Below are 69,836 nucleotides of genomic sequence, written 5' to 3'. Positions count from 1 at the left end.
CAAAACTTCACAAAACCTGCAGAGGACATGCGAAAGGTAGTTCTAAACATGCATGCAATGTTTTATGGAGATTAGACCACAGCTGGTGCCATAAGTACGGAGCCCCTAAGGGGACGTGGAGCAAAAATTAAATAAAGTTTAGTTTCGCGTGCTCACGTGAAACTATCGCGTGCGCACGTGAAACTTTCTCTATAGTTTCGCGTGCGCACGTGAAACTTATAGTTTCGCGTGAGCACGTGAAACTATCTCGTGCGCACGTGAAAGTTTCACGTGAGCACATGAAACTAAACTTTAAAAAAAATTCTGTACATGAAGGTTTTCGCGTGAGCACATGAAAGTTTCAAGTGAGCACATGAAACTAAACTTTAGATTTTTTTTACTCTGACGTCCCCTTAGGGGCTCCGTACATAAGAGTCATAAATGTAAAAAAAAAAAAAAAAAAAAAGGTTAATATTTCTGTGGTAAATTATCTGGATTTGCCAAAACTGTTTTTTTTTTTTTTTTATCATTTATTTAGGTGGTTACAGGCTTGCTACATTATATCTTTTTTCATATGTGCTTAAATGCCTTAAAGCACTTGAACCCCGGTAATCGCTGCAAGCTGCTATATTTCTTCTCCAAAAAAGTATCACACATAGGCTTACTTCTGCATTTAAGAAAAAGGTGGATATTGGAAAAAAAAATTCTGATTCTCAGAAGGCTATGTAGTAGTTTATCCATGTATTTGTTTAATAAATGACCAACATTATATCTATAATTCTCATGATAATTAAAAAAATAAATGAATAAACAAGTCTGCACAGGATTTGCTGTCATATTTCCCTCCCACAGGCATTCAGCTGTAAAATAAGGTCAATAGATTTGCCCCCCCATTGACACATTTACAGATGATTTCATCAGACATGATTTACGCATGATGTCTTTCATCAGGACAGGAACTAGATTCCTGTAGCTTTGTCCTGACGAGTCCCTGATCACACAGAAGAGCATGACATGAAAAGAGTATGATGACAGAAATAGAAAAGGTCAGATTTTTTTCTAAATCCCCTTGCTTTTTCAGTGTGACACTCAAAACGAGATTGGGATTGCTGGATCATTGCGTAATATTAAGCGGCGGAGGATTAGGTCATGATCTCGCTGTTTTTACATAACATATGGTCGCACTGGTGACATCACTCGTCTGTACAGGAAAACTGGACAAACGCTGCGCTGGGATCAGTCTGACAGACCTGATCTGACTGATCTCATTCAGCTGTGCTCCCAGATGCTGTTTACAACACACCGGATGACACACAGCAACAGATTTCTGTCACACATGCCAAGAATGTCACAATAGCATGCTAACATGCTACCAGTGTGTATATTGGGATGCATATGGAGCATATGTTTGATTTAAAGGGACAGTTCATCCAAAAATGATAATTTGATGAAAATGTACTCACTTTCAGGTCATCCAAGATGTAGATGAATTTGTTTCTTCGTCAGGTTTGGAGAAATACAGCATTGCATCACTGGCTCACCAATGGATCCTCTGCACTGAATGGGTGCCGTCAGAATGAGAGTCCAAACAGCTGATATAAACATCACAATAATCCAGAAGTAATCCACACCACTCCAGTCCATCAGTTAGCATCTTGCAAAGCCAAAAGCTGCGTTTTTGCAAAAAACAAATCTATCATTAAGATGTTTTTAACTTCAATCCATTACTTCTGGCTTAAATATTAGTCCATAATCCATAATAATGCAGCCACATATTTGTTTAGAGCTGTTTCGGCTTGTAAACGGTGTTTGATCTGTGCAGATTTCTCTCCTGATTCAGACAAGATGATTTTTTGTACATCAGAAAGAAATATTATGTATTACAGACTCATGTTTGAGTCGGTTTAAAGTTAAAAGCATCTTAATGATGGATTTGTTTCTTACAAACATGCAGCTGTTCACTTTACATGATGTTAATTGATAGACTGGAGTGGTGTGGATTACTTGTGTATTATTGTGATGTTTTTATCAGCTCTTTGGACTTTCATTTTGATGGCACCCATTCACATCTATTGGTGAGCAAGTGACATAATGCTACATTTCTCCAAATCTGATAAAGAAATAAACTCATCTACATCTTAGATGTCACATTTTCTGCAAATATTCCTTCATATGTACAGTATGTTAATAGTACATTGTATATTTACAGTGGCAATATTTGGTTATTTGGAAACACGTTGCTTTAATAACAGATGGTGTGTGGAGCATCTGTTCTTCTCTAAAACATCCAACTGAGCAAATCAAAGTCCCATGGGGGCGTTCGACATAGAAACAGATGTAAGAGCTTTGAAAAGACGCCGGCTCTTCTGTTCTGAACGTTAAACATTTGAGACGTTATTTAGCTTTGTCACATGATGACATAATCAAAGACAGACTCATCAATATGTCATGATTGACTCACAGCAGTCAGCCTGTAATGACTGTATTACAGTCATTACAGGCTTTTACAGTATATTGTGAGATATAGGAGATGATCACTATTAAAGGGTTGACGTATATAGGAAAGGCGAGACACTGCAGGTGAATAGGGTAAAAAAAATAACTAATAGTTATCACCTTACTTACCCAGATGATTGATTACATTGATAATTGCGAACATTTTTTGTATTACACGTTTTCTAAAATGTTAGGTTTAAATATGCAAATGAGGCGTTATTTAATAAAACGTGCACTAATTTGCATACATTTCTAGTACAAAAATCTAAACACCGGATGAAGTCAGTTTTGAAATTGTTAAATTTTTTTGACATATTAGAGTCAAAAAATTAAGTTTTCACAGAGGGGATTTTGGGTATCTCATTTTGTCACTCCATAATTCAGAAAATACTTAGAACAGACAGAAAAACATGTATTTATTGCTATTTTGGGGGGAGTAAAATGTTATATAATATCAAGCTTATTATATATGAACAAATCCCTCTGTAAAAACCTTCAGGATATAGACAGGAATAAATATGTGAAGTTTGGTGAGTGTAAGTGCTACTGAAGTGGGGATTTATGGCTCAGTGTAGGAGAAAAAAACTCATTTTCAGAAAACGGGCTTTAAAAATATGAATTGTAATTTAAATCTATTGACACAAATAGATAAAGTGCCATAAAAGAAACGCTTAACAGTGTCTTTTGGGTGTTTTCTTTCCACTAGTCTGAAAAAACACTTAATGAAAAAACAAAAAGCCCAAAATCTCAAATTTGACAGGTGCATGAAAAAACTGTGTTTTTGCCTGCAGTGTCTCCCCTTAATCAGCCTTGTAAAATGTCTTCATCTAATATCTCAGGGTTGTTTTAAGAGAATATATCATGAGTATTTAGTCTTGTCCTGATGGCAAATACATGTAAATCCATTGAGGTTTATGCTTTAAATGAGCAAACCAATGTGCAAACAATCTTAAAACAGTTTAAACCTCTAGTTTTGGATGCTTGGTTATAATTCACACATTAGCAACAAGCTATGTGGGATTTTGCACACAAGCAGAAGCACCAGTCAGCTGGTCTTGTTTTTTTTTTTTTATATATATATGTCCACTAAAGTGTTATTGAGTCTCTGTCCATGGTGCTGATCCTCAGACCAATGCACTTTACGGTCATTCAGCACCTACATTCACCCCATAACATATCTGAATGCTTAAATCACACTTAAAATGTGTGCATGCATGTCATTATATTGTCAGCACAAGCACAAATTTTCAAGAACAACATTTCAGAATAAGGAAGTTTGTTGGGTTTGAAATGCCTAAACAAAAGATGTGCTGTTGGAAACATTTGAGAAACATTAGTAAAACACAAAAATTACACCAATTAAAACCAAAAACATACAATTTACTTTTAAAGAAAAACTTTATCAACTTCTTTTTTTATTTAAATCTAACAAGATATTTTAGTAAACAAGAAAAAATATTGATGATTTGTTTGTGTGTTGTGTATTTAATAACTTTGTGTGTTTGTAGTTTTACATCGTAATTGTTGTCATGTATGTGACGTATGGATAGTCTGTGATGCTCACACTGACGTCTTGAAGTTGAGTGGAAGATTTATTTGGGCGCAGATGAAGAGAAAACGTACAATCCTTCAGACTTTCTGCCAAAGACACAGGCTGAAGGAGGATCTACTACAAACACACACACACACACACACACACACACACACACACACACACACACACACACACACACACACACACACACACACACACACACACACACACACACACACACACATACACACACACACACACACACACACACACAAGCTGTTGATTCATGAGCAAGACTCCAGAAAGTCCAGAAATACCCGGCAGACGGACATCATTCATTACGTATTCAGTGACAAACATTGTTCTGTGATGCAGAATGAATCAGTGCTCCCCTATGAGTCTATACTTAACAGAGCTGAATGATTAGCGTCATGTTTCAGATTAAAATAACATGCTTTTATGAAACGATAGTCAGAAAATCCTATCTTTCTATATATATTTTAAATGGAAGTGAAATTTAAGACTTTTTAAGATCTTTCTAATACCACCTTATGAAATTTAAGACCTCACCCTGTAATGGAAATACACATTATATTACATACTTAAAGTATATGTAATATTTAATGTGTTTAATGTAAAAAGAAAACTAAATTTCAAAACTAAAATGTCATTAATGATATTTATTACAACAATATACAGTGAACTTTCCATATCAGTAGACAATATTCCACACAAAAAATTTTATAAGCAATATTTTCATCAGTGTTCAACTTTTACATACTTAAGTCAGTGAATTTTTTTATTTACCTTTGTAAAAGCCTTCTTTTTTTACTTTTAAATGTATACATCACCTTTCATTATAAATGATTACAATTCAACAATAAATTCTAGAAGGCTGTTCCCAGGCACATTAAATAATTTACACTGCAAAATGCAAGTGCAATAAATAATATATAAAAAATGTTATAAGATTAATGTTTTAAATACATTTATGAATTTACAAACACGAAATGTTTGGGGGAATCTTTAATGTAAATATATTTCAATATTTAAGACCGATCACATGTGAATTTAAGACTTTTTAAGACTTTTTAAGGCCTTTTATTAGGAAAACATTATTTAAGACGTTTTAAGGATCCGCAGACACCCTGATATATGACCCTGTACATTTACTGTAAATATATTAAACATTTTTATTAGTAATATGTATTGCCAAGAAATTAATTTGGACAACTTTAAAGGTGAGTTTCTCAATATTTAGATTTTTTTTTTTTTTTTTTTTTTGCATCCTCAGATTCTAGGTTTTCAAATAGCTGTATCTTGGGCCAAATATTGTCCTATATAACAAACCATACATCAATGAAAGCTGTATAAAATTGACCCTTATGACTGGTTTTGTGGTCCAGGGTCACATATATGTGCTTTATGGTTAATTAGCTTTTATGACTCATATGGTCTACTACAGTGAGAATATGAAAATAACAGCTCAGTTTTAGTCAAGATCTGAACTGAGCAAAAATATGCATTTTGGTGTAAAAAGTGAAAAAAAGATGAAATACTAAGAGCCTGATAGATCATATTTGATACTCACTTTTGGACATGATATATATTAAAAATGGTGTATGGATAAGCAAGTAAACCTCAGTAAATCAGTTAGTGTGCATCTGGAAATATTACAAACAATATCAAAGTTATTCTTATGTTTACTTTAAAAAGAATTTTTATCAGTAAAGATTACACAGCAAAAAGATGCATGAACCATGAGCTGAAGGTGGATGTTTTACTTGCTAGAAAAGTGTGGTGTGACTATTGGTCACTAGATTGTGAACAATGCGTTTTCAGCAAAGTTGTAATCATTTGGCCTTAGAAATTTTCATATCAAATAAGATACAGTAGACTTAATACATTTTTGAAAATAAAGGTGCTTCACGATGCCATAGAAGAATATTTTTGTCTAAATGGTTTCATAAAGAACCTTTAACATCTGAAGAACCTTTCTGTTTCACAGAAGGTTCTTTGTGGCGAAAGAAGGTTCTTCAGATTATAAAAAGGTAAGAAAGAGATGGTTCTTTAAAGGACCTTTGATTGAACGGTTCTTTGTGGAACCAAAAATTGTTCTTCAATGGCATCGCTTGAAGATCCTTTTAAAGCACCTTGATTTTTAGGAGTGTAATGGTCTGTTGGCATCTCCATGTGGCCCTGTTTGGTATTGCAGCTTGACTTGCAGTTATTTATATACAGTATATGGAAACACTGCCACTCAAAAGTTTGGGATCAGTAAGAATTTTAAAGGGAAACTTTACTGTTCATCAAGGCTGTGTTTATTTGATTAAAATACTGTAAAAACTATGATATTTTAAAATGATAATGCAACTTTAAAATATAATTTATTCCTGTGATGCAAAGCTGACTTTTTAGCATCATTTATCCAGTCTTCAGTGTCACATGATCCTTCAAAAATATTTCTAATACACTGATTTATTATCAGTGTTGTAAACAGTTGCACTGCTTAATATTTTTTTCGGAACCTGTGATAGTTGTGTTAAAGATTCTTTGATAAACTAAACTTTAAAAGGAACAGCATTTATTTAAAACAGAAAACTTTTGAAACAATAAACACCTCGTTCAAAGTTTGGGGTCAGTATTTTTATTTATTTATTTCTCTCTTTGAAAGAAATTAATTATATTGTTAGAAAAGTTTTCTATTTTGAATAAAGTTTTTATTCATAAAAGAATCCTGATAAAAGTATCACAGTTTCCAAAAATATTAAACAGTACAACTGTTTCCAACATTGATTATAAAAGTAATAAATCTGTAAATCAGAATGATTTCTGAATGATCATGTGAAACTGAAGACTGGAGTAATGGCTGATGAAAATTCAGCATTGCGTCACAGACATTTTAAGTATATTCAAATATGAAACAGTAATTTTGAATTACGATCTGGACGTATAACAAAGTATTTCTGTGCCAAATAAACACATCCGGGTTTCTTAGAAGTTTCGGAAAGTTTTTTTATTTTTTTATCATGGCTCTTAATGACGTTCTTAAGGGTGGAACTTCATGTAGGCCTTGGGCATTTCTACCGGAAAAGCGCGCCCGAGCACACATCGACCAGAGCGAGCGCAAGAGCGCGCCCATCAACTCAATTCATTCGGTTGCACTGCTGCACGGGACTCACTCGGGAAGAATGTCTCTGAAGAAGTGTGGTTTTGGCTGTAAGGCAAAAATAACCTCGCTCAGCTTCCCGAAGAACCCAGCGTTACGTGAACAGTAGATGCGTTTGATAATGAAAGATGAAGCGGTCCCAGCTATAAAAGATTCCGTTCATGATTCAGAACTGCAGCTGGTAAGGCATCAAATGTGGTTTTTTGGCAATCGACGACCACTCCCTCACAGTGTTGCCAGATCGGGTTGACGATTTCCAGCCCAAAAGCTCACCAAAACCCGCCCACTTCAACAAAAACCAGCCCAAATTTTAACTGCCAAAATAATGAGAATTTTATTGCCATGTCAAGGTTGATAAGGACCATTTTCATCTCTTTTAAAAAAGAATAATGACAAAATAAAGATAAATCAATTTCACAGGAATATGGATCAAAACAGTCCGAAAATATGCGTAAAATGTCTTCTTTTCAAAGTGGAAATTAACCGATGACTTTAACCCTTGAAAAAACACATGCATCATTTTCAATGTCCACAGTAAAAATATGTTAATTTCTGTGCAAAAAGTGCAAAATAAAGTGATGAGAAACAAATGTAATGTAGCTGGCATTTACACAGAAAAATAGGGGTTTAAAACTGTACCTTTAGGAGTACAACAGCTTGTCGCTGGAGCAGTACCCTTAAAAGGACATCTTTGTACCTTTTTTACCCCTATAGGGTACATATTAGTACCTTAGAATAGTAATATGTACCCTTTAGGTACTAATATGTACCTATTAGGGGTAAAAAAGGTACAAAGATGTCCTTTTAAGGGTACTGCTCCAGCGACAAGCTGTTGTACTCCTAAAGGTACAGTTTTAAACCCCTATTTTTCTTCTTATTTCAGTTACAATTATATTTCTTCTATTCATCTCTCACCACGTGTAATCCATAGACTTTTTATCGTGTAACTTATATTTAGGCCACTTTGCCATCGCAATTACTTCAAATGAATAAATGAATAAGCTGCATATTCAAAATCTTGCCCGTTATAGGGCCAAAACCCCGTCACTCACAAGTCATCACATCTCACTAACGTTAAAGACGTAAATTGATTCACAGGTCTCTGTTAAACTAAACCAGTAAGGGTTGCGTTAAGCAAAAATGAGTTGATGACTGCACTACACATTATATTACTGTGATACTTTGAGCTCGAAGGTATTAAAATAACAATCACTAATGATAAAAGCGAAGAAAAAAGCCGCTGATTGGGCGGCTTTTATTTTTTTAAAGCAGCCCAAATTTTGTCTACCCGCCCAATGCGTTATTCTCCGGTCCAAGCCGATCAAAAGAAGCCCAATTGGGCGGAAACCCGCCCAATCTGGCAACACTGCTCCCTCATAAATCTTTAGCTCCGCCCATGGCGCGCCTCCAGGAGCTCGGCTATTTTCGGACAGAATCGTAAAGCTGTATCTTTCTTTTGTAAATGTGATCAAACAAGACTTTTTGGAGATATGAAGGATGCAGTACTACTCTATATGTACTCAAGATTAACATGAGATTGGGTGAAACTGTGTGTGTTATGCCTCCTTAAAGGGAGACATGAATAAATATTCAAAAAAATCTTTAAAAAAAAGTTTGCATAAAATAGTTTTGTGGGAACCATCCTTAATCTTGAACTTGGTAAAACAATTATCTTTATTTAAAATGCTTCACATCTTAAAGGTGATAATGTACTCACCCCCTTGTCATCCAAGATGTTCATGTCTTTCCTTCTCTATTCTTAAGGAAATTATGTTTTTTGAGGAAAACATTTCAGGATTTCTCTCCATATAATGGACTTGGCCAAGTCTATGGTGCCCCCGACTTCTATGGTGCCCCCGAGTTTGAACTTCCAAAATGCAGCTTCAAAGGACTCTAAACGATCACAGCCGAAGAAAAAAGGGTCTTATCTAGCAAAATGATAGATTATTTTCTAAAAAAAAAAAAAAAAAAATTCAATTTATATACTTTTTAACCTCAAAAGCTCGTCCTGTCTAGCTCGGCAAGACGAGCCTTTGAGATCAAAAAGTATATAAGTTCTACATGTTTTTAGAAAATAACCAATATTTTAGAAAATAACCGGTCTTATTTGCTAGATAATGGGATTATTTAGAGCCCTTTGAAGCAGCATTTTGGAAGTTCAAACTCAGGGGCACCATAGAAGTCCATTATATGGAGAGAAATCCTGAAATGTTTTCCTCTAAAACACCATTTCTTTACGACTGAAGAAAGAAAGACATGAACATCTGGGATGACAAAGGGGTGAGTACATTATCTGTAAATTCTTGTCCTGAAAGTGAACTACTCCTTTAATACTTCTCATTTTGATATACTGCGTATTGCACTCCTGGTTAGACCTAAACTGCAATTCGTTGCCTTACTTGTACATGTGTAATGAAAATAAAGTTGAATCTAATCTAATCTAATCTAATCTACTGGGATAAATCACACCAGGATGTATGAACAACCATAAATGAGTTTCCTCTGGGCAAAAAATTATCTCAGTGTGAACAGAAGGCCAAAACATTGAGGAAAAAGATGCATTTTCAAATTTATCTAGATTAATATGGATGTAGCCTATGTTAATAAATCAATATGCCAGAAGACACTACTCAGTCCTGTTACTGTTTCTCAGTCCTTTTAATCTTTATATGAGTAATAGGTGTAGGAGTAATTTGTGTACCTTTATCTCAGGAATGTGAATGTATTGTGTGATTTTAGTTGTTTTTTTTTCCTAACGAGTTTCGTACGATTACAGTACTGGTTAAAAATGTTTGTTATACTCACCAAATATAAGTGTTTATTTTGTAATACAGAGAGCTAGCTCAAGTATTCAGCTGAAATGAATGGTACTTTGCTTAATATGTTTAATGCTATAATGGACGCTTGGTCAAACGCTTAATTCTTATGAAGCATATAGAAACAGTCCACATAAACTTACATAACCATATCAGACTAAGTATAAAATGTATTCCAGTAATATATTTTATGAATGTACTGTATAAAAAGTGAAAGCATAAAGAAAGAGCCAAAAGGATTTGGTTATGCAGAATACACTGTTTATTGATTATTCTGGATCAATGTAAAGGTTTCAAGAATTATTATTGCTGAAGTTACAAGATATTGGGATTAAATGATTGTAATAAAAGTCATTATTAGAGTGGCTCAACTTTGAACAACAACGCAATTTTGATCTCATTATTTCTGTCACACAGATTTCACTCCAATACTGCTAACTAGACCATTCTTAAAATGCTTTAAATGCAGTGTCTAGTAAGGGCAAAACATTAACTATAGCAATCACAGGATAACATGCAAATCTAAAAATACATACACATAATATGGTCATTAAAATCTGATTCAAAATTCTATTTCAACTAAAACTATACCATATTTTAAAGTTATTTTAATTGGTGTTCAGCTGAAATGACAATGAGCTCTGGTTGAATATTTGTTCACACATCAGGTTAACTTAATAAAGCAAATGTACATACTTTTCAAAACGAGAATATGTTCTGAGAATAACTGCAACTAACCTCAAGAAAGAGACTTTGACCAAGTCATTTTCAAATAAATAATGAATTCATAAGCATCCAACAAATAACAAGGGGGAAAATGTCTTTCTCATTTATCTGTGACATTGAAACGCAACAAAAAGTGGTTTAAAATTGGTTCTCTTCTGCTCTTTTTGTTAAATAGTTTTTTTAATGTACTGATCCAAACTCTCAAGAGAGCATCCTGTTTTGTCAGCTTTTCCCATTAATTCAGATTGTCTTTTCTCACAAATATTTGATTGTAGTGTTCCAGATCTTTTTGGAATCTGCACACATACAGCAGATCAGGGGTGATGCTCGAGTCTTTATTTTCTACTCCCGCTTTTCTGTATTCTTTAAATGAAAACACTCCCTGTAATGAAATAATTTTTTTATCACTTGTCACTAAAGTTGTGCAAAAGTCAGCATTGAGATCCTCTGATTCATAATAATGGCAGCCTTTCAGTCCAGTCACTCGATGGAAAGGAACACTGTGATCTCCATCATGGTTTTCTATGCTGTTGGTACAGGAGGCCCCACAGAACAGACACTGAACTCAATAGCACTGACACAAGTGATCAATCAGAAACACATCTGGTCTGAACTTATAGTCCAGTTTTTCATAAAATGTATCAGTGTTACTGATGTCAGACATTATAGCAGGAAGCTCTTTTCTAATCATGTCTTCTAGGAGGTTGAAATCATCAACGTCATCATGTTTGACTCCACTGACGTCTTTTTCAGAGAAGATCAGCTCATCTGAGAGCTGCTGTGTGAAACTCTTCAACCACAAACCAGCATCTCCTCTGTTGACTTGAACATGTTCAGTAGATTCATGAGCTGCTTTCATGATCTTCTGCTGCAGGAGTTTAATGTTCTCCTTCATCTTGGGTAAAACACTGACACTGAACTTATCAGTGATGCACTGACTGACTTCATCTCTGATGAAACTCTTGAAGTGATCTCTAGGATTATGAATGTAGTTCATATATTTGTCAAAATCCTCCTTTTCTGCCGGTTTCTTCAAGGTGTTTTTTTCCAAATTTGATCTGTTTCCATTCAGTGATTCACAGTTTGATTTACTTTCACCTGCTACATCTCTGCCAGTCTTCTTGTAGACACTCTGCTCAATTGGTTCTTTGAGTTTCTGACAGATGATCTGGCCCAAAATGGCAGCTGATGTTGCTCCATGACAGTGTTTCTGGAAAATACTATAGCTCTCTTTCTCTCTAAATAGAGCACATCTTGTTTGCCCTTTTACAGATGGAAACCAAATCTATGAATATATTTTCTTCAAAACATATTTCACTGATCCTTCCTGATATTCTGTTATTCTTTCCTTGATGTAATCTATGAGCTGTTGTCTGTTGCCCATTTCAGAAATCTTAAATGACTGAATCATTTTGTCTGTCTGTAAAGCAACATCTGTGATTATTGATCTTATTTGAATTTCATCCTCTTGAGATAGAACATAACCATATGTGACCCTGGACCACAAAACCAGTCTTACGTCGCTGGGGTATATTTGTAGCAATAGCCAAAAATACATTGCATGGGTCAAAATTATAGATTTTTCTTTTATGCCAAAAATCATTAGGAAATTAAGTAAAGATCATGTTCCATGAAGATTTTTTGTAAAATTCCTACTGTAAATGTATCAAAATGTAATTTTTGATTAGTAATATGCATTGTTAAGAACCTAATTTTGACAACTTTAAAGGTGATTTTCTTATTGTCCTATCCTAACAAACCATACATCAATAGAAAGCTTATTTACTGAGCTTTCATATTATGTATACATCTCAGTTTTGTAAAATTTAACCTTATGACTGGTTTTGTGGTCCAGGGTCACATATTTTCTTTAATTGATCTGTAGACTTTTGTAATCTGTTTTCCAAGTCCACTAGATTTCTTAAACTGTACATAATCAGAATAACGCAGAACTGAGAAAATATCCCTGCTCTTCATACAGAAACACTTTCATAGATGTCAATGATCTCTCTCACATCTCCTTATGTGCCTTTAATTTGCAGGAGTGTCTAATGATCTTCTTTACACTCTGTTCCCACAGCAAATTAGACTCTTTCTTTAGTGTTTCTTCATCATTTGTTTTTTCTTTGAGTTTTAACCCTTAAGCATCCTTTATATAACAGCCCTTAATTTGTCATCCATGGACAAATTTGGGCACAAAAGTCTCAGCTGTGATTCCAATTAAAAAAAATAAAAATGTCACATCATTGTCTTCGATAAAATAAAAACTGTCAGTTTACATTTTTTTTATCTAAAAGTACCATATTTATTATTATATTATGTTATATTTAATATTTCTCATACTTAAAAATCATTCCAGTAAGATCAGACAGCCAAAATCTAAAATTTAGGTGAGTTTTGTGACATCTGGTGACATACGAGTTGACATATGACAAATATCAATAGCAACTATATGGCTGTAGTACTCAATGGCTCAATGTGTGTGTGTGTGTGTGTGTGTGTGTGTGTGTGTGTGTGTGTGTGTGTGTGTGTGTGTGTGTGTGTGTTTACCTGGTATTCATCACGTTGTGGGGACCAAATGTCCCCACAAGGATAGGAATACCAGTAGATTTTGACCTTGTGGGGACATTTCTCAGGTCCCCATGAGGAAACAGGTTTATAAATCATGCACAATGAGTTTTTTTGAGGAAGTAAAAGTGTGCACAATCTCCTGTGAGGGCTAGGTTTAGGTGTAGGGTAGGTGTAGGGCGATAGAAAATACGGTTTGTACAGTATAAAAACCATTACGCCTATGGAATGTCCCCATAAAACATGTAAACCCAACATGTGTGTGTGTGTGTGTGTGTGTGTGTGTGTGTGTGTGTGTGTGTGTGTGTGTGTGTGTGTGTGTGTGTGTGTGTGTGTGTGTGTGTGTGTGTGTGTGTGTGTGTGTGTGTGTGTGTGTTTAGGTGGCAAACTTACGCAAATTAGTAAGTGTTCCCTAATGACGATTAAGGGTTAAGGCAAGTACTTTGCTCTTTTCATAAATATTGTGTTCTCATGATTTGTCCTCTGGGCATCAGTCGTTTTCTTCAGGTCTCGTTGCTGAAGAATCTCATTTAATTTCCTCTCTGTTTCTCTCACAATGTTTTCCTGAAGTTCTTTGATTTTGATTTCAAATACAGCTTTCCACTGAATCAGTATATCAGCATCAGTGTGTTTTTTAAAAAAATCAGACATTGATCGTTTGACTTCTTCACTTGTCTTCCTCAGTTCTCTTTGAAGATCAATTTCCTTAACCTCATAAATTGCTTTATTTTTTATTTGGTTGTATAGTTTGTTCTCAGTTTCCATCATGGCACTACGAAGACTCCAGGACCACTTGCTGTATTCGGCCTCTAGTTTCCTGTAGGCTGAAATCTCCAGAGAATTTATAAATCTGAAGACGTAATGTTCATTGAGTAAAGCCTCCCAGAGATCTTTAATACGATCTTTGAAGTCTGTCAGCCTTATTGCATGTGACTTTGAGGCATGAAACATAATGGATTTCTTCAGTTCTTGAATGTTCTCACAGTAGTTTGGGTTTGGTGGTGCCATTGGTGGGCTGCCCTCCCAGAGCTGAGCAAAATACTTCACATCATTCTGAACATCAAATCTAATGACGTCACTGAAAAAATCTGCTTCACAGACTTCATCTTTAGCAGCAAGTTTTGTCATCTCATCCAGTTTCTCCTGCAGTCGTCTCCTTCCCTCCATGTTTTTCTCTCCAGTGTCTGAAACATTCTGATGCACAAACACACAGCTGGGATTCAGTCTGACCTCCTTCATCCTCATGAAGGCCTGAACTACAATCTGAAGAATGTCCTGCATCTCAGATGGGTTTTCTCCAAAAATGTTAATCAGAGTCAGATTTGCAAGACCTACAACAAATGTGGCCAATTCATTGTCATGATCTCTTGTTAATCTTCCCGCCAGTTCTAGAGCACAAAGACCCTCAGTATCAACAACCAGAATATAGTCAAAGTTCATCTGTGTTTTAATTTCATCTGACACTTTGACCAGCTGCATGAAAGCTCCTCTGGTGCACCTGCCAGCACTGACGGCAAACTGGAGTCCAAACATGGCATTCAGCATGGTGGATTTCCCAGAGCTCTGAATCCCTAAAACTGACAGCACAAAGACTCTGGTCTGGTCTCCCAGTTTCTGGATGAGTTGATCTAGAACAGCAGAGATCCAGATCACAGGAACATGAGCAGCATCTCCATCCATCAGCTCCAGTGGAAACCCAGAGATCATCATCTCTGCTGCAAAACTCGGGAGAGAAGAGAAGTCAATCTGCAGGTCTTTCTTGTTCTTGTTTACAGATGAACATGATTCATAGATCTGACCGATCTCTCTCATGATGTGCTCCACACCAAAGTTTGCAGCTTGAAGCTCCTCATATATTTTGTCAAGTTCCACTTGTTCAGCTTTGAGTTGCTCAGATTTATAATTATACTCTCGCAGTCTTAAAACTGTTGACCACTTTTCATTATACTTATGACGAAGAGCAGAAAAATCAGCTGATGTATATTCATCCAGGAAGATTCTGAGCCATTTGAAGAAAAACACCCTATTTTTAAAATTTGAGTTCATTTCTTTAATAAAGTACATCAGAAGTGGGCTGACATCAGATTTATGCTGCTGTTCACGGATTTTCTTTAGGTCATAATTTTTTTTACTTATTTCCACTTCTAATTCATTAGCTTGATGTCGATGTAGTTCCTTGTTCTTCTGACTCCACTGATGCCACAGTTTCCCCTGATGAGGCAGAAATGATTCTTTGATTTCTGTCAGATTTTTCTTCTCCAGTAAAATAATCATCTGCTGTGCTGCTTCTCTTCCTCTCCTGCAGTCATCATCATCTTCCTCATCTATTCTGATGTCTGAGTGTTTGGATACATCTTCAAGTCTAAAAGTGGATAATGTTTCTGAGAGACAATCACGTATCGCTCTTCTGAGTTCTGCATAAACATGTGACAGATTTCTTTCTTTCAAACCAATTTTGAATTTCCCTTTCTTAGTCTTCATTGCAGTAGATTCATACTCTGTAAAAAGACAAATTAAAGGCTTCCTGTCTCTGTACAGGTTTTGTATCTTTGCTGCATGTTTGTCATTCTTATCCAGTTGTGGCATAAGAACAACATTGACTGAGGCCATTTCAGTGAGGATCTGCAGCTGTTTCTCATGGTCTCCTGCATCACCATGTAGATTACAGAAAGCAACACAGTCAGTGAATTTATCCGTGTCTTTTCCAGAAGGACAGAACCAGGCGATCTCCACCACTCCATCCATCAGGACTCTGGTTTTGCTGCTGCCTAGGCAGTTCCTGTGGAAGAACGTGTTGTGTTTCTCATTGATCAGACTGTTCATCAGCTGAGACTTAGATGAAGACACAGAGCCAAACCTGAAGAAAAACACCATTGGAGTTTCTGCCTTGTAGATTGGCTGGGTTCGACTGATTATTTCATTGTTGGTGTTTCTCATCTTCCAGCTCTTGTTGATTTGTCTGAATGTCCAGAGAGGAAACTCAGTCTGTCGTGTGAATGGATCAGGAACAAGCAGAGGCAGAGCGTACTGACACTGGGACAGTTTGGTGACCATCAGCTGCTTCAGAAACCTATCAGCACAATGAAATGCAGCCATTTGAACATCCATCGGGTGGATTCGCTCAGATTGACTTGTTTGTTCATTAGACAAAAACATGTCAAAAATATCACTTTCTTCAAATAGGTCACTGTCTTTTTGATGTGACTGATTTTGTTCATTGGGATCCCTAAACTTAATGTATCTTGCTCTGTAGTCCATCATCAGTAGTTTTTGTATGAAAATCTTAATCAGCTCTTCTTCATCACAAGATTCATGGGACTGTAATGAATGTGCGGTTATCTGAAGAGCATCTGCAGGTCTCAGTTTATTGTGGTACATGTTTTGAACATAACATCTGTGAAATAAAAAAAAATGTTGTACTTTGATTCCTACTGTTTCAGTGTCCTTGCTTGTACTCTGTTAAATAGACAAAACAGTAACACATTTATTATATTCAATCTTTTCTGGTACTTACCCATAACTACTAGGTTTTCTTAAAAGCACACTTGATTCTTAACTGATTAAATCATGAAATTGACATTAAGAGGGTAAATTATAATATTTCTGTTCAGTTACCTAACATACGTATTGCCATCTGATATTTGATAAAAGATCGTCTTACCTCTGTGATAACACTGATCACATCACTGTCTACAGCACAGTTGAGTTTCCCCATCGCTGCCCATTTGATCTCATACACAGTTCCTGTTCTCAGTTCAGTTAAAGTAACTGAGTTTTGACCCTTCAGCACAGGTTTAGATATCCAGACTGTGTCGTGCCTCGATTTATACAGTAATCTGAGCTCCACTGTAGCAGGACATGATGGAGGAACCTTCAGAACCACACTCTGACCTTTGATTTTTTCAGTGATTGGACGGGCTGGTTTGGATGGAGGAGTAAAACACACAGCTTCATCACATTTACTTTCATACAATGCAATGCAGGAACCAGGATGGATTTGGTGGTCTTTTAAGGAAACAATAAATTTAGTGCTTTGACAGCAGTGTGACGTCATTAGCTTCTTAAACAAAATTACATGTTCTTTCATTTTCTCCCTGATGTTTCCAGTGAGCCATGTCAATATTCGAGAAGATTTTTCAGTCCTCTTCCATTTTAGGTAACTTTCTTGTTCAGACAACAGCTCTTCTGGCTGCTCAAGTGAACTAAACATATAGCAAACCACATTCTCCACCTTAGTATTTGACAAAACTGTATCTAAGCTTGAATTCAATTCAGCTCCAGAGTCCAATAATTGTTGAAGAATCTCCCCAACTGTGTGTAATTCTTTTTCTTTCCCTGAGATCCACTCCATGAGATCCTGTTTGTTAAATGGAGATTCCTCATGAGCTTGTAGAAGACTGGACAAAGCACAAGTCTCTTCTTCACAGGATTGAACTGACCGGATCAGAGACTGACTTTTATCATTGAAATCTTTTCTGTAGATTTGACAGAATCGCTTCAAATCTTCAATCTTCTTGTGAAATACACTAAATGTGTTTGTCCTGGAGTCTTTCAAAAGTTCACTGCACCTGTGTTCAGTAAAGCTCAGATTTTCAATGACAGAATCCATTGCCATGAGGAGCTTCTTCTCAATGACCCGTAAATAGATCACGTCACTATCTACAGTGTAGTTGAGTTTTCCTACTGCTGCCCATTTAAACTCATACTCAGTTTGTTCTCTCAGTTCAGTCAGAGTAACTGTGTCTTGATCCTTCAGCACAGGTGCAGATGTCCATACTGTGTCTTGCTTTGGTTTATACAGTAATCTGATCTCCACTGTAGCAGGACATGATGGAGGAACCTTCAGAACCACACTCTGGCCTTTGACTTCTTTAGTGATTGGACGGGCTGGTTTGGATGGAGGAGTGAAACACACAGCTTCATCACATTCACCTTCATACAGAATAATGCAGGAACCTGGATTATTCACCATTTCCTTTGACGACACAATGAATCTGTGTCGTTTACAGCTGTCTGATTTGATCAAGTTCTTAAATATCCTCAAGTTTCTCCTCATGTTGCTTTTGGTCTCAGGTGTGAGCCAGGACTTTTGCCTTGTATCAGGGCTCTTCTCCTCAGTTTCTCCTTTTGTTGAAGATCTCAGATAGACCTTTTGTTTGGGTAGACACACATCTGACCAGTCCAATGATGGGAACGTGTAACTGACCAGATTTTCATTATCCAGATCCATCTTGATGGCATCTATGTTGACTTCTACCTGTGCACCATAATCCTTCAGCTGTCTAAGGACTGTTTTTATGATCTCAGACTCTCTTTCTCTCTCTTTCAGCCATTCTGTGATGTCACTTGCTTTGAATGGCGATTGGTCATACTCTTGTAGAAGATCATTCAGTGCAGTTTCTTTCATCACGTCTCCACGGATGTTTGGCAGCAAAGAACCAAGTTTCTTCATGAGTCTCAACTTGTACGTGTAGCAGTTTTGCTTCATTTGCAGTATTTTATCACAAAATGCAGCAAATGTCACAGCAGGAGAGTCTTTCAGAAGATCACTGCACTTCATCTCAGTTGTATTTAAACTCTCAATCACTGATTCTATTTCTAGGATTAGATCCATGCTGATGTCGTTGTGAAGTTTTGAAGCTCTGTTGTGAAGTTTGTCCAAAGGATAAAGCCAAACTCTCAGTGGAACTGCCAGCTCTTGGTTTTCTCCAAGGAGTTTTGGAAGATCAGTGAAAGCTTTCAAAGCATCTTCAAAAGAGGTTGGGTTAGATGGAAGCTGGAAGTCACCATAAAATGTACAAGTTAATTTTTGGACTGCTGTTTTTTGATCGTGATTTATGCTCAAATCAGCATTTACACCGACTGAAACAATGCCCTGCAGTTTCTCAAAAGCAACTTTCACTTCTCCTTCTACTGTGCTTTTGTCCTCATCTGAGGAAACGTCCCTATCAAATAAAAAGCAGCCGTCTGCTCCATACAGTATTGCTGTCACTACATGCGTGGCTATATCATTATTATCATCAGGAATATTTCCTGAAGGCAAATGATTCACGGTCAATTCTTCAAACCTGCTGGTTGAATGATAATGTAGGGTCAGTCTCTGCTGTATGAAAGATGTCTTGGTGTCTCTGAGATATTCTGCTGCTCCACTAACATGAATGAGATCACCTAAAAAACTCAGTTTAAGTCCGCCATCAATATTTAGCAATTTAGATTTGTCCTGAATGGAGTCTGACGATGTGAAGTTGAATCCTGTATTAATTTGCGTACGAACACATGTATTCTGCTGCAGCTGCTCTTTATTCCAAAGTCTAATACCTATAAGATAAAAAAAATGTTTTAACTTGCAACAGTGAATTCATTAGAATCACATTTTATGTCTAATGAATAAAACTGTGGCAACAGAAAGAACATTCAGATCAAATCAATGTAGAATTAGGCTTAAAGTAGGTCTCTTAAAGCTGTTATTAGTCCTCCATTGGAATCGTCTGTCATGAGGTATTTTGGTACCTGGTAATAATGCATCTTTTCTGCAGTCATACAGCATGCCCACTTGGAAGGGTCTCCCCAGAGCTGCTGTTTCAATCACATTCACTCCCACTGAATTCATTCTAATCACAAACAGAGGTGTAAAAATGGCCAGTGAGGTAACAGTACATGCCAACTACCACATATTAAAGTGTAATAAATACTGAGGGAATAAATGTCTAAGGAACAGATATACAGTAGGATTGCTTGATTCATGCATGATTATATAAACCTTTCCATTTCACATCTATCGACATTCCTCTGCTTATTATATCAAAGACAGAAAGAAGTGCAAATAGAAAAGCAAAATATGAGAAAATCTCCCAGTACATTAAAAGATGAATGATTATATATGTAATAGAGATCCACTGAAGGCGAGATGTAGGTGAACCCAAGTGCAGTTTATTTACAGGTGACGTGAAATCCTAACAATAATCCAAACAGTGACGAGACTTTACTTGACTTGATACAGACTTGATATAAACAGACTTGACTTGACTTGAACAGAAACACAAACTCACCAAACAGCAGGTTACAACAATCAATACTGTTACGACCACTTGGCTCATACAGTGATCATAACATGAAAGGGGGACCACACAGATCGCTACATTGAACAAAGAATGTTTAACAAAATAAAAGTGTATCAGTAAATGTAATGATTAACCAAAAATGTAGTGTTCATTAGTAGAAGCAGGTCACATGACAAGAACCAACAAATGCAAGGAAAAAGATCATAGCAACCAATGGCGGGAATGCATGAGGAGAGGGGAAGCAAGACACTAACAGGTTAAATCAAATACAAAATAAAAGACATAAAAACAAGAACGTGAACAAAACCCCCAAACAAATCCCAAACTCCATGCTACAATATAATAAACATTTTAATGAGACATGTATGCTTAAATCATTTTGCTAAAAAAAAGTCCTTTCTGTGTGCAACTACTGTAATTTTTCATATTTTAACCTGTGTGACTTCAGACTTAAAGTTCAGCTAAACACATAACTGTCACGCTGGAGACGAGGAACAGACAAACAATGACGTGGTATCAACAAATCTTTAATATTCCAAAGTGAAGGACAGGGAACACAGGGTAGCAACAACAACGTCCGACAAACAGCAGGGTAAAGACACCAACTTATAAACACATACTGATTAACACTGACAGGTGTGGGGAATGAGGGGAGAAACCAAAAACGCACAGTACAGCCGGGGGAGACACTGGAAGAAACCAACTTAGATAGTCCAGGGGTGTGACATTACCTCCCCCTCCCGGAAGGCGTGTCCTCGTTCTGACAAACTAGGACAGCAGACTGAACAAAGTCTTAGGATGGGGCTTCGGCAGAGGACGGACTCCCGGGAGGAGGGCGATGAACGGGATCAAGGGTGGAGACAGATCAGTCCAGGGAGGTGATGACGGAGGGAGGAGCCAAGGAGGAGGCAGAAGGGAGCTGGAGCAGGAGGAGCCAGGTGAGACCCATGACGGAGAGCCGATGATCCTGGGCGCCACCGAGGATCCAGAGAGCCAATGTGGAGCCCAAGGCTCTGGCGACCAAGGCGGAGGCGGAGCGGAAATCCGGAGGTCCACGGCGGAGCCGGAGCGACAGAGGACTGAGGCTGTGGGAGGAGTTCCACGAAGCCTGTGGGACAGAGCGACGGGGCGCAGCCGGAGAAGTACAGCCCTGAGGCGAAGGTGGGATGACGACTGACCGGGGTGGAGCCAAAAGGACAATGGAGCCCGGTGGAGCGGGTGGACCGCCGGGCGACAGTGGAGACGAGGGGGCTGAGAGCCGGTTTGGAGCCGCAGAGTCGGAGGGCTGATGGGACTCCAGGACTCTGAGGCTGGAGGCGAAGGTGAAGGATCCCCCAGCCTTGACGCCATGGAAGCTGACAGACCCTTGACAAACCTACTGCACAGATGGTAAGCTGAAGGTGAGCAGAGGGGGTGACAGGTGACAGCGGTGGCAGGGTTGAAGCAGCATGGCTGTTAGATGGTGTAAACTAATGGAGGGTGGGTGGGAAATTAACACAGGCAGACAGTTCAGGATGTACAGGTAGTTTAATGAAAACGCCCTCAGAAAAATTAAAATTTTGCTTACAGTCCGTCACTATTTGTTCCAGGTCCAGATTTAGCTCACCTTCAGCGGCGTTACAGTAGTGCTGTTCCCAGCATCCTCACGCCCCACTGACACTACCACCGTCACACGAATTGTGGCCGGCTCTCGCACCTGGTGGTCAGACGGAAATTCCTCCAGCTCTCCGGTGATCGCTCGCTCTGTTGCTCCAGCGGGCAATGGCTCCTTGGTTGCGTTGGTAACTGGTAATCCGTCTGTCTGCAGTAGGCTCGAGTTCGAACTCCACATGTGGGGATGTCGGGATTGCTCGCTGGGCTCTGGGTCCGGAGTGGCAATGGCGAGATTCTCCATGGAACAGGCGGGGAACAATGATCTGTTTGACACCAGTGTCTATTCCACAAACGTGGTGAAATTGGCTTGAGGGCCATCCTTGGATGACGGAGCTCTGCATGCCGCATTTAAACTTGCATCATAAAACGCACCGAGCGCGTCGTCCGGGTAGCTTGTGGGTTGGTGTTTTTACCCTGCTGGTTGTCAGACTTTTGTTGTTGCTACCCTGTGTTCCTGTGATTACTGTTCTTCACTTTAAATTATTTAAGCCTTTTTATTTATACCTTGTCGTTGTTTGTCTGTTCCTCGTCTCCAGTACGTCCGACCTAAACAGTTCTCCGCGTTTCCCCATTTTTGTTTATCGTTCTTTTTTCAATCTTTTTGTTTCTGTTGTCTTCACTATGAACCCCCTACTCCGTCCAGAGTTCCTCCTCCTTAGACTGAAGCAGGGTGATATTCCACCCAAGGGCTACTCTAGAATGCTCTTAACACTGACAGGTGTGGGGAATGAGGGGAGAAACCAAAACACACAGTACAGCGGGGGGAGACACTGGAAGAAACCAACATAGATAGTCCAGGGGTGTGACAATTACAGGGTCATTCCATGAAATCTGTGCCTTTTCAACTTGAAAAAAAAATAAAATAAATAATAAGTTTAATCAACATTTTTTTAAATATCCATGAAATGAAAATACCTAAAATGATATATTGTGCCATCTCAGGCTGTAATTTATTGTTTTACGACTATTTTTCTATTTCATGTTTTGGTGTTTTTATCAACCCTGCTACAGACAGAAGCGGTACTATTTATTAGTTTTAATTTGAATTAAGTGATAGATTTAACATAAATGAGCAGCATTTTAGTTCCTCTTTTCACTGGGATTGTTTAACATTTGGAAATGTATATATAACAGGGAATAGGATTGACGTCATAGTCACAGGACTGACCAGAGTAACAGGAAAGACAGGACACACATTCTTTTGCACACTGCACGTTTGTTTAGATGAAACTGTGAAGTTTTAACATTTTTAAATTGCATTATATTGTTTTGCATTTACTTGTTGAAGTTGTATAAGTCAAGACAAGTCACCTATATTTATTTAGCGGTTTATACAATTGTATCAAAGCAGCTTTAAAATGTAAAAGAGGAAAATAGTGTTGATAATATATAGGAGGGCAATAGTAAACAGTCAATGTTTCAGTCAAAGTCAGTTCATAGTAGATTTAGCATATTACATTTATAGTAGATCATGTTTTATGGGTATTGTAATTAGCTTAATCTTTAAACAGAGTAGCACCTAATAATCTATGCCATCCCTGTTACCCACATGTCAAAACCTGTTACTCTGAAAAGTAGGGCAGGCAATAACAGATTTGACAATTTAACACAATATCCACTTGTAGATATTGATTATATTACATGTAATAAATAAGTGTTTAAATTTACATGTTAAACTGGTAATAGTATTGACATTGCTTCAGTCAAGCCTCATAAATAATAAAAACCAGAACATTACAGAGGAGTAAGAAAAACATGCTTGTGATTTAAGTGTTAAATCCTGGTTGAGAGATGATGTTACTTCCTAGAATTTGTGTGAATGTACCATTATTTTACACAGGTTTTTTGATGAGGGTAACAGGGCTAACATGAAATCAGGAGACACCAATAAAATGAATTATATTTTATAGATTTTCTTTTTACTTCTGCAAAAAAAGACTATATTTATTAGAATGACCCTACAATGCTATTTAAAATGTTTATAAAAACAAGTGTAAGACATGAAGCACGATGGACTCACCTTTGCTGTTCTTCAAACCTCTTCAGTTTATTTTAATAATTAGAAGTTGAACCTGTCTTTGTGTCATAGATACTAATATTCATTATTAGGCAGACTAGTCTCATTATTTAGTCTTGCAACTCACATTTAAATTTTATATAACAATAAAGCAGGCGTTCATAAGGACATTTATACCTGTATTTCAAGGTTTCCGTCTTGCTTATAAGTTTCTTTATTGCCAACAAGAAAGCAGGATGAAGTTTGTAGGTGGAGCTACAGTCCAAAGTTAAAAACCTGTTACTGTCTGTCTGGATTGACAACATTTAGTGCAGGCAAAGGTTCAAGCTACATTTCCTGTAACAATGAGGTGTAATGTGAACACTCCAGCTGAACAAATATAATACAGATCTATTTGGGTGTTCTTTTATTTCTGTGTGTAAATTCACAATCAGTACAGTGTTATTATGACAGTCTACCCCTCACTCTAGTTCTTAGGAAATTCAGGTATATCAGGCCTGGTCCAGATGTGTGCTGCCTAGTTGGCGTCTTCAATCCTGGTCCTTGGGACCCACTGCCCCTTTATTTAACACCTGATTCAGATCATCAGCTTATTAGGAGAGAGATCCGTTTATTAAACTGAGTGTATCAGATAAGGGAGGATGCATTTAATCTTGACATTAACGTGACCTGTATCCGGATGTTGCTTGGGATCCTCTTTCACTCCTCATGGAGCTGCTGGATGTTAGACACATGGTGCTTCTCCACCTTACGCTTGAGGATGCCTCACAGGTGCTTAATAGGGTTCAGGTCTGGAGACATACTTGGCCACCCCATCACCTCCAGCTTCCTCAGAAAACTGAGTAAACAGTAAACTGTGTGCAGGCTTTCTTGTGAGCCAGTTTCAGAAGAGGCTTCCTTCTGGGACGACGGCTATGCAAACCGACTTTTTGTAGTTTGTGGCATGTGGTCTGAGCACTGACAAGCTGACCTTCTACTTCTGCAACCTTTAAAGCAATGCTGGCTGCACTCATGCATCTGTTTGTTGAAGGCAGGTTCTGCACCTGACACACAGAACAAGTGCTCAACTTCATTAAGCGACCCTTGCAAGACATGTTCTCAATGGAACCCATCTTGGAAAACCTCTGTATGACCCTGACCACTGAAGTGTAACTCGATTTCAGGATGTTACTGAACCTCTAATAGCTTTGGCCATCTTTGTGGAGAGCAACAATTCTAATTCTCAAATCCTCAGAGAGTTCTTTGCCATGAGATGCCATGTTGAACATCCAGTGGTCAGTATGAGAGTATTGTACTTAAAGAATCTAATTTTAACTGCTCTAATACAAGATAGACCCCTTTGTATGGTCCTGTCAAGGAGACAAAAACATAAACATGATGAATAGGACATGTGGCTTTGCATGGTTAAACAACATACTGCTGTTATCACTTAGGGTGTACTAAATTGTGTTGCCAGCTATTTTGACAATAATGGCTGTATGTTGAGTTATTTTCAGAGGAAATCCATACTGCTATACAAGCTGCAAATTGACTACTCTAAAATACATCTAGGTTTAATTTCTATAGTATTGTCCCTTGAGAAGATATACTTAAATGGTTGTTGAAATGTAAAGGGGTGTACTCACTTTTGTGAGATACTTTCATGATGGAACTCACTGAACACTCCAAACTAAAGGAAAAGGTGCATTAAACTTAAAACACATTCACTGTTCGGTCTGCTTTGTGCCGTTTTAAGCTGAATACACCTAATGGCCTCTGCTGAACTAAGCACACTCATTGTTCTGTGTATATGATTTTATTTTCACTACCTGCAAACTCACAAAGAGTTCATAAAAGGCACTTTACCTCCTCTACTTTGTTCCACATTTTCCCACTGCTCAATTTGTTTTGAATACACCGCTTGTTCCCTGCATGAAATCATGATGCATATCATCGCATCTTGACATTACTTCCTGTTTTTGGTTCTTTTAGAAGTCTTTGGTCTGTGTTGCATGCATATGCCATTTGAATCGCACCAGAGTTCATTTGGAAGTGGACAGTGACCTATCTTTTTATCTTTTTAGCAAACAAGCTGTCCACTACTGTAGAACGGTGTATCCCCTCCCGCTCCCCCCTGACTCGAGGTTGCCAGCTAAGCTGCAGGATTAGGCTGCTACAAGGAGCTTCCAATGGCAAGTGACGAGTCCTACACAGAAATTTGTTTTTATTCTGTTAATTATGTTTATGCTTCACAAGAGATGTTTTGCGAAGTAATTATGTATCGCAAAAATTTACAGATGGCGATTAGCCAAATATTTCGTAAAGATGTACTGTTTACCACAGTTCAGTCGGAACATAGATTGTTTTCATGCCCTGCTCGTGGTGCGATATAAAGCTTTGTATGGACGCATTTAGCACGGCCGACAGTGGAAAATTCACTGTGTACGGAAGCAAAGTTAGCCAAACATAGATGAATCTAACCTGTCCAGGAGAAAATAAGCAACGTTGGCGTCTGTCTTCAAATTATTCTCCGTTTTCAGCCGTCTCCATCTTTCAAAGGCATCTCCTATACAAATCCTTGTTTTATTTCGGACTTTGTCACGACGTATTTCGGATTCATAACGAGGTCTTTTAGGTTTCGTAACGTTATACATGTTTTATCCAACACGTTAGTATAGCTGCAGCTGGAACAGAGCTGGCAACCCGGATCACGAAACTCTACTGACTTCGTGATTGGTAGATAGCTGGAGGGTGGAGCCTCAGACCAAAACACAAAATGACAACAATAACATCAGTTGAGGGCTGCAACTCTCACTTTTAAATGACAATATCCTGGCCGGACCACTGTTGTCAGTGATATAAGAATTTAAAATGAATATGATTTCTTATTGTCTAGTGACATGTCAGGGCCATTTTATGATTAACTGACATAAATTTCTTACATACGGTTCCTTTAACCTGACAGAGTGTGTCTGCCTTCCGAACAGTGTCAGGTAAATTGTTTCAGAGTTTAGGCGCTAAATAAGAAAATTATCTGCCACCATAATTTCAGTTTCAGCACCCTTTGCTTTTGTTTTGAGAGGAAAATAAAGACCATGATGAAAACAAGCACTTGTATGTCTGCACAGGTTTAGTAAACATGCATTCAAACAGTTATGGGGCAGGTCAAAAACATCTTTTAGACTGCTGCTTTTTTTTTTTTTTTTTTTTAAAGGAAGCATTGTGTTGTACTTACAGCATGAGTGTAGGTCCAACTTTTGTCTTGATTTGTCTTGTCTCAATGTAACGAATTGCTGTAAAAATTACAGCAATATTTTACAGCAGCGGGTTATATTTCTTATAATACAACATATTGCTGTAAACCGCAATGCATTCTGGGGTCATGCGGTGGTTTGATGCAAACATACAGCATTTTGCTGTAAATTTCAAATCTAAAGTTGATTATCTTCAACGGTCGACATTTGGGAGCAGTAAAAAAATTAAATAAAAACTATTCACATCTGTGGTAAATGATTTATTTGTGTTTTATTTTTCATGTTTCGTAACTGTATTTATGTGTATATTAAGGTGTCATAAAAATTTGCAGTAACCGCAGATTAACGAATCCTCCATCCGTGGACCGTGAGAGAGACTTGGATTCGGCAGCGCGGTCACGGGAGGATTTTACACATTCCCCGGCCTTATATCGGCTATAGGCGTAACATCTCTGTGTTCCTACGTTAAGAATGACAAGCTCCATTGGCAAAAGATGTGATTCACGGTGACGTCGTGCTGATCAGCACACTTTCACGTGATTATTTTATGACGTAAAACAAATTTGCACAGACAGCCATCTGTTAACACAGTCGCCGAAATAAAACGTGTATTTAGGGCTCGTGATTCGCGGTCAACCGCTCACAGAGGATGTGTGTCTCACGTAAACTCTGAACGGCTCTGTTAAAGTGCTTAATTTGCTGTAATCAGGAAATACAGGATGATGCTGTAAATTAAATTACAGCAATGCTGCTGTATATATTACAGTAACCGGCTGGCAACCCTGCTGCCAGCATTTTACTGTAAAATTTATGGGAAATGTTTTACAGTGCTGGACAAGTCGACACTAGTTGCAGAAAGCTGGAGCCATCTTTCAGATTTCAAGATTCAGATTTGCATCTGTTACTCACACTCCACACACAACACAACATACTATTTAAGAAAACTTATTTAAAGAGTTTGGTTGCATTACATGCATTGTAAACAGAAAAGGCTGTAGAGAGCTTTGTGCATTGATTATAATAGAGCTTTGTGAACTAAGCTAAGATGAGTGACAGCTTTTAATGATTTTTAAGGGAGGTTGTAAATGAGATATTGATTTAATACAGCAGTTAAATAAACTAGAAGTTAATATTAAGTGACATTGTTGGACTATAACACGGTTGCCTGATTTTGCTCCATTTCATTGTCAAAAAAAATTGTCAACTGAGCTGCTTCGCATCTCCATTCAAACACAGCGGTGTTTCGTTTATGAATGAACGTGCGTTTTAAACGAATCTGAGTCAAATACCCAATCATAAACACAGTTACTTAATTAGTTCCTGAATGAATCAGCTGTTCAAAATAATCAACTGAATGAATGATTCAAATTTAAATCATTTAATATTTCCACATTCAAAATGTTATATATTTAAAACATTAATCTCAACATTAATTTATGAGTTTGATTGCACTCATATCACCTCTGAGCCTCATTTAACATATGAAAATGCACCTACAAGCCACTTGTGTGTTTTCTGTGCCGCCTTTGTAGTACAAAGTCTTTAGTCTTTAGTCATTTTTAGGACTCTGGGCCAATTTATTAATTTGTAATATTTGCAAAAAGCAGGAACACACAGGATGTGATTAATCTGAAATCCCACTGAGTGTGATCAAGCAGCATGATAGTGAGAAAGTAATTGTATTTTTTAGTGCTTTATCGCATTGAAACTTTAAACTGTGCAAAACTAAATTGGGGACACGGACCATGCACGCACAGAATCTTGAGGCTGCGTGCGCATATCCTCTCATGAGAGTTTGTCAGTAGTGGAAAACAGACGAGTCAATGAGCGCATCACGCGAGTGTGTGAAGAGAAACAGAGAGAGATGAAAATAAATTAATATATTACGCTGCTCTTCCTATTTGTCCTGGATTCCTCCCGCCAGCTCTGTTCCTAAGGGAACGCCCTCTTCTGGTCAGAATAGGCATGATTAAAGTGATTTTTGTCCTTTTCTAGTAAAAATAACTTTTTTTTAATTAGTAATATGCATTAAGAACTTCAAACAACTTTAAAGGCAATTTTCTTAATATTTTTGCACTCTCAGATTCCAGATAGTTGTATCTCATCCAATGAAAAGCTTATTTTTTTGACAGATTGCTATCAGGGTTCGAAATTAACACCCGCCAACCCGCATGCGGGTTAAAAATCATTTTGGCGGGTATTGATAACTTACCAGCCAGTTTGGCCGGTGATGCATGAGCCAATCATGCAAATCATGTCAGAGACGCTCTGGATCCTATGAATTTGGACAGCCTTCGTCACGGCGCTGTGACGTAACATCCTTCAAATGAGTCCTCCGAAGGATGTAGACCCTGAATTTGGACACAGCCTTAAATAGCAGTGACAGGGGGTGTAGCAGATTAACAAGACAGGTGAACCAAATCAAAACTAATGGGGCAGTAACAAACCAATACAAACAGAACTACAGGGGGAGACAAAGGGAGAACCCCACCAAAGTCCATGAGAGGGGGAAAACACTAGGAACCAACAGAAAACAAACTATAAATCCTGACGGATGTATAGATCTCAATTTCCAAAAAATGACCTTTATGACTGGTTTTGTGGTCTTGGGTGACATATGAAGGTCTTCATGTTGTGAACTTATTTTATGACTATTACTGAGAGACGTGTCAGACTTCTTGTGGCATCTGCTTCTATTTATTTCTAGCTGTTCAAAACAGCTAGTTATGCTGCTTAATAATGCAAACCTATTGTTGTCATACAGCATGTGACCCTGGACCACAAATTCAGTCAAAACCTGGGACAGAATTTGGCTAAGATACAACTATTTAAAAATCTAGAATCTGAGGGTACAAAAAAATCTAAATATTGAGAAAATCACCTGTAAAGTTGTCCAAATGAAGTTATTAGCAATGCATATTACTAATCAAAAATTAAGTTTTGATATATTTATGGTAGGAAATTTGCAAAATATCTTAATGGAACATGATCCACTTAATGATTTTTGGCATAAAAGAAAAATAGTTAATTTTGACCCATGCAATCTATTGTTGGTTATTGCTATAAATATACCTGTGCTACTTACATCCAGGGTCACAAATTATTTTATGTATTATCATAATCATAATTACTTTGGTTTGTAGTGCAAATAGTGTTTAATGCACTTATTCATAGAAAATATAATATTTATGCATTGCAAATTAAGGTGGATATTATTTACTATTATTAAAAAAGGACAATTATTATATATTTAATATACATTATTATATATTATTCAAATAGCAAAGGATTTTTAGATATTTTTAGGCATTTTAGATAGCAGTATTTCGTTGCTTGTTTTCTTTATTTAAAATAGAGTCTGAGTAGTTACTATTTTAAAACGGTATTGTAAAGACGATTAATGATTTTTTTATTTTTCATTGGTCAAATCTGACTTGATTTTAAATACTTTCTTTAATTCTAACTTGTGAAGGCCAAAGGATAGATTATCTCTGTAGACAAAGTGTCCCAGAAAAGCCATTAATTTTAACATAAATGACATTACACCAATAGAAACACAGTAGGGATCTTATTTTTACACCCTGTGTGGGAGTGTGTTTACGTGTGTGGTCTGTCTGATCAGGAGAAAAGCAGCTTGGCCAGCAGAATGAGAATGACTAGATCAGTTTAATTCAGAGCCACAGACAGACTGATTATCTGCAGCAGGTCAACTGAATGAATGTTTCTCTACAGGGACGAACACGGGACACATTGACTGTTTACATACAGACAGTCCCATATTATCCTGCTGTGATATTTAAAGAGTTCTGAAAGACAACTGTCAAGAGCATAAATGTGAATTATAAGAGAATTCAGTGTAAACACACACTTACCTTTTTTTATTTTATTTGGTCTTTAGTATCTTCTTTTATACTAAAAATACACTAAAGTTATATAATGCAGATTAACATTAGATATGAGCACTATAGTACTACTGATGATTGAGTAAACTGTTCAACGGTGTGTTGTATTGGCAGAGCTGAAGGATCTGGCCTTGCTGATAAACAGATGCTGTAACAGGTGGCGTTGAGTGTCAAAGTGACCACAGCGTTCAGACAGTCCAAATAATCCTTCAGGACACATCTGAGGTGTGTACAAACCTGAGAAAGACACGCTACACCTGCTGCTTAACAGATCTGATCTGTTATTGTGACACCAAGACTTCACCTCTGGTGACCTCAGAGTTTTGAAATAAAATTCATATTATAATTATTATGTACAGTTGAGGTCAAAAGTTTACATAAACCTTGCAGAATCTACAAAATGTTAATTATTTGAGCAAAATAAGAGGGATAATACAAAATGCATGTCATTTTTTGTTTAGTACTGACCTGGATAAGATATTTCACATAAAAGATGTTTACATATAGAGAGAAAATAATGGTTGAATTTATAGAAATAAGCCTGTTCAAAAGCTTACATACACTTGATTTTTAATACTGTGTTGTTACCTGAATGATCCACTTTATTTTTATTTTTTTGTTTAGTGATAGTTGTTCATGAGTCCCTTGTTTGTCCTGAACAGTTAAACTGTCTGCTGTTCTTCAGAAAAATCCTTAAGATCCCACAGATTCTTTGGTTTTTCAGCATTTTTGTGTATTTGAACCCTTTCCAACAATGACTGTATGATTTTGAGATCTTTTTTTCACACTGAGGACAACTGAGGGACTCATATGCAACTATTACAGAAGGTTCAAACGCTTCAGAAGAAAAAACAATGCATTAAGAGCCGGGGGTGAAAACTTTTGAATGGAATGAAGATGTGTAGCCTACATTTTTTCATAATTTTGCCTTAGATATCATATTGTTTTTCATTTAGTGCTGCCCTTCAGAAGCTACAGAAGATGCTTACATGTTTCCCAGAAGACAAAATAAGTGAAATTTACCCTTATCTTCAAATTTCTAATGTTTTCACCCTTTTAATGCATCATGTTTCCTTCTGGAGCATCAGTGAGCGTTTGAACCTTCAGTAAGAGTTGCAAGATAGTTGTTCATGAGTGCCTTGTTCGTCCTGAACAGTTAAACCACCCGCTGTTCTTCAGAAAAATTCTTTGGTTTTCCAGCATTTGTGTATTCGAACCCTTTCCAACAATGACTGTAGGATTTTGAGATGCATCATTTCACACTGAGGACAACTGAGGGACTCATATGCAACTATTACAGAAGCTTTATACGCTTTACTGATGCTCTAGCCTAGAAGCAAACACGATGCATTAAGAGCCATTTGCCTAGATATCATGTTTTTTCAAGATACTTGCATGTTTTCCAGATAACACAATAAGTTACATTTACCCTGATCTTCAAACTTCAAAAGTTTTCACCCCTGGCTCTTAATGCATCATGTTTCCTTCTGAATCATCAGTGAGTGTTTGAACTTTCTGTAATAGTTGCATATGAGTTCCTCAGCTGTCCTCAGTGTGAAAAGATGGATCTCAAAATCCTACAGTCATTGTTGGAAAAGGTTCAAATACACAAAAATGCTGAAAATCCACAGAATTTGAATCCCCATTTATCCCCATTTAGGCATTTTTCATCCTAGCATCCTAGCTCTATTTGCGCTTTGTACCCTTCGGCATGACCTCGCGTGAGTTATAAACAATTCTTAAGAGTAAATAGTTTCACACATCTGATGTCAGAGCTGTTTACCTGCGTGCCTCTTTTCTCGTCTCTAATGAGCTTAAAGCATTAGGATCCTCGCGCCTACCTGACCTCGCGCATGGGTATCTATTTCTCATCCTATTGACGCAATCTGGTGTTTCCCGTTCAGGATCTGACGTGTCTCCAGAGTCAGTCGTGGCTCTTATAAAGAGGCCTGCTCAAGCATCCAGCATTGATCACATCAATCAGCTGTTCTCAAAGACTTCTCGTCTCTACCTGAGCAGACATGGAGCCCATCAGCCAAACGGTGAGCGTGAGCATCTCAGATGCAGCTTATGCCCGCAGACCGGTGCGTGTGACCCCGCGAGGAGCCTCCTCTCATTTCGTCGGGAGCACCATTGTGATTCTGTCCTCGTACGCCGTTGCAACTCTGGCCATGAACTGTGGCAAAAAGATGCAGGAGGAGAGATTGAAACCATCTGAAAACTGATGCCGAGTGCCTCAACAAACACTGCTGTTGTTTGATAACAGGAGAGACTTTCTTCACTGAAAGGTTTGCTACACTTTGGCAGCGTACTTGTTCTCAAGGTCTCGGGTCGATACATCCATGCGGCCTACGAGAGCAGATTTTATAGACCTTTTTACTGATAATTGAATGTAAAGATAAAGTTTTTATCAGTTTGTGTTTGTTTCATTCTAATAGTGAAGCACTGATGTTAACAGTTTTGTAAAAAAGTGTTTTTTCATTACAATGTACATAATTAAATAAAATGTTTTGATACATTGTGTTTAAAAAGCTTGATTGACTGATTCATTGGTCATGCGCTTCAGAGAATATATTATTTCACATCAATATAAGCAAACATTCTCTAGCATTTAGAAGTAATTGGTAATTTAATATCATCCTTCATTTGCATGCTACAAGAGCAGGCTGTTGTTGTTTTTAACAGTGCAGATTTCTTCCGAATAAATTGTCATAATTTGTATGCTTCTAAAGTAAATATGAATGCCATTTGCTTGTGCAAAACTCACTGCCACAGTATTAAGGCCCGTTCACACCAAAAACCATAAAGTTTTAATAATCCACACCGTAAACAACAGCAATGATGACACAGAGGAATATGGAAGACTGTTAAAATTAATTAACAATTAATAAAAAATAAAAAAGGTTATTGCGACTTTCTTTATCTCCTAATTCTGACTTTTTGGGGATTGCGTGATTCAAACTCCCAGTTCTGACTTTTTTCATCAGAACTGCATGATACAAACTTTCTTTTGCGAGAAAAAAGTCAGAATTGCGAGTTTTTATTTGCGAGATATAAACTTTATAACTCGCAATTGCTAGTGCGTATAATGCAATTCTGACTTCATTTCTGATATTTCTGACGGAATTTTGTGTTATAAAGTCAGAATTGTGAGATATAAACGTCCAATTCTGAGAAAAAGAAGTCAGAATTGCGTGATATAAACTCGCCATTGCAAAAAAATAGAAGATTCGCAAACGCTGGTTTGTATCGTGCAATTCTGACTTTTTTTCTAGCAGTTCATTCATAATTGTTTGTGAGATAAACTCACAATTTTGAGTTATAAAGTCCTAATTTTGATTTATTTCTCAAATCTGACTTTAATAATTCACAGTTGCGTGTTATAAATTCAGAATTGCGAGATATAAACTTGCACAAAAGTCACAAATGTCAGTTTATTTCTCAGAATTGCGAGGTTATATCTCGCAATTCTGACTTAATTTCTGACATTTCTGACACAATTGTGTGTTATAAAGTTAGAATTGTGACTTTATTATAATTGTGGGTTTATATTACAATTCTGAGAAAAAATAAGTCAGAATTGCATGATATAAACTCGCAATTGCATGTTATAAAGTCAGAAATGAACTTGCAGTTCTGAGAAAAAGAAGTCAGAATTGCAAGATGTAAACTTGCAATTGCGAGAAAAACGCCTGAATTGTGAGATAAAAAGTCACAATTATGTTTATTTATTTATTTATTTATTTATTTATTTATTTATTCAGTGGCGGAAACAGGCTTCTTCCATAGAGGAACTATATTGTTGGAATAATTTTTAATAACAGTTTTTTTCCAGCTGATGAACGATCAGAACATTGACTGCTATTCAGAATCCATCCTGCTTTATCGTGCGTGAGCAAGAGTAACAGCACACCTCTCCACAGCACACATGATTTATTTTTAATATTTATGTTAGCAGTTTGGGCTTTTATTCCACAGAGAGACGGTTGTAATCTGATCTCCAAACTGTCACTCAGAGCAGGAGAGATGATCATGAATGCCCTTGAGTGATCTGACATGTTCACCACTAGATGGAGCGCTGCCTTATACATGTCTATTGAGCGCAGTACAGCTGAATGTCAAGCCTGCCAGCAGAGGGCGCTCTGGTATTTGAACATCTGAGCCAGAGATCCTCTCCATAAAAACGCATTAATGGTAAGCTAAAAAAAAAAAAATCATTCAGCATTCTGAATGGATACCAGAGGCTTCACTGGCTGAATAACCTCTTATTTCTTAATGAATCAACAGCTTATCCTCTAATCTTCAGCCTGTTTGCCATAAAATGTATTTTGGAGTGAGTTCACAACAACAAAACTGCAGTTGGTTTTACACCACAGGGTATTTGCAGGATTAAGCTCAAATGTAAGACTTTTTAAGACCTGCACAAATAAAATGAATACCATATGAGAGGGGTAGAGCAAAGTCTATGGTAACACATATTAAACTGTAACATGACTGATAGAGATACAGGTTTTTACAAAAAAGAAAAAGAAAAGTTAATTAACATATAAACAGAGGTGCACATAAGTTTTTTGGTTCTCATAAGAGTACCTGGAAATTTGGTTTGGTCCTCGAGCTGCACATAGTGTGACGCGTTAAATATAACCCAAAAAAATAAGTTAATAATGGTGATAATAATATCATTGGACTTTATTTATTTATATATTTTTTAATTAATGGTGTATTAAATAAAAACAATTATTTTATAGTAAACTTAAAAATAAAATGATAATATTCACTTTTTATATGAATTTTCATTATTTTCAAACCTAAATTAGCAAGCTTTTATTTTGGCGGGTTGCCGGCAAGTAGGTATATGTGTCAGTATAGAGTGTCAGTGAAGCCCGGGTTTAGTGCTTCTGATTGAAGAGCCTAGATTTTTATTTTTATTTTTTTGATGATTATCGAGTAATCTGTTGATTATTTTTGACGATTAATTGAGTCATCGGATAATTATAATTAATATGTCTCAATTGTTGAGATTTTTGTAATCCATTATTTGGCCACTAACGACTGTTTTGGTAATTGAGTAATCTTGATTATTTTGATGATTAATCGAGTAATCCATCGATTATTTTGAAGATTAATTGAGTGATCGGATAATTATAATTAATATTTCTCAATTGTTGAGATTTTTGTAATCCATTATTTGGCCACTAACGACTGTTTTGGTAATTGAGTAATCTTGATTATTTTGATGATTAATCGAGTAATCCATCGATTATTTTGAAGATTAATTGAGTGATCGGATAATTATAATTAATTTGTCTCAATTGTTGAGATTTTTGTGATCCATTATTTGGCCACTAACGACTGTTTTGGTAATTGAGTAATCTTGATTATTTTGATGATTAATCGAGTAATCCATCGATTATTTTGAAGATTAATTGAGTGATCGGATAATTATAATGAATATTTCTCAATTGTTGGGATTTTTATAATGCATTATAGGGCTGCCTCTATTTATTATTTTGGTAATCGAGTAATCTTGATTATTTTTTACAATTAATCGAGTAATCTGTTGAATATTTTGATGATTAATCAAGTAGTCTGATCATTTTAATTAATTTGTCTCAATTGTTGGGATTTTTATAATGCATTATAGGGCTGACACTAATGATTATTTTGGTCATTGAGTAATCTTATTTATTTTGACTTTAATCGAGTAATCTGTTGATTATTTTGACGATTAATCAAGTAGTCTGATAATTATAATTAATTTGTCTCAATTGTTGAGATTTTTATAATGCATTATAGTGCTGTCATTAACAATTATTTTGGTCATCGGGTAATACTGACTATTTTGATGATTAATTGAGTAATCTTTCGATTATTTTGACAATTAATTGAGTAATTGGGTAATTCTAATTAATTTGTCTCAATTGTTGAGATTTTTATAATGCATTATAGGGCTGTCACTAACGATTATTTTGGTAATCGAGTAATCTTAATTATTTTGACAATTAATTAAGTAATTTGTCAATTATTTTGATGATTAATCGAGTAATCTGTAGCTTATTTTTGATGATTAATCAAATAATCTGTCGATTATTGTCGATGGTTAATCGAGTAATCGGATAATTATAATTAATTTGTCTGAATTGTTCAGCTTTTTATAATGCATTATAGGGCTGTCATTAACAACTATTTTGGTAATCAAGTAACCTGTCGATTATTTTGACGATTAATCGAGTAATCGGATAATTATACTAAAGTTTTCTTTCTAAAGTTTGCTCTTAATGCACCGTTTTTTCTTCTGGAGTATCAGTGAGCATTTAAATCTTCTCTAATAGTTGCATATGAGTCTCTCAGTTGCCCTCAGTGTGAATAGATGGATCTTAAAGTCATACAGTTATTGCTGGAAAGAGTTCAACTACACAAAATGCTGGGGAAAATAAATAATCTGTGGGACCTGAAGGATTTTTCTGAAGAACAGCAGGCAGTTTAACGGTTCAGGACAAACAAGGGACTCATGAACAATTATCACTTAACAAAAAACAAAGCTGTGGTTCATTCAAGTAACAACACAGTATTTAGAATGAAGTGTATGTAAGCTTTTGAACAGGGTCGTTTTTATAAATCAGCTATTATTTTCTATTGCGGACTGTATGTAAATGTCTTTTATGTGAAACATCTTATTCAGGTCAGTACTAAATAAAAACTAACATGCATTTAGTATTTTGGTGAAAGAATTAAAACCCCTTAGTGTTCCAACGTTCCACCGGCGGGACGTTTTGCATTGAGTTAAGTTTGACAGGAACTCTAAGGGGTTAACATTTTCCAGATTCTGCAAGGGGGTGTAAACTTTTGACTTCAACTTAAACCATGTTTATATGCCATTTAATGCATTTACAAAGTATATGATGATAATCGAAGGTACTTGAAAAATACCATAGTATTACCATGGTACCATGCCCACAAAATCAGTACTTTTAGTTTTTTGCAATTGATACTGACACATTGTAGGCCATGAGGTATTTTAGGCTAGATATGGCGGCCTCAGTGAAAACCGTGTCCAAACGGGTGAAACCAGCTCTGAATGGTGGAACGAATGCGGTGCAATTAGCGGCTGTCCCGACGTGGTAATGTGAGTGACCTCTCCAAACGAACACAACAGCTCATCCATGAATAGCTTTGACACAAAGGATTATTATTCCAGCTCAGATGACCAAAGGCTAATAGCTTCTGTCTGCTGTCCTCAGACCTAAAATAAAACACCCGAGCGACCGGAGACCCGCGGCACCTGCTTATGAAACCGTCTGTATCATGGTGAATCGCTCTGACAGGCCTCGAATACGTGAACCAGCTGATGACACGAGTGAAAACATACATGACTCGCACTGATAGCCCATGCAGACGGCATTCGGAGACGTCCTGCGGCTCTGTGTGTGTTTCAGGCCGAATCCTCTCAGCTCTCTAACTAGGGCACAGTGTTTGCGTTTGGGGCCAAAAACGTCTTAAAGCAGCGCATGGAGGTGGGATTATTCCAGAAGGAAGATTAGAGACGGAATAACCAGCAAAATAAGCCTTCAGCGTCTGCTCAGAGAAAACACCAGCTCTCACGATTAGTGTCTGTTTACTGCAAATGCCCGTTTTTTTTTTATATTGCAAATATGTCACCTAAATATATCTGACAAACAGACTTTTTGAGATTATTAGGCACTTCTGTACATCCACATTATGTGCTTTTTTAGTAAAATTGAGATGCTATTATAGTTTTTTAAAATTTTGAATTAGTTTTTATTTTTGTATTTTAATTTTAGTTAAAGTTTTAGTAATTTTGTTGTGTTTATACATGTTAAGAATGTTTTGCAAGAAAAGTCCATGTGTTTTCATTTCTTTGTAATTGTTTGGTAAATTTACTTGCAATTTCTGAGTGAAAATAGTTTTTACACCATTTTTTTTTTCAGATTGTACTAAAAAGTTATATTGGAAAACACTGCACTGTTTATATACACAAACATTGTAATTGTTAAATTCACAAAAAAAAATAGTTTTTACACATTTTTTTTCAAATTCTACTCAAAAATTGCTAGTAAATTGCACAACAATTACAAAGCAACAGTTTAAAACATTAAATGAAATGTAAACTTTTGAAGACTGAAATTGTATTTTTAGTATATAGTATATTATATAGTAAATTTATTCCTGTTTTTTTTCAGTACTTATTTTATTTTTCTTATTTATTTATTTTTTTATTTTCAGAATATCAGTTGATCTAGTAGGATCTTATTTTATTTGTTTATTTTATTTTAAGAATTACAGTTGATCCAGTAGGATTTTATTATTATGTATTTATTTATTTTCAGTTTAAGAATTTCACTTGATCTGGCAGGATTTTATTTATTTTATTTTATTTGAAGAATTTCAGTTGATCAAGCAAGATTTTAATTATTTTATTTTAATTTTAATTTTGTTTTATTTTATTTTCAGAATTTCAGTTGATCTAGCAGGATTTTATTTATATTTTATTTGCAGAATTTCAATGGATATAGCAGGATCTTATTTGTTATGTTATTTTGTTATTATTTGTTTTGTTATTTTAGTTTAGTATTTTATTTTATTTTAAGAATTTCAGTTGATCTAGCAGAATTTATTTTATTTTATTTTGTTTTCAGAATTTCAGTTGATCTAACAGAATTTTTTTTTCTTTTAAAGAATTTCAATTGATATAGCAGGATCTTATTTGTTTTATTTTAAGAAATATTTTTTTCAGCAAATATTCATTCAAGCAAATAAAAATTCAAGTAACAATTTTGGGGTTTTAGTTTTTGGCTAATTAACTATAATAACCCTGCAATGCATATGCATGATGTTGTTTTGGTGAATTTCGAGTAGTATTTTACAAAAGCTATGTTCATTTCATTTCTCAGTGGATTATTGTGAATTTCACACACTTTTTGCAATTTATTCCAAGAGTTTAGCTCGTCAAACAAGACTTTGAACCAGCTAGACATTCATGTTGACATGCTTGTGATGGAAGAAGCTTAAGCGGCCCAATTTACCCGCAGTCCCAGATTATGGTAATTCCCCCTCGATTCACCTCCAGTCGCTGTCATCGACTATACCGGGACAGGTTTCAGGAAACATAAAACAGCAGAAAACACAGACAGCAGGTGCGGATGACTCAGTAACACATAATGAGATGCATTTAGAAACAAGGTCAAATCAAATAAAGCCTCTTTATTGTTATAATTAGAACGTATTATCAAAGTGTGTTCTTTTAACCCTTTGAGCAGTACGGTCCCACACGTGGGATTCTTATTTCTGTGCCCCTGGGAGTACAGTCCCACATGGGATTTATGCCACGTTCCAGGCAACCCGTTACCTGTGTTTTTCCAACCTTCTACCCTTAAAAGTCCATTGGAATGGCAGTCAAACTCGTGATTTCCAACCCCTGAACTCGTACTAGATCGATGTACTTCCAGTTCCGCGCTCTGACGTCACGCAGCCCGCAAAACAACAATGGCAGCCCCTATGGATGCAGTGTGTATGCAAGTGAGAAATAGATTTTAGGACAATATAAGGTTGCAATCAAATTAAAAACAATATAATAATAATAATAATAATAAATGCGCTCAGGCAGTTTGGCGTGACTTGGCGGAAATACCACAAAGTCGTGGTTTAAAGCCTTGTTCAGACTGCCAGCCCAAATCTGATTTTTATGCAAATCCGATTGAAATCCGATCATATTTAGGTAGTGTGAACAGCAACAAACTACATGAAATCCGATTTGGTCAAATCCATTTCAAGCTACATTCATTATGTGTTTTGAAATCCTATTCAAATCGGATTCCTGGAAATCTGTTTCAGATTCGGATTTGGCGAAGCTTTTTCACAGTTTCATGCCACGTAAACCGTAAACACGTCAGACATTTGGTGTTAAACTGCTTTAAATTCGTTTTCCCCCACATCAATCTACACTCCATACATCATAATAATGACAAAGCAAAAAACAGATTTGCAAATTTTACAAATTTATTCAAAATAAAACACTGAAATAAGTATTCATCATACCCTTAACTTAGTACACAGTTGAAGCACCTTTACAGCCTCAAGTCTTTTTGGGTATAATGTGACAAGCTTTGCACATCTGCATTTGGCAATGATCTGCCATTCTTTGCCTCACATTTTCACCTCTCAAGCTCTGTCAGCTTGGATGGGGGCTGGCAGACGTTGTTCCAGTCATCTTCCATTATGGATAATGGAGGCTACATGCTTCTGTGAACCTTCAATGCAGCAGATTTGTTTCTGAACTCTTCCCTAGATCATTGCCTTAACACAAGTCTGTCACTGAGCTCTACAGGCAGTTATCTTGACCTCAGAGACTTGGTTTTTGCTCTGATATGCATTTTCAGCTGTTAGACCTTTTCTGAGAGGTGTGTGCCTTTCTAAATCAGACTCATTCAAATGAATTGGTCACAGTTTAACTGCACTGGAAGTGTAGTAACATCTAGAAGCAATATGAATGCTCCTGAGCTAAATTTCGAGTGTCCCAGAAAAGGGTATGAATACTTATGCAACGGGATCTTTTCAGTTTTTTATTTTTAATAAATTTGCACAAATGTTAAAAACCTATTTTTTGCTTTGCCATTATGGAGTAGGGAGTGTAGATTGATGTGGGGAAAAAGCAATTTAAAGGAGTTTAACCTTAAGGCAGCAACCCACACAGAAAGAACCTATATAAACATATATGTTTTAATATAGGTTTTGATATAGGTTTTTAATATATATGACATATATAAAATTGGCCGTTTTCCTATTATATGTACATATATGCACATATATGTATATATAATATAGGAAAACGGCCAATTTTATATATGTGTACATATATGCGTAGGCCTACATATATGAGTACATATATGCACATATATGCACCTCAATTTTGCCCATATGTGGCATGTATACGCATATATATTATCATATATGTGCATATATACTGCATATAGCTTTCATATATGTGCATATATCCTCATATAGGTTCTTTCCATGTGGATATCAAAATGTGAAAAAAAAAAAAATGAAGGGGTATGAATAATTTCACAAGGCACTGTATATTGAGAAAATTTTATTGGTCTATGTAAGTGCTCTTTTTTCTTACCTTACTTTTGTTGGAGAATTGATCCACCTGAATGGCCCAACTATTTTATTCCTTAAACACTCGTTTTTGGGGTCGACAGCTTATAACCTTGTCACATAGCAGCTTTTAGACATTGTTCTGTTTTTTGTTATAAGTCAGAAATGACTAGGAGGCAGCTTCCCGCAATAGTACAAACTCAATGGAAAGCGTTGGATTGTTTTCCCCTCGATGTGGGCGTGGCCTAAATGCGGCGTTCATGACGCGTCGCCAAATAACGTTCTAAAATAACGGTCGCCTAAAAAAACTCACTCTGGGGGGTCAATTTGAATATTTTGAATTCACTAGTGAAAGGGCTAACTCTGTTTATAGTCGGCTTTTATTGCATTTATTGTGTTTGTTTGGTAACTGCACTCAATCAAACTGATGACAAATGAGTGCGTGTGTGTGTGTGTGTGAGAGAGAGAGAGTGAGAGGGAGAGGGAGGGGCGTTGTCATCGAGATGTCCTTCGTCTACAGCTCCGGGAAAAGAGTGAGCAGATCACAACGACAGCATCCGACGCTCACTACAGCCGCTGCACGCCTTCAGTATCAGGTATGAAGTGCTTTATGGACATAAAAACAGTCATTTTGTGCTTTAGAGGAGCCAACTGTGAGCTGAGGTGTTTGTTGTGTGTATTCGAGTGCATCAGTGTGTGTGTTTGTGACTGTCATCCTCTTAGGCAGGACTGTGTGACACACTTAAGGACATTATTATGAGCAGCACAGCAAGACTTTGTAATCTTTTAGGATGTATTTAGCTCTTATGATGAGCAGTTCAACTTTATGTGTTGAACTGAGCTTGTTTTTTTATTGTGATGGTGGTTAAAACTTGATTAAAGTTTTTGTAAGTAATGACGTCTTTTCTTGAGCAAACAATCAGTGAGATTTTAAACGGGGCCTGAGCTAAAACTCTGGTGTTTGTGGACTGAGCGATATATTTCATTTTAGTTTGCTTTATTTTATTGAATTGGATTTGATTTTGTGTTTTATTGTATTTTATTTTATTTACTTGATTCATTCCATGCGGATGATAAAGTAGTCTTAAAGGAAGAACAACAAAAATAAGAATCAAATAAGATCCTACTGGATTAACAAATTCTTACTTTTTACTTTATATTTTCAGAATTTCAGTTTATCCAGCAAGATTTTATTTTATTTTATTTCAGAATTTCAGTTTATCTAGTAGGATTTTATTTTATTGTATTTATTTTATTTTTTATTGTATTTAATTTCACAATTTCAGTTCATCTAGCAGGATTTATTTTATTTTATTGCTTATTATAATCTTAAAGGAAGAACAACAAGACTTATTTAACAAGATAAATTCAGCAGGGTTTTGTTTTATTTTATTGTAATTTATTTTATTTATGTCATTTTCAGAATTTCAGTTCCTCTAGCAGGATCGTATTTAATTTGTTTATTTAATTTAATTTTATTTCAGAATTTCAGTTTATTTAGCAGGATTTTGTTTTATTTTATTTTATTATTTTATTGTATTTTATTTTTTATTTCATTTTTAAAAAGTCAGTTGATCTAGCAGGATCTTTTTTAATGTTATTTTATTATTTAATTCAGTTTAATTTAATTTCATTTAATTTAATTTATTTTTCCGTGTTTATAATCCTAAAGGAAGAACAACAAGACTGGTCTGATAATCAGATAAGATCATGCAGGAATTCTTAATTTTCAGTTGATATTTTCAGAAATTCAGTTTATTATTATTATTTTATTTATTTATTTATTTATTCATTCATTTTAAAAATTTCAGTTTATCTAGCAGGATTTTATTTTATTTTATTTTTCCATGCTTATAATCTTAAAGGAGGAACAACAAGACTCAAGACAAATTTTATGTTATTTTAATTTAATTTAATTTCAATATTTCAGTTCATCTAGCAGGATTTTATTTTATTATTTTATTGTATTTCATTAAAAAAATATATTTTATTTTATTTTGTTTTATTTTATTTTCATGCTTATTATAATCCTAAAGAAAGAACAACGAGACTTGTCTGTGAATCAGATAAGACCAGCAGGGTTTTATTTCATTTTTTTAATTTTTATTTTTAATGTTATTTTATTTTAATTTAATTTAATTTAATTTAATTTTAGTTCAGAATTTTAGTTCATCTAGCAGGATTTTATTTTATTATTTTATTGTATTTCATTAAAAATATACATTTTATTTTATTTTATTTTGTTTATTTTATTTTTTATTTCCGTGCTTATTATAATTTTAAAGAAAGAACATTTTATTTTATTTTGTTTTATTTTCTTTTCGTGCTTATTATAATTTTAAAGAAAGAACATTTTATTTTATTTTATTTTATTTTGTTTTATTTTCTTTTCGTGCTTATTATAATTTTAAAGAAAGAACAACAAGACTTCAGCAAGTTCATTTTATTTTATTTTATTTGCATGCTAAATATAATCCCAAAGAAAGAACAACAAGACTCATCTGAGAATCAGATAAGATCCTGCTAGATAAACAAATTCTTAATTTCAGTTTATATTTTCAGAAATTCAGTTTAATCCAGCAGGATTTGTGTGATTTGTGGAAGAGCCCCATTTGATCCAATTAGAATTGATTCCAAGTCATGGCATTATTATGTATTATGACAGAAATTTCTCTCAAATTGCTTGAGGGAGTCAGACAGAGATAAAAAAAAAAATACAGAAAACACATCAAAGAACCTCTCTCTCAGTGTTCAAATCATCTGTTTACCCAAATTCAGTTTTCTAGTCAGTATCACCAATAAGTCATTATGAATGCAAATGTGAATCAAAGTAAAGTGTTTTAGAGCATCATAATGTCTATTAATGGCAAATCTCATGAATTGTTTCTCATCACAGATTATTTCTTGCAGCTGAAAGATCAACGCAGGTGAAAATGGGCGTGTCCAGATTTCTGCTCGGCCTCGCCCACCTCACGAGTCTATTGGTCGCCGCCGTGATGAGTCACGAGGGGGTGTGTCTTCGGGACGGGAGACGCAAAGCCACGCCCAGCCCAGAGCCTCATCTCAAGCAGTGTTCGCTCTACATGGAGAGTGTGTGCACACTTTATAGTCTTCTAAACAACAAATACATTTAGTGTCACATTTTCAAACAGCACAGTAGATGTTTGGATTGTAGTTTGTCCCAGTTTGTGAATGTTTGTGTCTCTGTCCAGACTCGTGTTGTTCAGAGACGGATGTTCAGGATTTGTCCGGCGTGGACAACTCTCTCTGGGATAAGTGTGGACTCCTCAGTCCTCTGTAAGTCTCTGCTGATTATATCTATTCCCTCAACAGACATGATTCGTTATGTATACTGTAAAATCTGAACAAAGTATGAAAATTTTTTGATTTAATCAGATATGATTATGAGAATGACATCAACAGCAGGTTATATTAATTTATTATTAATTATAAATTGGTGCTGGGCAATGATTACTGGCAAGTAATCGCATCCAGAATGTATATTTATTGTGTGTGTGTGTGTGTGTGTGTGTACTGGTATTCATCACGTTGTGGGGACCAAATGTCCCCACAAGGATAGGAATACCAGTAATTTTTGACCTTGTGGGGACATTTCTGAGGTCCCCATGAGGAAACAGGCTTATAAATTATACACAATGAGTTTTTTTGAGGAAGTAAAAGTATGCACAATCTCCTGTGAGGGCTAGGTTTAGGTGTAGGGTAGGTGTAGGGTGATAGAAAATACGGTTTGTACAGTATAAAAACCATTACGCCTATGGAATGTCCCCATAAAACATGTAAACCAGTGTGTGTGTGTGTGTGTGTGTGTGTGTGTGTGTGTATATATATATATATATATATATATTAGGGGTGGAGCCGAACCCGAATACGGTATTCGGAAAGGCACAAATAGCGTGTTTTTAACGAATACTTATTTCGAACAAATACCTTAATAAATATTTGTATTCGGGAACAAGAAAAACGTTCTATCAAAAAAGCTGCGTTTCCTCAGGAGACCGCAGTCACTGTATGCCCGCGTGAGTGAGTGAGTGACATTCAGGAGTCGGGGGTGGGGGTAAAAGAGGTGACTGACACAGGCTGCTCCACACAGCAACAGAGAAGACTCGGCTGGGTGAAAAAAGACTTCACTGCGTCACTATTTTTGATGAATATATTTCTGTACCTTAACTGGGTTTATAACTTTGGGAAGCAGAGTTTGATCGGGGCCGTTCAAATGCGCGCTAAAGTTCGTCGTTATTTCAAATGTAGACGCGCGGTATGCGCGCTCATAATGAAAGCAACGCTCACACGGTGCTATGCGCTCGTTTTTTCCAGGCGCGTCCGCGCCGCATCGAGATAAATATTCTATAGTCTTGGATAAATACAAATAAACTTTTCAGAATGCCACATGCGCACGCAGGTCATGTGACAAGAACCAACAAATCAGCTTCACCCTTTTCCTTATACCATTGAAAAAACAGCCAATCATATCTGTACATGAATAACCATTTTTAAAGACATTTAATAGCAGAGCTAATGCAAGCGATTTTTAATGCTGGAAATCCATTTATGCTTTGCTGAAACTTCCGAGTCGTCATTGAGTGATCAGGTCATGGTTGCTTAGCAACGGCAGACGCCACGAGAAGTTCTTTCAGAAGAAGAACATTTTTATTTTTATTTTAATTCTGTTCTGCATCCTCCAACAAGGACAGGTGCTGGTGGGGTTCATAATGTTCATAATGGTATTTTATTAGTTGGTTTAACCATGGATGAGGTAATGGCTGTCATGTTTTTTTTTTTTTTTCAATGACGTTCCTTGTTACATATTCAAAAACATCAATCAATATTGCATATCCATAATTATTATAATGGATATAATTACAGAATACTTACACTATAACGTAAATTAAAAGTTAAGCGCACAAAAAAAACCCAGGATTTTTACACTTATTTTGAATTTTACTCGAATACAAATACAAATACAAATACTTTTCCCCCCTCAACAAATACAAATACAGATACAAATACCGGCTGCTTTGCACACCCCTAATATATATATATATATATATAAGACAGTAGCCTATATATTTAGAAAATATTTACAAGTATATATTTATATTCATATATTTAATATATTCAAATATGTTTAATATATAAACATAATATTTTTCTTAAATATGTACCTGCATGTGTGTGTATTTATATATACATAAATACATACACATACATTATGTACGCAAAAACGTTTATTTTGGATGCGATTAATCGCTGCCCAGCGCTAATCATAATTATATCTGTGTTTAATGAAACATTTTTAATAATTAGTATAATGAGTGATTTGCACACTTTAGAAATACCTATTGAAATAATTAGATGGAGAGAATTTTCTTTTTCATATTGACATATTTCCTATTAAAACAGACAGCTTGTTTGTTTGTTTATTTATTTAGTTAGTTCATAATTTATTATTTAAATTAGTATTTATTTATATATCTAGTTGTTTATTTTATATTGTTTGTATATGCATGTTTATTTCTTTTTAAACGTATTTTTCATTTATATTTTAGTATAACATTATTTATTTATTTAAATGTATGTTTAGTAATATATATGGTTGGTTGGTTATTTTGTTATTTTTTTATACTATATGCATGTTTATTTCTTTTTAAATGTATTTTTCATTTATATTTTAGGCAATTATAGTTATTTTTATGATAACATTATTTAATTATTTAAATGTATTTTTATTAATATATTTAGTTGGTTATTTTGTTATTTTTGTTCTCTTGTTTGTATATTTATATATTTATTTTTAATTCAAATGTATTGCTTTATTTATATTTAGTTATTTATTTAATATTGTTTGTATATGCATGTTAATTTCTTTTTAAATTTCTTTTTTCTTTTTGTATTTTTTTTTAGTTATTTTTATTATATAATAATAAAATGTTTTTATAAATATTATTATATAAATAAAAAACATGATTTATTTATTTATTTAAATGGGTGTTTATTAATATATTTAGTTGTTATTTTTATATCCATGTTTATATACTGTATATATATATATATATATATATATATATATATACTGTATATATATTTAAATTAATGTAAACATTAATAATAAAATAATTATAATAATTATATTAAAAATAATTTAAATAATGTATTCATTTATTTATCATTCATATTTTAGTCATTTATAGTTATTTTTATGATAAAATTATTTATTTATTTAAATGTGTTTTTAGTAATATATTTAGTTAGTTGGTCTTTTTGTTATTTTTTTTTACCAATGTTTGTATATTTAGGTACTTTAAATTAAATGCTTTATGTATATATTTTGTTCAAATTCATTTAATTTAATGCATTTTTATTCATATGTTTATTCAGTTGGTTATTTAGTTATATCCATGTTTGTTTCTTTTTTTGTTTGTTTTTATTTATATATTGAGTTATTTAGATATCTATATCCATGATTATTTATTTTAATGTAAGCTTATTAATATGTAAATGAATTAATGTGAATGGTTATGATGTTATTTATTTTATTTATAGTTTTTTTTTTCATCCACTGAGTTTTTTATTTCATTTTTATTTAATTATTGATTTGAATGTGTTTATTAATATAGTTATTTATTTTTAATCCACGTTTGCTTGTTACTGTTTTTGGTTGTTTATGGGTTGCTTTGAGTTGTTTACATTCTGTCTGTCTGTCTGTAGCTGCGAGTCTTTCCTGAAGCGTGTCGTCTGTTTTCATCGCTGTTCTCCTGATGCTGCTCGTTGGCATCACCCACAGCGTGACTCCTCCCTGAAGGCGGTGCCTCTGTGCCACAGCTTCTGCAGAGACTGGTGAGGCCACACCCCCTCGTCTGCATAAACACACACTGTCTTTAGGCCCAAGGCCATAAGCTTGTGTGATAACCAGTTTTGATTGACAGTAATGAGCTGAATACATCAGAATGCTGTTTATCATTTATCAGTTCAGCTGTTGTTAATGTAGACGACCATGATGACATGAGTCACTGTTGCAGGTACGAGGCCTGTAAAGTAGACATGACATGTGCTCGAGACTGGGCCACTGACCCACGCGGACAGAACTGCAGCGGCGGCTGTGTGCCATACCAACAGGTAACATCCCATAACAAACATCAAAGAACCACACAAACTACTATAGCTTTACACATCTGATGAAAATGTGAGTGATATTCACGTGTGCAAAACCCTTTGCCACAATGGTGTTGCTATGCAATTGCTAAGTGTTCTGAGGAGCATTTGACACATTGCTGTACTGTTAGGGTGTTGTGGGTGGTTGCCGAGGTGTTGCCATGCAGTTGCAAAAGTTTATATGATTTAAATGAGTTGCTAAGTGGTTGCTAAGGTGTTCTGAGGTGTTTTTGCCATGCTGCTATGTTGCCAGGGTGTTATAGGAGTTGCTTGGGTGTTGCTATTCAGTTACTATCATTTTCATGTCTTAATGTGTTGCTAAATGGTTACTAAGGTATGTGGGTGGTTGCTAAGGTGTTCAGGGGAGTATTTGCCACTTTGCTGTTCTGTTAGGGTGTTGTGGGTGGTTGCCGAGGTGTTGCCATGCAGTTGCAAAAGTTTATATGTTTTAAATGAGTTGCTAAGTGGTTGCTAAGGTGTTCTGAGGTGTTTTTGCCATGCTGCTATGTTGCCAGGGTGTTATAGGAGTTGCTTGGGTGTTGCTATTCAGTTACTATCATTTTCATGTCTTAATGTGTTGCTAAATGGTTACTAAGGTATGTGGGTGGTTGCTAAGGTGTTCAGGGGAGTATTTGCCACTTTGCTGTTCTGTTAGGGTGTTGTGGGTGTTTGCCAGGTGTTGTTAAGCAGTTAAGAATGTGTTCTGAAAGTTGCCAAGTAGTTGCCAAGGTGTTCTGATGGTTGATGAGTAGTCACCAAGGTGTTCTAAATAGTTTTTGGCACTGTTTGTGTTGTGGGTGGTTGCCACTGAGTAGCTATGCAATTGCTACAGTGTTCAGATTGTTGATATATGGTTGCTAAGATGTTATGAGGAGTATTTGCCACTTTGCTGTATGGGTGTTGTGGGTGGTTGCCAGGGTGTTGCTATGCAGTTGCAAAAAAAATTTTTATGTTTTGAGTGTATTGCTAAGTGGTCACTAAGGTGTTCTGGGTAGTTTTTGATAAATTGCTATGTTTGTTGGGTGTTTGCCAGGTGTGGCCATGCAGTTAGGAATGTATTCTTAATGTTGTTAAGGTGTTCTGGTTGTTGATAAGTGGTCACTAAAAGGTGTTCTGAGTAGTTTTAAAAAAAAATGCTATGTGCTGGGTGTTTGCCAGGTGTGGCCATGCAGTTAGGAATGTATTCTAAGGCTCAATCCCAATTCTACCCCTTACCCCTACACTTAGCCCTACCCCTCCGTTTGGCGCGTTCACGTGAAGGGGTAGGGGTGTCTCATTTCTCTTTTGGTTGGAGGGGTAGGGGTAAGGGGAAGGGCCAGATAGCCCTCCAAACGAAGATTTTTCAGGACCTCACTTCAAACGAAGGGCTAAGAGAAATTTCCAACATGGCTGCTCACTCGAGCAAGCAGACTCGTAAATATAAGTAATTTTTGCCTTTAATAAGGATTTTGATGACAATGTTTCATTATATGTATATTACCTTCAATCTTGTGTTTGTGTTTATGGTGTTGTTTTGTAAATAAACGTTTGCAAAAAAATCGCTAAAGTTTGCTAGCAGATAGCACTGATTGCACGATATTACAAAATATATTTTTATGTCATATACACTTGACTGCATGTTAGAAACATGAAAGACCACTGGCACGGCAATTTGCAACGGTGGTGTAGTGGAGGGTGTACGCAGGTATACGGTGTATACACACTTCCACTTTTTAAATCCCCTCTGATGCGCATTATTCAGTGTCCTGCATTCGCCAAAATCATGGCAGTCCACCACATCCAGTCATGTGAATAAATGTAAATATTCGCTAAAAACACCCAATAAAGGCAGTGATGATGCAGTCAGGACCGTGGCGCCGGCTTGCTTTGAAATGTATTTGATGATAGCGCCTAATGCACCTGCGCCCGCTACGTCTACCGCACCAGTAATTTAAATCAGTACATAATAATAAAAACGATACCTTACAAATAAAAAGAAGCTGATTTTTACGATCAGAAATTTCTTAAACCAGTGAACCCCTGTAAACATTTTAGTCCAAGGATCCAGAAAACGAATGCGTTCAAATAGAAAGTTGAAAACGAAATTCACAAATGAAGCATATATACTTCTCCAGGCACCACTACACTGATTAGCAATTTGCCGCGCATGTGATAACGCGTTGTTTGTTTTGCTTTCGGCCACATGTGAATGAACGGTGCGTACATCGTACATTTGTACTTTTTGCAACATGACAACATTTTGACATCTTGGAATGAGTGATAAACATCTGCGCATGTCCTCTGACGTAACATCAGGAACTAGCGACAACGTATGATGACGTATCACAGTGTTGTAGTGGTGTCCCATTTCTTAGGGGAAATATTTTAGCCCTTCCCCTTTACACTTTGTTTCAAGGGACAAGGGGAAGGGGCGAGGGGTAGGCGAAGGGGTAGAAAATAGAATTGGGATTGGGCCTAAATGTTGTTCAATTTAAAGAAGTCACCAAGGTGTTCTGAGTAGCTTTTGTCACTGTTTGTGTTGTGGGTGGTTGCCACTGAGTAGCTATGCAGTTGTTTATGTTTTCTGATTGTTGACATATGGTTGCTAAGATGTTCTGAGGAGTATCTGCCAATTTGCTGTATTGTTAGGGTGTTATGGGTGGTTGCCAGTGTGTTGCTATGCAATTGCAAAAGGTTTTTATGTTTTGAGTGTGTTGCTAAGTGGTCGCTAAGGTGTTCTGAGTCGTTTTTGATAAATTGCTTTGTGTTGGGTGTTTGCCAGGTGTGGCCATGCAGTTAGGAATGTATTCTGAATGTTAAGGTGTTTCTGGTTGCCAAGGTGTTCTGATTGTTGATAAGTGGTCACTAAGGTCTTCTGAATAGCAATCACATTGCTTTGTGTTGTGGGTGGTTGCAGTTGCTAAGTTGTTCTGAATATCAATATGAGGTTGTTAAAGTGTTCTGAGAAGTATTTGCCACATTACTGTATTACTAGGGTGTTGCGGGTGGTTGCCAGGGTGTTGCTATGCAGCTGCAAAAAGTTTTTTTATGTTTTGAGTGTGCTGTTAAATGGTCACTACAGTGTTCTGAGTAGTTTTGACACATTGTTTATGTGTTGTGGGTGGTTGCCAGGGTGTTGTTATGCAGTTGCAAAGGTGTTCCAAATGTTAAGTAGTTGCTAAGGTATTCTGAGGTGTTTTTGCTGCTTTGTGCTGTGGGTGGTCGCTAGGTGTAGGTATGCTGATGTGTTGATATGTGGTTGCTAAGGCAATCTGTGGAGTTTTATCACATTACTATTGCTAGGGTGTTATGGGTGGCTTCCAGGTGTTGCTCTGCATTTGCTACAGTGTTCCTGTTCTAGTGTGTTGCTAAATGGTATCTAAGATGTTCTGAGTATTATTGTTTTTTGTGTTGTGAGTGGTTACCACAGTATTGCTATGCAGTGTTCTGATTGTTGATATGTGGTTGCTAAGGTGTTCTAAGGAGTTTTTGACAGATTGCTATGTATTGCAAGGTTGTTGTGGGTGCGGGTGGTTGCCATCACATTGCTATTGCTAGGGTGTTTAGGGTGGTTGTTTAACACGTTCCAATGCAATGCAAGGTTGTTATGGCTCTGAGTGGTTGCTAAAGTGTTTTGAGTAGGTTTTGCCACCTTGCTGTGTTGCAGGTGCAGTGGTATTAATGTGTACTTGCTAGGGTGTTGTGGGTAGTCACCAGCATGTTGTTATGCAGTTGCTATTATGTTTTGGATTGTTTTCGGTTTGTTGATTAAGGGTTGTTAAAGTGTTTGGAGTTTTTTTTTATCACATTTTAGTGTGTTTAGAGAGTCATACTTCTCAGTGCTTACTAGTGTGTTGCTATGCACTTGCTAAGGTGTTTTGATTTGATTGAGAGTGAAAAAGTGTTTTAAAAAGTATTTAATAAGAGATCTGCATTTTTTGGGCACATTGCTATGTGTTTCTAAGTTTTTCTAAGTTTTTTTTTTTCTTTTTGAATGGTTTTAAAGATGTTCTGAATATTAGGCAGTTGCTAAGGTGTTCTGAGGCGTTTGTGCCACACTGCTGTGTTGCTAGGGTGTTGTAGGTGGCTGCTTGGGTGTTGCTATCCAGTTCCTATCAGTTTCATGTTTTAGTGAGTTGCTAAGGAATTTAAGTACTGTAGTTTTAGCCATTACTGTGTGTTGTGGGTATTTACAACAGTGTAGCTATGTAGTTGGTAATGTGTTCTCACTGTTTGCTAAGGTGATCTCAGTAGTTTTTTTTTATCACATTGTTATTGCTACGGTGTTGTGGGTGGTTGCCAGTGTGTTTCTAAGTAGTTTGAGTTGTTTTTGATTAGTGTTCTGAATGTTGCTAAGTAGTTGCTAAGGTGTTCTGATTGTTGATAAGTGGTTGCCAAGGTATTCTGAGTAGTTTTTGGCACATTGATGTGTGTTCCTAGGGTTTTGTGGAAGATTGCCAGGGTGTTGCTATGCAGTTGTTAAATTTTTAAAATCCTGAGTGGAATTTTGGCCACATTGTTGTATTACTAGAGGGTCGTATGTGTTTGCCAGAACTGTTGCTATGCAATTGCTAAGACATTGTGAAGAGTTTAGGTGCATTGCTACAGTGTTGTGGGTGGTTGCCACGGTGTTGCTGTGCAGTTGCTAAGGAAATATTCATGTCCAGAGCACAAATGCTGCAGGATGACGGACAGACTTAAGTTTACGATGCATGTTTGAGGTCTGATCAGAAACAGTATTAGTGATGCAAACATCACTGAAGAAAGGAGTGCAAAGGATAGAGTGTGTGAAAAGCCGCTGTGACTCCAGGCCTGGACACAGCTGGAACCACACACTCACAAAGTGAAGGTGTCAGTTCGTGTCACTCTTTCTCATCACTGACATGCTGAACATGTGAAAAGAGATAGAGAGTGTGAATCAGTGCGACCAGCCCTCATACAAACAGTTACAACACAGAAATGTCCTTGAAATAATCTTGTTTGTTGTTTCAACATTGAAAAAACATTGCAGCAGTGGTTAATGCAATACTTAATGGTTGTTAAAAGTTATAGTAATTGCTTATAAATCAGTGTTTAAACTTGAAATGTAACCTTGATTCACTCATGAATAAACATTGACATGCCAGCTCAACATTGCGATGATTAAATCATGGTGAATGAGGAGGTGAAGTTATGATTTTTTTTTTTTCAAATATTTTATTTCTAATTCAGTATGTAACATACATTAAAACGGTAAACAAGAGATTTAAGACCACTGTGTCTCTATGGAAACACTGCTGACAGGGAGAATTCATAATCAACATAATCATCACATGTGCACAAGCGTGAGTGACAGAGATACACACACACAGACACACACTTCACATGTTCTGAGGGGCGAAAATCACAGTTAATAAGGAGAGAAACTGTGTGTGTGTGTTTCTGCGTTCAGGAATCATTAATATGCGTGAGTCGCTGATGTGTGAATGTAACGACTGACAATATTAGCAGCAGATCTGAGATGTTTTATCATCATTAAACATATAGTATTTTTGACACTACATGGACGTAAGATGCCTCATAATTGCATCTGAGCACCTCAGATTATTCATATTCATATTAATTTAATCTTTGTCTCCCAGTTTATCCCAGTTAATGATGATAATGTTTACTGTAATTAGATAATGTCTTTATTTTTTTCACTGTCTGCAGTAGTCAATAACTGATTTATTATTTTTATATTAAGTAGACAATAGTGAAATATAGAGAAGATGTGTTATTTTCTATTATTTATCTACTGTTATAGTATTTATAAAATTGAATTGCTTTTTTGTTTTTATATTTTCCTTTTTTAATTTCCGTTTTAGTCAATTTACGTGTTTTTGTCAATTTATTTTAAAGTTTTTTGAATAAATATTTCTATTTAGCTTCTATTTTATTTAATTTTATTTCAGTTTTTGTTTGAGTAATGTTAGCACTTCAACTTCAACTCAGTTCATTTAGTTGAAAACGGCATCATTTCTCATTTTAAATTCAAGTAAATTCAAGTCTTTAATAACTCATATTTTGTTTCACTCCCGTTTTATTTTAATTCATGAAAAGGTTTTAGCTTTGAGTAACTAAGGGTGAACACTGGCTAATATAATTCTCATATTTTACTTATTATGTGTATATATATATGACCCTGGAGCACAAAACCAGTCGCTGGGGTATATTTGTAGCAATAGCCAAAAATACATTGTATGGGTCAAAGTTTTTGATTTTTCTTTTATGTCAAAAATAATTAGGAAATTAAGTAAAGATCATGTTCCATGAAGATTTTTTGTAAAATTCCTACTGTAAATATATCAAAATGTAATTTTTGATTTGTAAAATACATTGTTAAGAACCTAATTTGGACAACTTTAAAGGGGATTTTCTCAGTATTTTGATTTTTTTGCATCCTCAGATTCCTGATTTTCAAATAGATGTATCTCGGCCAAATACTGTCCTATTATAACAAACCATACATCGATAGAAAGCTTATTTATTGAGCTTTCATATGATGTATACATCTCAGTTTTCTAAAATTTTGACTGGTTTTGTGGTCCAGGGTCAAATATGTTATATGTGTAGATCTTATAATTATAAAACTTACAAAAATTAAATTAAATTAGATAAATGAACTTAAGTCTTTAACAAGCAGTCTGAAGTACCATTCAGGGTGACTTTGTTTGTAAGTTCTACTGCATTTGTTTACTTTGTTTTTTGTCTTTTTATTTTATTTTCTTCATGTTGTCAAAAACGGATTAGTTCACTTACATAATTTTTATTCTACAGATAATTAACCCCTTGTCATCCAAGATGTTCATGTCTTTCTTTCTTCAGCTGTAAAGAAATAATTTTTTAACCCCTTGACTGTCACTCCCATTTTTGAACAGACGTGAAAATGAGAAATTTAAACTTAATTTTTTTTAAATTTATGAAAGAGAACATTTTGTAATATGATTTTGATGTACATTTTCAATGTTAATGCAATGTCTAATTTTAAAATGGCTTTCAAAGGATGAATTTTGAGATTTTATGTTTTTAACTGATATATAATTTCTTATGATTGTGAAAAGGAAAAAGGCAACAAGAAAGTCTGTTTGTGACAAAGGTCAGATTTTTGAGGTGCACTCTAGTCATAAATTAATCTATTTTTCCTACATAATTTGTAACACAAAAAAAATGTAACCTTTCCAACAATATATAGTTTGTCATGATTAGATTAGGATTTATTTGTAAAATGGTGAAGTAAACATGGGCGTCCCACAGAGGGGACGGTGACAATTAAGGGGTTAAAGTAAACATTTCAGGATTTCTCTCCATATAGTGAACTTTTATGGGGCCCCTGAGTTTGAACTTCTAAAAATGCAGTTTAAATTAGGGCTGTGCGATTAATTTAAATCGCATCGAAATCGCGATGTGAACATGCACGATTTCTAAATCGCCTTACAGCACGATTTTTTGCACGCACTCGACTGATACTTTTCCCGCAGCATGCTATTTGAACCGATCACAACACAGCGCGCCTAAACAGAGAGCAAGAACATGCCAACGTTCATGCTTGAAACCAGAAATGGTAATGCTGGTTTTCTTAGCAGAAAGCAGCTAGACTCTGCCAGTGTTCTAATTGTTTTTGTGTGGGACACTGTGGTCTGGGTTGTTGTTTTTTCAGACACACGCACGCACATACTTACTTTTTGCCATAGGTCTGTTCTAAAGACATTTTGTTCTACCTTTACTAGGCAGGGCTCGAAATTGTGAACGTTTTGGACGCATATGCTCTCAAAATTTAATCTGCGTGACCTAAAATTATATTTGGGAGCATTCGTGCGAGTGCGAGAAACTGTTGTGGTCCGACTTGGTTTAATTTCTTTATAAAACTTTCGCTAGCCTACTGCACAGACTGCTGTGAGCTGATACAGTGACCGGTTCGCCATTCTCTCTTTCGATTGTGAAAAATAAAAGGTCTCAACAAACCGCTTTTGAAGAAATATAATATATTTCGTGCAATAGCGTACATTCTGTCAGATACAATTCTGGCGCCTCCGTGTCCATACGTTACTGTACAACGCTGCATTCATCCACATCAGATGATAACTCAGCGGCAGAGTTCCACTCACACAGGGGCGTAATTTTCACTGGGGACATGCTTTTCAAAATCCTGTTTGTGTCTTCTCATATTTCAAATGGTTTTGTTATAATAATCTCTTTTATTGTAGAATACACGCTCAGCGCCTTTGAGAGTCTCGCAAGATCGTTAAAACGAAACCAAAAACGCAGACGCGCATTCAAAAGCAATTTTAATATCCCGCGTTTAGAGAGCGACTCCTCAATGCGCGCAAATTAGGCTACAAAAAATATCTAGGCAGTTATTAGTATGTGGGCTATAAAAAATATATTGTGCAGTTGTCTATAGTTCTGTATCATGCTTGAAAAATTCGGTCTCTATTTGCACTTTGAATATTTAAAGAGTCGGCTACTTTGATCATGTGCTTGTAAAACATCTGCAGTCAGAATCAGCCACGAAGAATCAAGATTAGTCCATTACTAAAAAGAAATTGGGTGTGCCTACATTTTTTTTTTTTGGTGCTCCTAACTTTTTTTCACCTGCTAGGTGATTTTTTTTCCGCCTTCTGTTTTAGAGACATGTTACAGGTCTTTGATAAAGATCTAATTGTTTTCCTTTTAAAAAAAATGTTTTAGATTCACACTGTAAAACATGTCTTTGTCAAAATCGCGATTAAAATCGAAATCGCAATACGGTTCAAGAAAATCGTGATAGGTTTCTTTTGTCCATATCGCACAGCCCTAGTTTAAATGCAGTTTCAAAGGGCTCTAAACGATCCCAGCCGAGAAAGAAGGGTCTTATCTAGCAAAACGATCAGTTATTTTCTAAAAAAAAAAAAAAAAAAAATACAGTTTATACACTTTTTAACCTTGTCTTGTCTAGCTCTGTGATGCACATGCGCACATGCATTTTGGCGCATCGCAGAGCTAGACAAGACGAGCATTTATGAATGCAAGGGGATAAATTGTAATTGTTTTTTAGAAAATATACCATCGTTTCGCTGGATAAGACCCTTTTTCCTCGGCTGGGATCGTTTAGAGCCCTTTGAAGCTGTGTTTAAACCGCATTTTTCAAGTTCATACTCGTGGGCACCATAGAAGTCCACTACATGGAGAGAAATCCTAAAAAGTTTTCCTCAAAAAACTAAATTTCTTTACAACTGAAGAAAGACATAAGACATAAACAAAGGATGACAAGGTAAATGATCTGTACATTTTTGCACTGCATTCTCAGCATTGCCACAAGAGGCCACTATAGCAGCATTAACATAAAATGCCTTCTTTTTTTAAAAGAATCATTTTAAAAAGAATCGTAACACTCACATGCATCTGTGTTTGTTGGTCAGATGTACCAGCACGGCCGAGACCTCTGTGAGAGTCTTTGGGGAGATGCTTTCATGACGGTTGAAGACGACCCCGGGGAGGAAGACGGTGTTGAAGGCCATAGCTGTGGCTGTCTGACCCTCAGCCCATCCGATCGAGAGGTGATCGCGGCTCTGAGGGTTCAGGAAGGAGATCCCGAAGAGCTGGACACCACCAAGAGCGGCCTGCCGCAGTACAGAGCTCCCTGCCCTCCCGCAGGGCATCATACACACAGCACCACAGCGCCAGCGCAGGCCCGGAAGAGTGGTGTCAACGCAGTAATGCGCAAGCGCTCCGTACTCGCTACCGACATGGAGGGCAGCGGAAGCGGCTTCTAGGAGAGTTGTGTTGTAGATTTGCTGAATGTTTGTTAATGGGTATCTTATCTTATCAGCTGAATTAGCAGTAAACTAATACAGTTAGGTTTTTTGTGTCCCTGGACCACAAAGCCAGTCATAAGACACGAGATACAACTATTTGAAAATCTGAAAAAGTGAAAAAAATCTAAATATTGAGAAAATCGCCTTTACAGTTGTTCTAATGAAGTTCTTAGCGATGCATATTACTAATCAAAAATTAAGTTTTGATATATTTACAGTAGGAAATTTACAAAATGTCTTCATGGGACACGCTCTTGATTTAATATCCTTCTGATTTTTGGCATAAAAGAAAAATCCATCATTTTAACCCATACAGTGTATTTTTGGCTATAGCTACAAATATACTCATGCTACCGAAGGCTGGTTTTGTGGTCCAGGGTCACATTTAACACAGTCAACAAAGCAATCCCGTGTAGACTAGAGCTACTTCTGTATAATCAAATTCTGCTCATTTTAACCCGTTAAAGGCAAACATGAAATTTAGGTCTGAATAACACTTTACAAGAAGACAACCGTAGTTAAAATTAAAGTTGTTGGGCTTTTAGTATGAATAAATTAGCCTTAAGATTATCTATAAGCTAGTGTGCTTCAAAACAATGACAAAATTCGCTTTTACAAGATATGGGCATTCAAAACTTACTGTCTCGTCACTTCCGCCAATATGAATCAACGATTTTGATGATATCTTCAGTTTCTCATCAAATGTTCTGACCAATCAAATGCTTTCTAGAGTCCGTAGCGTCCCGCCCCCTACACAGAGACGCAATACACGGAGCAGATCATATGTGTGATCGGCATGTATTAAACTACACAGCCTCAGCATGATTATGATCACTATTTTGTTCTAGCAAGAGTTTCATATTGAATCTGTGGGGTGATTTATTAGTCTGTGGCTGTCAGCTCAACGGCTCTGGCCCGAGCAGATATAAATAGAACGCTATTGGCTCTTCAAAATAAGTGGGCGGGGCTGGGCGATATGTTTTTGTTTCAGTTAAAAGTACGTCACCACATAGAATAACGCTGCGTGTTTCAAGGCACTTCAGTGGACCTTTAACATTAGTAAACATGAACAAACAATAAATTATATTTCTACAGCATTTGTTTATCTGAATGTTAATTTAAACCTTATTTTAAAATCAAAAGTTGTATCTGTTAACATAAGGCCTAGTTAACCCTGTGAACTCACATGAACATTAACAAAGATTAATGTATGCTGTAGAAAAAATACAAATAAAATATTGTGTGTTGTTAGTTAATGTTAGCTAAAAGGCGGGCACATTTACCACACTGAAAAAAAAAATGGTGTAGAATTTGCTAGTATATTTAACAAACAATTACAAAGAAATGAAATTTGAAGTCTTAAAGTAGAAAGAATTGTATTCTTGGAAAACGCACTCCTAAAATATTAGTTTGTTTTTTTAAAACAGTGCGTTGTTCAGCAAATTTTCACAGGCGAAATCAATTCACCTTTTTCTTCAACTATATATCCACTATAGTTTGCACTTATGTTACGGTTTAGTCAGTTGCCCGGATGCGCGGCCATATTGATGATACTCAGATGTAAACAACAGTATGGACCGTATGGTTAATACACTACTGAATACTAATTCTGTATAAACCATGTGTTGAAGCTGCTAAGACTAAGGACTTCAGTTTGACAAACTAAAGTTAATAGGTGGTAAAGATACATACAAGCAGTATTAATTAATATATTAGCCTAATTTTTCACCTACCTGACTGAAAAATAAAAATAAAAAACAGAATGTTATCAAGATTCTTGACCTGGAAATCCTCCTTCTCCTTGATTCGTTTTAGCTTTTGACTGTCTATTGTACTACAAATGTTCTTCCCGGTCCGACCGATTAGCACAGCCCAAAACATGACAATTATTGACTATTTTCAGCAGGAATTATCCGCAAAATATGCGAGTTTCGTTCGGTTCAGTGGCATTGTTCACACTCAGTACTATAGAGAAATAATGAGAAGAAATAATGTGCAGTAAATGGTAAAACTGTTTTTACTACAAACCAGTGTTTTAATAATTAAGATAATACATTAAAGTAACTTGGTAGGACACATAAATTTGCAACATCAAGCTTTATTTATATTGATTTTTATAGCCAATTTTCCCTTAGAACATTTTAGACGCGATTAGGCTGATACTGACAAATATAAAGATGCTCGCTTTTAAAAGTGTCTTTTATGTGAGCTGTGCTAATTAATGCTAACAAAGAGGGTCTTCTTGTAAAGCGTTACCGAATATTTCACTTGTAAACGCATCACCTTACGTCAACAAAATGGGTTTCATATGCATATCTTGTTTTACATTAACTGTTTATTTAGATAAAGCACATCAAAATTGTATTTTATGGCTCGCTTTAAACGTAAGTGTTGCTGTTGTCGCTTGTTTCTATAACTGTGATAGGCTATTTCATGATAAGCTGCTCTACTATCTCATAATCATCTAGACGATCGTACGTGTGATTTATGTCGGTACGTCACGTTATTTTTTGCGTAATAACTATTCGTGACAGGTTCAGTATTTACTCTGATATTCTTGTAATGCTGTGAAAAAAATAAATATGAGAGAACACTGTAAATCTAGTCTGTTGGACTAGTTAAGAATGAGTGTAGGCTAGTTGAGAGTTTGGCGGGAAACGCGAGGATGTGTTTTGTTTGTATTTAAATGGCGGTGCGTCACTGTGAGCGATCTTATGTTCTACAGTTCTGGGGCTGCAGTAGCCTAAGTAAACAAATGTGTTTCTATTCTAATCTTACATGTCTCTAAATAATCATAAATAAACTAAATCGGAGTTTGTTTGTTCTTTTAATCATTTGTTCTTTTTAAAGCAGTGTATTTAAGTTATAACTCTGTGACTGAACCACAAAACCAGTCATAATGGTACATTTTTTTAAACTCTTGTGCGACCTTGTGGACGTTTTTGTCCATTTCAGTTTTTTTTTTTTTGGTTATAATTGTGCCTGTGTTAATGCCAGCTGCATACATTTTGGCTCAGGTGTTTATTTTTATTGAAATTTTAATATTTCACCCTCATTTCCTTAAAAATAAAAAAATAAAAAATTACCCTCAGACGCAGGACCTTGAGGACAAAAATGTCCACATTGAAACCCATTTAAACTGCAATTTTTTTAACCCAGGGCCATTTGACTATAAAATGATGCAATATTAGCTGATAGGCATTTGTTATATCAGCAAGGCTTCAAATTTTACATTTGTACCATTTTTTACTATTGTACCATTTTTTTTTTCCAATTTGGCATATATATATTTTTTAATCTAACACATAAAAAATATAAATGCCTCCAAATTAATGTTGTTGTTGTTCACTGACACCCAAGAATCTAATAAGCAAAGAAAAAAGAATTCTGCTTAGCATTTAGTATATGGAAATTAACTACTATTTTTCTTTTCTTTTTTCAAAAAACACCTGTGGCATTATGTAAACAAACCAGCATTAAAAGGGTTACAATTCTGAAAATTAATGAATATTTGGTATCTATGGATAGAACAGATGCTGGTAAAATAAACAACATCAGTGAAAGTGGAAAAAAATTAAGTTTTTGGACATAGACATTTTTGTCCATTTTGTAACTTTTTTTTGACGCACACATTAAAAAGTTGAATAAATAACATTTTTATTGATGTATAGTATGCTAGGATAGAACAAAATGTAGCTGAGATAGAATTATGTATAAAACTAAGGGTGCAAAAAATCTAAAAATTTAGAAAATCGCCTTTAAAGTTGTCCAAATGAAGTTCTTAGCAATGCATTACTAATCAAAAAATACGTTTTGATATATTTACGGTGGGAAATTTTCCAAATATCTTCATGAAACATGATCTTTACTTAGTATCCCAATTATTTGTGGCATTAGCCTCATTTCTTCAAGGCCATGTTTAATAGTTTTATGGCACTTTTATGGCCACTAGATGGCGCTTTCACCCCATTTTAAAGGGAATCAGGTTTCGACAGCTATTGAAGTCATGATGAGATAAACCAAGTTTGACCTTTAACATGTTTTGACCCACATTCCACATATATAACCAAAAAACTCCCACAGCCCACGAGATTAAAATGAGCTGAAACTGAAACCCTATTTATGGCGATCAGTGTTATTTTAGTAGTACTATTACAGCACTTCTTTATATTGGAAACACACTTTTATTTTTAGATTTTTAGTTCAAGTTAATTTTGTTATTTTATTCGTTTTTAAAAAAATATGCAGTATTTGTCAAGCATTTATTTCTATATTAAATATCATCACAGCTGTGATTGAATCATAGTATTAGGCCTGATATTTAATTTAAAGTCATAGCTATTGTTATATAGGCCTAATAAAGCACAATCAGGCTGTGATAGGTAAAATTATCTTTCTTGAAACACCGATTGTCTATTTGCTGGACTACATTTGACTATTGCATGAATTATTTAATGTTAATTTTCAGAAAACATGTATACAGTGCCTTGCAAAAGTATTCACACCCCTTCATTTTTTTTCACATTTTGTTTTGTTGCAGCATTATGTTAAACTGCTTTAAATTAGTTTTCCCCACATCAATTTACTCTCCATACACCATAATAATGACAAAGCAAAAACCAGATTTGCAAATTTTACAAATTTATTAAACATAAAACACTGAAATAAGTACATTGCATAAGTATTCATACCCTTAACTCAGTACACAGTTGAAGCACCTTTACAGCCTCAAGTCTTTTTGGGTATGATGTGACAAGCTTTGCACATCTGCATTTGGCAATTATCTGCCACTCTTTGCCTCACCTTTTCACCTCTCAAGCTCTGTCAGCTTGGATGGGGGCTGGCAGACCTTTTCTAGAGTCCTAGTTGTTCCAATCGTCTTCCATTATGGATAATGGAGGCTACATGCTTCTGTGATCCTTCAATGCAGCAGATTTTTTTCTGAACTCTTCCCTAGATCATTGCCTTAACACAAGTCTGTCACTGAGCTCTACAGGCAGTTATCTTGACCTCAGAGACTTGGTTTTTGCTCTGATATGCATTTTCAGCTGTTAGACCTTTTCTGAGAGGTGTGTGCCTTTCTAAATCAGACTCATTCAAATGAATTTGCCACAGTTTAACTCCACTCGAAGTGTAGTAACATCTAGAAGCAATATGAATGCTCCTGAGCTAAATTTCGAGTGTCCCAGAAAAGGGTATGAATACTTATGCAACGGGATCTTTTCAGTTTTTTATTTCTAATAAATTTGCAGAGTTGTTACAAACCTGTTTTGTGCTTTGTCATTATGGTGTATGAGATGTAGATTGATGTGGGGAAAAAATTAATTTAAAGCAGTTTAACATAATGCTGCAACAAAACAAAATGTGAAAAAAATGAAGGGGTATGAATACTTTTGCAAGGCACTGTAACTGTCCCCTGCTTTGACCCACAGTTTAGTTTAACAAATGAATCTCTTCTGAGGCATCACGTATGAATTCTGAGTTGATCTGAAGCAGCCGTCTCGGTGGGTGATTGATGGAAAGTGTCACTCAGAAACACAATCTGAGCCTCGGCGTTAATCTATCGGCCTTGGAAGGGACAAGGAGGAATATTCATGAGATCACAGAAGAAATGTACAGTGTGCGAGTGGGAGAGAGAGAGATCAAATGTGCAAAAACTGTGTGCGATGGAGGAGATGAGCCCACATTCTGTCGTCATCAGTCGCTGATGTTTCTCCTGTATGTGTGTGAGCGTGTGAGTCTGTGTGTACATGAGAAGCTCCTTCTGACAGTCTGTCAGGCGTTAGAAAGCTTCTCTTGAAAAATGTAGAATAGAGGAAGTATGAAGAATAAATGTTCCATCAGGCGCTGAAGCTCTTCAGGCTCATCACGAAGGCAGGATAAAAATAACACACGCAGGTTCTGTTGTGAAACTTCGCTGAATGAGCTTTGACTCATTCATGAGCGCTGCACTTTTACAGGCCTGTGAGCCATTCTCATGTCAATTGAACTGAAAAAGGCAAGCGAGAGAGAAACATTCATATAAAACCTGATTAAGTAGGCTCACCTTGAATATAAAAAACAGCTTCTGGTTCACTTTTTTGCTTAGAACAAGCAAAATAATCTGCCAATGGGGTAAGAAAAATAATACTATTTCTAACAGAAAACAAGATTTTTTTTTTTTTTTTACCCCATTGGCAGATTATTTTGCTTGTTTCAAGCAAAAACACACTTAATTTGGACTTGTTTTTACTGAAAACAAGAAAATAATTTTACTTGTCTAGAAAATCCTTCTTGATTTAAGAATTTTCAGATATTTTGGCTGGAAACAAGTCAAAAAAAGCATTTTTTGCAGTGTAGAAGAGAGTCTTTAGAAACGCATCTATGCACTGGTGAAGGCAAAACACTGAACTGAAGAAGCTAGGCCTAATTTTATATCATTTAAAGAATCACAATCTCAAGAACTCTATATATAGCAAAAGAAAGGGCTACTTGTCCACCGTACTTTTAACGTTAAATGCGGCGTGCCATTTGTAAACTGAATGTGCGAGACTTCTGGTGGCAGTAGCTTCCAGTTATTTTAGTATAGAGGGTTTATACTTACATCATGGTTTGGTCAGTTACCCGGATGCACTGCCATATTGGAGATACTCAGATGTAAACAAAGTCCCTTTAAGGCAAGTCATGTCACTCGGCGGCCATCTTTGAAACGCCTCTTGGGCAGGCAAGTGCAGCTCCTATCTGTTTGAATGGGGAAACATCAAATTCTCCAAAACTGTTCACCAAGATGACGATTAACTTTCATATTTTAAATCACCAAAGAAATCCGACAAGAACTGCCTCAAAAATATGGTACCTTGTGCTCCAATAGCGTAAAAAAAAACAGTTATTTTTCAGGCTAGATCAGCTAGTGAATGCGCAGTATTGACGACTGTTTCTATAGCAACCGGGACTTCTAACTGCAGCTGCAGTGATGCGCTGTCTTTACTAATCAACGATTGGCTCTTTCAGTAAGAAGGCGGGGCTTCGCGGCCATAATGATCGTTGCATTTTTCCCCATTCAAAACTATACTTGAGTATCCTACGGTCTTTGGATGTAAACAACAGCATGGAATTCACGGGTAATGTACTACTGAATATGTTATTCTGCTAATTTTAAGCTGTCTAAACCACAGTAAAAACGTGTGGAAGCTGCTTACTAATATAAAAATGGACTTAGTAAGCAGGAAAGGGTGCAATATTTTGACAAACTGAAGTTAGGTGGTAAAAATACATAAAAGATTTCACCTACCTGACTGGAAATGATAAGAACAAACACGAATATTGTCAAGATTCTTGCCCTGGAAATCCTGGTTCAGTTTGGCCGGCAGCTACAAACGTCTTTTGTTCCTCAGTTTTTTCAGATTTGTTATAACGTTTGCCGTTAAATGTTTCTCCGATCTGACTGATTAGTACAGCCCAAAACATGACAATAATTGACCATATTCAGCAGCAATAATAAGCAAAATATGTGAGGTTTGTTTGGCTGATGATGCATTGTGAATATTGCAAACTGGCAATTGGTATATATTTAGGGGTTCACACACATAGCACTGAAACCCTATTGTAATTGTTAGAATGGTCACGGATCAGCAATCTCCACCTAAAACTGATGGTGCAGACCAAACCGTAAGTCGTAGAGACTTGAAACTTGAAGGGATGGTAGTACTCACACCGCCAACAACGTCACCAAGGCTCAGCCCAATCGGCCTCATGGGGGCACTACAGCGATCAAAAGTATCCTTGGCTAATGCCAGACAGAATGCATGCCAAATATTTGGGTATTTCGGATTTTTTGCAAAACCTACCAATACTGTCAATCAAATAGTTTGCTAAAGGATTGAGAATATGCATAAAACTTACTTTTACAAACTAGTCCTAGGTTTTTCGCCTGATCGGAACCAAACCAGTGCAGATAGATTCTCTGAAGAGCGAATACCAATGATTATCAAAAAAGGTTGAATTTTTGACTCACCGTTGCAAAGGGATGCCAAAACGTTTGAAAGGGGCAAGGCCACTTTTAGTAAAATGCCTATAACTCCTGAATGGAATGAGATATCTTCGCCAGACTCCAAACACTTATGTAAGAGCTCAATCTGAGGTCACAGTGCACAAATCGTGAAGCTTGGCCACTTGGTGGCGCTATTATAAGGAAAAAACATGTAAATGGCTATACCTTTGTAACCATGTGTCCTATCAACATGAAAATCGCTGTGCATGGTCTTGGTCCAAAGGGCCACATGTGGCTGTAAGGACATTTGCATATCTCAAAAATTCACGGTCGGCATTAAAGTTTGAAACATAGTTAACGGAGGCCAATTGGAATGAAACTCCATGAGCCTGTTTGATTCACGGCCCCAAAGAGTGAGAAACTTAAAAGAAATTGTCCACTCAGGAGCGATTGTACATTGCACAGTTTTTCCACACATAGGCCTACATGCAATATTCATATTACATGACAGAACTCCTCATTCTGGAAAATTTAGCTTCTAGAACAACTGCTGTCAATCTAATTGTATGTTAAATGATTGAGTAGAAGTAAAAAATAGGGATGCACCGATACGAATCGGCCGATCATGCTTGCGCGTTTTGTCAGTAAAGCCGGTTCTGAAATCAGCGGTAAATGCCATCAGGTGCGTGATTTCACGTTGAGCCGTATATACTACACACATCCGTTGTTTACCGACAAGCTGCGCAAATCAATGTTCATTATCAGTGTGAATGTGCGCAGCTCATCAGTGAACAATGGCTGTGTGTAGTATATACGGCTCAACGTGAAATCACGCACCTGATGGCATTTACCGCTGATTACAGAACCGGCTTTACTGACAAAACGCGCAAGTGATCGGCCGATAAGGATCGGTGCATCCCTAGTAAAAAAGTACTAGATTTTTCACTCAGTCTGGAAAAAACACTGCAGTACAATTTTCTAGACTCACTAGGTCAATAATTATCAAAAAGAAAATGACATTTACCCTTTGGGTAGCTAATACGGGGTTGTTTAGAAAAGGGGCCTGTCTGAATTTACCCCAAAAACTATAAAGCCTAAAGGAAAACGTAAAACTTCACAAAACCTGGTGAGGACATGTGACTAGTGATTCTAAGCAAGCATGCAACGTTTTAAGAAGATCAGACCACGGCTGACAAAGTCATAAACGTTACAAAACATAATATTTCTATGGCCAAGTCTCGCACATGTACAGAAAACCGCTTTTTCCGCTTTGCAAAATAAGGTGGATAAACATGTTTATTTGCTGAACGTTATGTGAAAGTCAGCAAACATTATAATGGAAAAAGTCAATTTAAATGAAAGAGAAGGTGAAAATGTTCCATAAGAAACAGTCACGAAAGTAAAGTTGTTGATGTGTCAGATGAAACGGTGGGGTACACCTTTAAAATCTCCAAAACAAGCTGAGCTCGAGTGCGCGCCTGCTTTCGTCTCTTTGAAGTGGCTTCCTTTGATTTCCACCTCGAGAGCGAGCAGAAAAACACGCAGGTGGGTCCCTGACGTCAGCGACAGGTGGACCCGAGTGGGCTTTTCTCACAGTGTAAAAACCCCGCTCCCACTTTCCAGCGATCGTGGCACAAAAACAAGCGTCCCACACGTTTCAGAGTATGTTTTTGTGGCGTAGTTAGGACCAGTTGGTGTGTAATATGATAGTATTTTGCAGGATAAAAAACATATTATTTTAAGCTAGCTATTTAATAAACGAATCGTTTATTTAGGTAATTAATTCATAAAGTTCAGCTCAAGGTCAGGTATTTTCATGCTAATGCTGTTCATTCCAGCGGCAGTGCCAGAGCCGTTCTCTTTATAGATCTCATGCGCGTCGTCCACCTACGCGCATGAGACCCTGCCGTGCGCGCCTCCGGTTCAGTCATTCCAGAGGGAAAGGGAAAGGGAAAGGGAAAGGGGGTGAAGTGAGGCCAAGTATGGTGACCCATACAAGGAATTTGTGCTCTGCATTTAACCCATCCAAGTGCACACACACAGTAGTGAACACACACACACCGTGAACACACACCCGGAGCAGTGGGCAGCCATTGCTGCGGCGCCCGGGGAGCAGTTGGGGGATCGGTGCCTTGCTCAAGGGACTCACCTCAGCCGTGGTATTGAGGGTGGAGAGAGTGCTGTACATTCACTCCCCCCACCTACAATCCCTGCCGGACCTGAGACTCGAACCTGCAACCTTTGGGTTACAAGTCCGACTCTCTAACCATTAGGCCACGGCTGCCCCTAGGTCACAGTCACTTCCCAAAAGATGCATTCATCTCCCGAAGACACCCAAAGCACCAGACCACACAGTAATATAGTGAATTTCGTGCACATTTCGGCTAAAGTGGAAAAAAAGAAAGAAAGAAAAGAAACCTATGTTTTGCTATAATGATTTTCCATACAGCAAAAAATATAATATACCCAATGTAATATATACAATATATACATACATATATATATATATATATATATATATATATATATATATATATACATACATATATATATATATATATATATATATATATATGTATGTATGTATATATATATATATATATATATATATATACATACATATATATATAT

The 69,836-nt window shown here is 36.2% G+C and overlaps 1 protein-coding gene across 2 annotated transcripts; it reads left to right on the top strand.

The window, feature by feature from the left end:
- The first annotated feature begins 42,721 nt into the window (after nt 1-42,721).
- rtbdn (retbindin) lies at nt 42,722-62,067 on the top strand. Of its 2 annotated transcripts, none has more exons than XM_073836698.1 (6): nt 42,722-42,868; nt 45,169-45,362; nt 45,485-45,569; nt 48,999-49,127; nt 49,310-49,406; nt 58,841-62,067. In XM_073836698.1, exons 2-6 carry the CDS (start codon nt 45,206-45,208, stop codon nt 59,192-59,194), a joined length of 822 nt encoding a protein of 273 aa, XP_073692799.1. In that variant the 5' UTR covers nt 42,722-42,868; nt 45,169-45,205; the 3' UTR covers nt 59,195-62,067. The 2 variants fall into 2 exon arrangements, with proteins under 2 accessions (XP_073692799.1, XP_073692805.1); XM_073836704.1 differs by having other exon boundaries at nt 42,732-42,868; nt 45,183-45,362.
- The last annotated feature ends 7,769 nt before the right edge of the window (nt 62,068-69,836 follow it).

This window comes from Garra rufa, chromosome 1 (genome assembly GCF_049309525.1).
Source record: "Garra rufa chromosome 1, GarRuf1.0, whole genome shotgun sequence".
Classification (NCBI taxonomy): domain Eukaryota; kingdom Metazoa; phylum Chordata; class Actinopteri; order Cypriniformes; family Cyprinidae; genus Garra; species Garra rufa.
This window is presented reverse-complemented; position numbering and strand designations above follow the sequence as displayed.

What these genes read in the sequence shown, in the direction of transcription:
- rtbdn (XM_073836698.1), top strand. Translation starts at nt 45,206, where the DNA reads ATGGGCGTGTCCAGATTTCTGCTCGGCCTCGCCCACCTCACGAGTCTA. An exon ending in TGTGGACTCCTCAGTCCTCT is followed by an intron (nt 45,570 to 48,998) that starts GTAAGTCTCTGC and finishes GTCTGTCTGTAG; the next exon opens with CTGCGAGTCTTTCCTGAAGC. An exon ending in GCTGTGTGCCATACCAACAG is followed by an intron (nt 49,407 to 58,840) that starts GTAACATCCCAT and finishes TTTGTTGGTCAG; the next exon opens with ATGTACCAGCACGGCCGAGA.